The sequence below is a fragment of the Dermacentor andersoni genome, chromosome 2 (assembly GCF_023375885.2).
Source record: "Dermacentor andersoni chromosome 2, qqDerAnde1_hic_scaffold, whole genome shotgun sequence".
Classification (NCBI taxonomy): domain Eukaryota; kingdom Metazoa; phylum Arthropoda; class Arachnida; order Ixodida; family Ixodidae; genus Dermacentor; species Dermacentor andersoni.
In genome coordinates, this window is record NC_092815.1 from 228,654,042 (window position 1) to 228,726,130 (window position 72,089).

The window sequence follows — 72,089 nt, forward strand, 5'->3', positions numbered from 1 at the left end:
GCTCTGGTGAGGGAGTGCATTACCGGTTCTGGTCACCGGGGTCAGGCCACCAGGCCTGTTTATACAGCTGTATCAACATGTGGATTTTTTTTTATCCAGTGGAAAATTGCGTGGCACCGGGATTTGAACCACAGTCCTTCTGCACGCGAGGCAGATGCTCTACGCTATCGCTGCATCGGGGTGCAAGTAGTAAGTAATTATGCAGAAAGCGTTTTATTTACTGTTATTGGAGGATTGGAGTAGATTAGTTCGACCACTCAAGGAGTGGGAATGGTTCAACTGTCAGAACTCCGACGAGTTAAAAGAACTGGAATCACATAAACCACAACTCTGAAGGAATGAAGTGGGAATAGAATGGAGCGCCCCCACTCTGCAATTCTGCACCATGCCGATATATCCTGTTCTTGGGCAATGCCAGCGCAGCTCTAGAATCACAAAGACGACCGCACTACCAGGGTGAAACACATCGAAGGCCCGTCAGCTGCTGCATGAGCACATGTTGCCAACGAGCAATCCTGCACAACATATACAGTATATATATACATATATATATATATATATATATATATATGTATATATATACTGTATATGTTGTGCAGGATTGCTCGTTGGCAACATGTGCTCATGCAGCAGCTGACGGGCCTTCGATGTGTTTCACCCTGGTAGTGCGGTCGTCTTTGTGATTCTAGAGCTGCGCTGGCATTGCCCAAGAACAGGATATATACACACACACGCGCAGTGCACAGACTGGTACCCTAGGTAGGGGCTAGGACTCGCAAAGCTATAGTGTTCTCCACAAATGTAACGAGTACCAGGCCACCGAACTCCTTGTCCTGTGCACGTTGCTGTCTATCTTCATGAGCCTAGATCCTGATGCAACCACTGGTGCCACGCTGCTATTTTCAAAGGCCACCACTAGGTCAAGCGCCAGGGACCGCCCAGGCCAGGGGACATCGGCTTGGTCCGACACACAAACGACAGTAAATTTCGAATTGACAGGACTACGAATTGGATTAGTAAATTCTTAACTAACCGGTACCAATTTGCAACTACTAATTAACTTTCTTCTCCGTGATCGCTAGTAAGATGTGGTGTGCCACAAAGCTCTGTATTGGGACCAATTTTATTCCACCACAAACATGGCTCCACACAATAGTTTTGTTTGAAAACATATGTGAGTGCATATGCTTGTATGGGACAGCGAGAATAATTAAGTCAGTAAGCAATGTCAAATACATGCAATCTGGCTTACAAAACAAAAGAAACTGGTCACTATTTAGTAATAGTTTTCCTTTGTGTGAAACAACTTCACCCTTGAAAAGTTCCTCATTCTACAAAGGTTTATATAGTGAAATATAGAAATATTTGGATGTATTTGAGTTAGCACATGGCCCAAGGAACTTCTAGTGGCAGCCTGTCTCGATCTCGCAATTCCTGGCACTCCCCAATATACAGCATGCCTGACTGCTGCAGTGGTCAAGTGCTCTGCAGCTGTAGGAAACCGAGGGATAAGGCTTGATTGCACAATTTATGGCATTTCCAAATTTTTAACTTAGTACCATCTCTATACTATGTCGACACTATGCCACTAGACCATTGCTGTGCTGCAGTCATCATAATATTAATTACTCATCGTATACACAAGCTATACAACTGTTTAGGCAAAATTTTGAACTGTGTGAGGAAGACAGGACATGAACTGAAACATAGACGCACACAAAGCACAGGCTTCCAAGTGGTTTTATTTCGTGGAAGCAAAGAATATATAAGGTACTTCATATAGCAAAACAAGGAGCAAGGAGCAAAACAAAGAACAAGGAGAATAAATTCCTTACGAAGGCAAACTCAAGAACAGAAAGAGAAGTCATCAAGGCATTCCACATCGCTAAAAGGTATGACAACTACGTTAGCTCACCTTCTTGATCCCTATCAAGGAAAGAAATAGAATTCTTAGATGGGCACATTGGGACTGTCCTGCGCTCTTAATGCACAGGTGGCCTTGCTATTTTTCGTCACTGCCTCGTGCACAATTTCTTTGCGAATGTTCTTTGTTTTGCCATTTTGAAGAACCTTATAAACTCTCTGCCTTCACCAAACAAAGCCAGTCGGAAATCTACACTTTGTGCATGCATCTATGTTTTTGTTCATGTCCTGTCTTCCTCGCAGAGTTTAAAATTTTGCTGAAGCTACGAGCTGACTAGCCCAAAACATGCCTTACTTCAGTGTACAGCTGGGCTTGTTGGTAAAGCTACACAATGCCAGCTCAAGTGACCACCGGGTGTGTCTGCTCTTCCGTGTTCTAATGATGTGGCTCAGCCTTGAGTGCATGTGTAGTTTCAATACTGGCTACTATATTTTAACGACTAATCTAATCGACTAACGACTAATCTTCAACTTCCAGCCAGACAGAGTACCTCATACTACATTCTAAACATTGCTGCAGTCTAGCAGGATTTCTGTTTAATGCACTGGCCTCTACCACCATATGCCTGAGAAATTAAAAAAAATTATGTAGATTCCAAGCACAGTGGGGATTTATGTTACAGGAGGCATACTGCAGGTAAATGGCTACATAGTGTTGGTTCGGGTTCTTCCAAACATTGCAGTGTTGACCAATGTGTTTGTGTATGGTGAGTGATTGCATATATGACACAAGCTTTGTGAGGAGAGTGCGAATGCAAAGGCGTGGTTTCTTTACCTCTTTCCTAACACTTTGTGGCGGCTGCTGTTTTGACGAGTGGAAAACTTGGCTTATGCAGTATGCGCAAATGGGTTTGAGACTTTTAAGACCAATTAAGAGGCAAAGTTTAGCATGGAGCCAGTTTTGTCACAAGGAAGTTATCCCTACTCACACATGCCTGTTTTGTTGTTTGTTTCTTTTTTCATTTAGTTTCAGGTCCACCCAAATTATTTCCGTCATGACAGCCATCACATATAATATGGTAGCATCAATCTTTGTATTAATCATTCGAGTACTGAAATCTAAAAGTTTGCAGCAGTGTAAAAGGACAGGAGGACAAGGGAAGAGAGGAGAAATATCACGTTTTAACATTAGTGGGTTGCAGTGTAACAGAAATAGGCAAGCACTAATTGAGCGACAAGACCACTGGACACAGGAAAAGCAGATTTAGCTGAAACACAGCAGCCTGTAAGGAAGAGAGGGAACATTAATTCTTTGTGAAGCTTAGTCTGCATCACTGTTTTATATACCATCGGAGATCATGAACATGCCGGAGGCGAAGCATACTGTAACGGGGATGTTGGAAGTATAGAAAGACTGTATTTGCAATATATATACAAGGTGAGGCAGAGTAGTTAAGATGGCTGACCACCAACAGCATGCAGCAGCCAGCGTCCTGCGGCCTTCTTCCTCTCTTTTTTCATCCTTCCGTAACAGGACCCCCGGGTGGTGAAGCACCGTCTCGGCTCATGGTAGGCAAAGAATCGCGAGCGAAGTATGGCTTCAGCCGCGAAACATGCATGACGTCAGCAGGCGTCAGACTTGAGGATGCATCAAACTGAAGCGGCGAAATCGCTTAATTTACGTCGTTAACTTGACTTAGGACTCCATAAGGCCCTGTGTAGCGAGAGAGAAGCTTCTGGGAGAGGCCAACCCGACGACATGGTGACCAAAGGAGCATCCAAGCACCTGGTGCGAACTTAACATCGCGATGGCATCGGTCATAACTCTCTTGGTATGTGCTGCGGGGCTAATAAACGAGATCGGGCGACCTGACATGCCCTGCGAGTGCGATCGATGACTTCATGAGCATGGTCAGTTGCAACACGTGGCACAGAAGGGATGATGGTGTCAAAGGGCAAAGTGGGGTTGCAACCATACAAAAGATAAAAGGATGAATATCCTTCAGTGTCACGTCGGGACAAGTTATACACAAACGGCACGTAGGCCAGCGTGGTGTCCCAGTCGCGGTGATCGTTGGAGACCTACATCGACAGCATCTCTGTGATTGTTCGGTTGAGACATTCCATAAGACCGTTTGTTTGTGGGTGGTAGGCGGTGGACAGCTTGTGCTCAGTGGCACAAGAGTGGACGAGGTCGTCGACAACTAGAGACAAGAATGAGCAGCTGCAGTGTGTAATAACTGTCGAGGTGCACCATGGTGGAGAATGACGTCGTGGAGGAGAAAATCGACGTCTGTTGCACAACTAGTCGGCAACGCCTTTGTTATCGCATAGCGTGTCATGTAATCAGTAGCGACGGCAATAGACTTGTTAGCTCTAGTCGTCGTCGGAAAAGTGCCAGGTAAGTCAAGGCCTAAGCGAGAGAACGGTTCACAGGGAACTTCAACTGGATGGAGTCATCCGACAGGTGGTAGGGGAGGTTTCTTCCGGCACTGACACACTTCGCAAGTTGCGACATAACAGTGCACAAAGCAGTAGAGACCTGGCCAGAAGAACCGACGTTGTACGTGATCGTATGTACGCAAAACTCCAAGGTGTCCCACCGTCGGTGCATCGTGAAGTTGTTCAAGAGCAACAGATCGCAGATGACGAGGAAGGCCAAGGAGCAACTCAGGGCCATCAGCGTTCATATTGCGGTGGTAGAGGATGCTGTTGTGCGGCAAGAACATGTGGCATGTGCCGTCAGTGCTGCCGGAGTGATTGCCCTCCGGCAATGATGGACTGTAAGGACTCGTCGCGTTGTTGTTCAGTGCGCATGTCAGTCATGTCAGTGAAAGCCATCACGCAGGTCACCGGATCATGCACAGAAGGATCAAGTGGATCTACGGGGTGACGAGAGGCAGCTAGTGTCCTTGTGGAGGCATCCAGTCTTGTAATTGACAATAAATGAAAATTCCTGGAGCCACAAAGCCCACCAACCAAGCCGTCCTGTCGGGTCTTGGAGGGAAGACAGCCGGCAGAGTGCGTGGTGGTCTGTAACGACCGAAAATGTACGGCCGTACAAATATGGCCGGAACTTGACGACAGCCCAAACTAAAGCGAAGCACTCCCACTCGGTGATGGGGTAATTTCTCTCGGCAGGTGACAGCAGGTGGCTGGTGTAAGCTATCATGCATTCCGCACCATTCTGTTGTTGATCGAGAACAGCGCCGATGCCATGGCCGCTTACGCCAGTGTGGACTTCAGTCGGTGCAGATGGATCAAAGTGGGCGAGTATGGGAGAGGTGGTCAGAAACCTGATGAGAGCGGCAAACGCATGAGCCTGCTCCGGGCCCCATGAGAAGGGCGTGTTCTTCTTTTTGATCTGTCAAAGGCCGAGCAATGTTGGCAAGGTTTTTGATGAAACGATGAAAGTAAGAACACAGGCAGACGAAGCAGCACACGTCAGAAGCAGAATGTGGCACAGGGAAACTGCGTATGGCACGAACGTTTTCCGAATCTGGTTGGGCACCGGATGCGTCAATGAGGTGCCCCAACACGGTAATCTGATGGCGCCCAAATTGACACTTCGTGGAGTTGGAGGCCGGCTTTTCAGAAGACTGCAACAATGGCAGTGAGTCGGGTAAGGCAGCTGCCGAACATGGGAGAAAAAACAGCTTCGTCAAGGTAACAAAGACAGGTGGTCCATTTGTAGCATCGCAGAAGAGAGTCCATCACAAGTTCAAATGTCGCAGGAGCATTGCATAGGCAAAAGGGCATGACTTTGAATTGATATAAGCCATCCAGTGTGATGAAGGCTGTCTTCTCCAACCATTTCATCAACCGAAATCTGCCAGTAGCTGGATTGAAGATCGATGGACAATAAGTATTTAGCTCTGTGCAAGCAGTCCAAGGCATCATTGATGCCTTGGACTGCCATCCATTGATGCATGGTAGTGGATAGACGTCTTTTCGCGTGATCTCATTTAAGTGGCAATAATTGACGAAAGTATGCCAGGCACCATCTTTCTTTTTTCACACGGACGACAGGCGAAGGGTTGGCTGATGGCTCGATGACCCCTTTGCGGGGCGTTTTGCCCACCTCTGATTGGATGACTCGATGTTCAGCATGCAATGCACAATAGGGACGCTGACAAATAGGATTTGTGTCTCCAGTGTTTATATGGTAGTGAACAACAGATGTTCAGCCTAAAGGCCTGTTGCCGAAATCAAAGATTCCACTGTACGATTCAAGCAGGAGACGTATGTCCCTGGCCTGTGCAGAGGTGAGGTTAAGTGCAGTCATTTTCGCAAAGTCATCCGTTAAGGAATCAGAGCTGGGAGCTGCGATTGGCACTAATAAACCACTCTCAGAATTCAGACTCTCAATATCAAACTCAGAACCACTAGAAACGCTGTCCAAGAACATGCTGGCCGGAATCACTTGAGGGCACAGGCTGAAATTCAGAAGCGGTAAAACGATGTCATTATTAGTATCCGTGACCGGTTCAAAGCACATTGATGATGGGGTGAAGCACATATTCACCATCAGGAACCTGTGGCTGGGTGGTCAAAGTGACGTAAGTAACTGCTTCGGGTGACAGACGCACATCACAAAGCGAGCACAAGTGCGGTGGGGCGGTGCTCGGAGCATCGGCGAGTTGAGGCAGTTCTAACTGAAGAACACCGGCCGTGCAGTCGAGGAGAGCAGAATGAGTGGATAAAAAGTCAAATCCTAGGATAACGTTGTGAGGGAAGATGTTGCTCACAGCAAAGAGAACAGAAGTAGGGCGGCCAGCTATACTTGCAGTACACATTCCAAGAACCAGCATTCCACCGTCAGCCATATGAAGCACTCGGGCAGCTGCTGGGGTGAGGACCTTCTTTAAACGACTACGCAGGCTAGCACTCATCACAGGTACGTGGGCTCCACTGTCGATGAGTGCTTGGATAGCTATACTGTCTATTTTAACGCCAATTACACTTCTCCTTGTGTGCATAGACAGAGGATTTTGCTGCAGCATTAGGCAATGCAGCACCACCTCCGAGGGCTGCATTTCTTAGTTTTACGAACGGGTGCAGCCAAACGCCACAGGGGGACGAAAAGCGACGTGGCTGTGGCGAACGCAAAGATGGGCGCCATGTTTGCGGTGAACGAGACTGGTGTCCGTGCGGCGATGGTGAGCGACTGTACCACATGTTCCTAGCAGAGTTGGCGCTGTTAGATTCGGCGGTGGGCGAAACATTGCGGGCATTTTCATCAAAACGGCTTAGGTTGGTTGGCACGCGAAGTGTTAAGGGCCACGAGTTGTGACAGTATCAGGTGACATGACCAATGCGGCGGCAGGTGAAAAATATCGGCTGCTGGTCGTCCCCAGTTCTCTACTCAGTCAGGTTGCGATAACGCGGAGAGAAGCGTCGGGGTGGAGCAAAAATAGTAGAAGGGCGTTTGTTAGCTCTGGGATTGGCAACAGCACAGACAGAACGTAAGCCAATGTTTTCAAGTTCCTGGTGAATGATGGCTTGTAAGAAGGGGACTGAAAATGTTGTAGCATCAGGGATAGGCGAACAGAAATGCAGGCGCCATCGCATCCAGTTCACGTCAACGATTCGCACCACATCCTCCGATGGCGACGCATGCTGCTGTGTGGGTTGATCTTCACACGTCGGCGTTGCAGCAGTAGTGGGAAGTCTGGCAACTGGTTGCAAGACGCATCAGCTTTTGGCGTGCTGGAATTGTCGGCACTCTTTAAAGATAACATCAACTGTAGAGCAGCTTTTGCACATGAGCAGATTAAAGGCATCGTCAGCAATGCCCTTAAGCACATGCCCGACCTTCTCAGCTTCTGTCATGTCGCGATCGGGTTTGCTTTACGACAAAGTGCCAGCATGTCCTGGATGTACAAGAGATAGGACTCCGTGGGGGATTGGGCACAGGAGGCCTGTTCCTGTTTTGCGTCAATTTTACGGCCGGCTGGTTTGCCAAACAACTCTGTCAACTTCTCTTTGCATTGGTCCCAGCTGGTGAGCTCCTCTTCGTGGTTTTCATACCACACCTTTGCCGTGCCTCTTAGGTAGAACAACAGGTTAACTAGCACACACGTGGGGTCCCATCTGTTGATTCCACTCACACGTTCGTACATAGCCACCCACTTTTCAACATCGGTGCCATTGGTCCCACAGAAAGTTCCAGGATCCTTGGGTTGCACAACCACAACCTTGGCTATGCCCGATGACAAGGTACAGCAAGATGCTACTTTACCCCCAGATGTCACCTCTTATGACATTTCAAGGCAGCGAGACTGACTGCACTGTATTCAGCGGCACTGACAACCATGATGTAGAGGATTGACTTTCCCCCTATGTACAACACATCAGCAGAATAAGAACAAGGAAATGCCTCACACAGGTGCATGGCACTAAACTGGACGCACTACCTGCTGTATGCAAAAGAGAATGAGGAAGAATGAGCTTCCCGTTACTCCTGAGCACCTACCTACAGCTGTTTTTATGGGCACAGCATTGAAGCTGCAATGGAGGTAATGCCTAACACCACATGAAATACAAAGCACAATACGTCAACACAGAGAAACCAAAACAACTGCACACACTTCTCATTGAAATAGACACAACACCTGCTTTGTTGCATCTGAGCTGAAACGGGTGAATCCAAAACTCTGTGCCACAAAACATCTGAGAGAATTAGCTGCTACAAGAGAACCAATGAGATTAATCTGGCGCGCTATGCATGCATCTTTAGCCTAATGGATAAAGAATTGGGCTGCTGCACTAAGGACCCAGATTAACGACCCACTATCAGGCACATTACTATTATTGAGCCTATCTTACTGGATGTACGAAGAAGCCAGGAGACAGCTCCTGATAATGCTTTGCATAAGAGACAACGAAGCTGAACCCACGTTTTCTGCCTTGTGCTTGCAATGCTCTACCAAGTCAGCTTCAACGGCAGTTGTCCCAATGTAAATTTTCTTGGATAGCTGCGCATATGTACTAAGCATAGCCCTGGGAGTGCTAGGCAGCAGCACTCACAGTTATGATGGCAGATGTGTAGTATCCTTTAAAACACCCACATTACAAAGCAAATGATCTTAGAAGCTGGCAACTGGCTAATAAACACTCGTTTTCTACCATGAGGCCCCAAGGCAGCCAAAATCAAAACATTTGTATCTTATGAGCGAGAAAAATCAGGGGAATCATGCAGCTCAATTTTTTGTTTATAACAAGCGTGTGATGGCAACAGACAATGAAGCAACAGTGACTATATAGAAAAATGGGTTAGAGCTGACGACAATCATTGGCAGCTCACACTATAATGCTTTCTCTACAATTTATTGTCTCAAGACATCTGGCAGCAAATCCTCTGGATTCTTCTACTATGTCATTTGCAACTGAAATTTTAAATGTGTGTAATACTTCATGGCAACTTAGAACACTTAAATGGTTAAGCATCTCCATACCTTAAATTTGTGGACCAGCTTTGTCACCTTTCTACAACAATAACTCTCTGGTGTCATACATCACTCAAACCAACTAATTCTCACTCAAACCACTACTAATTAAATCTACCTTTAGATGAGCAGTACCTGCATTAGACGCAGCAGCATACCCTTTCAGCAAACGGATATACATACCGCGCTCAGACTGAGCAAACCAAACAAACCAACAGAAACCAGTACTTGTGTCCATTTGTCTTCAACGAGGCAGAGACAGGCCAGGTCTCGATAAACACAACAAATATAAGGTGCAGGCAGAGGAAATAAGCAGAAGCTGTAAAGACAGCAGCAAAGTGAAACAAATTAGACAAGTTTGCACACAGTCAGCGATCTGGGCCGAGGACAATTCACAACGTTACTGCCACAATTAGAAGCAAATGCTCCTCATGCAACAAGAAAAAACACGTTTCAGCTGTAAACAGCACGACTGCGCGGAGTTCGTTGATATTCTAAAAACAGCACAGACAACAATTAAAGCAGACACACTACTTGTGTCATCTGTCTTCTTGCTGTTTGTACAATATCGGTCACGGTTGCAAAGCTACGCACATGCATGATCTATGAACGAAAGGAACGGACATTCCTTTCCAAGCACCAAGCATATAAAGCTTGGTGAGCCGATTCATACTAATACATGTTAAATTTTGAAAGTTCCCGTAAAAGCGATACTAGCAGCAGCAGTAAAGTGGGTTCGTTTACGATCACTGCGGGACCTGCGACAACCGTTTCGTGTTCCTTCGAATTTCGAGATCACATCGACCGCAGCTCGAATGCGCAACCGGTTTTTTACGTGTCAGCAAGAGAACGGGTAATTGCACGACACTTACCGTTGCTCCAAGTACATCGCGGTATCACCAGCAGCTGGGCAACAAATGTCATTAAGCCCTGGCCCACCGCAGTGTCCGCAACTTGAAGCTTCTAAGCATTCGCCAAAAACAAAAAGCGGGCCACATCCATACGTATGCGCGCGAACGAGACGCAAGCCATGCCGTCTGAGTTCGAGAGTAGTTATTTCATTAAAGCAAAAAACAAACAACAATGTGACGTCACATCCGGCAAAGCCAACTTGTCCTCCTTTCTCACCTTCTCTCAGCTAACGCATGCGCAGTGACCACGGAGCACTCGGGGGCGATGTTCAGGTCGTTGTCGTTGAGTGGTTCTGAAATCGCTGCGTTAGGGGCGACTGCAACCAAGCGTTGCGGCAAGTTACGGTGGGATCTTCTGTCCGTGCTGTGTGATTGCGACGAGGGGACCGCCGCCAGCAGCAGCGTATCGCCGATTTCGTCTTTGCCGACATCGAGCAAGTGCAGCTCGCCGGACCGCCACAAGCGCCCGAAGTGCTGCGGTTTGCACTGCATCTTTCATTGTGATATGGGATATCGCAACGGACAGAGACGACCAGATGCATACGAACCACTACCAGCTGGGACCTGTGACTTGTGCCATATTTCTCTTAACGTCTCAGGTAAGCATATCAGCTTTTGTTCCGAGTTTACAAACGGCGCGTACTCGGCCCTTCCGGTATGGCTACATTTTGCGCCACGTTTCTCGTGGCAGTTCACCGACGTTTCTTAGGCATGTGTGCGCGTATGTATGCGAAAATACTACTGGCAGACGGAAGCCTCAGGAGAGCATCTGAAATTATTGCAAAGTTGTACTGCCAGGAGAAACACCGTTCTTAACGACTCTACTGACGAGTGGCCTGTCGCATCGAAAAATACGTAGAATATCAAGTACTGCGTAACTTGAACTGTAAATACAATACTAGCACCAGTGTGACTTTGGCTGGCGAAGACAGGTAGTCGAAAAGACAGCTTGTGTATTCTGAAGATTTACTAGCGCTTTAGGTATATTACCGCGAATAAAAGCGCTACAACGCTGTATAGCAGTGTCAGGCGATGTGGCAGCACATATATTTTAAGAGCGGTAAAGCGGCTGCATGCACAAGCGAACAGACACAGCGCTTTAAAAACGCTGAAACAGAACAAATTTTATGTGCATTTGGCTGTAAGTAGAAAACACAAAACGCATTAGCTGACAATCTAAGCCTATATATAATGTATTATTTTTACGTAATCTTTATTTTCACGGTTGTATATATTTAAAAGCATGAATATGCTGCCACATTTATATAGTAAATCCTACTAGGCTTACATAACGTGGCTGTGTTATGTGGTGAAATTGTAATATTGCTACTGGATTTTTTATATTGAGTCCGGTGTTTTATGAAAAAAAAGGGTACTTTTATTTGTAGTTTTATGTTAGAGCGTATAGTTTCCAAGCAGAAATAGTTCATTGCAAGATTTTACCTTCCAGTGAGCTGCATATGAACCGAAGTTTATCCTGTCTTGGCTATTGTAATGTGCATACAACAATTTTAAGTATATACAGCTGTAGTTGGCTTAGTCGCTGCAGCATATTTTGTGAAAGTAGAAGGCCATTTATTATTTTGCTGCTTCCATGCAGAAATACCTTTTTTCTTGTACCAAGAAACGCTGACAGTATTGAATGAAATGAAGTGTGTATTTTTCTACTAATTTAATAAAGGAAATTTCGTTTGCCGTGTATCAGAGATTAGTTTACCTTCTTGTACTAAACAATGCGTTATGTCTTCGGCTACTGCTGTTGTCCTGTGTATTTTTAAATTTTGAAATGTATTTTATTTTAGGTATTCAAGAAATGGCAGCAGCCAGAAGTCGCCATCTTATCCAGCACGTTATGGGTGAGACAAATCGTAGCAGGCACTTTCGCATATCTCATTAGCATATGATGCTATTTGTTGTAATTTTTGTGTCCACTTTCCTGTCTTTATGCATTTTACTATTATTGTGCAAAGGGTAACAGTTTTACATTGAGACAGAGTAATCGCCCAAAGGCTGGAGGAGACAACACACACAATCCTCCCTTGTCCGTATCTCTATGTTGCGCAGTTATTCTGTCATTATCTACCAACAAGCCCAAGTTCCTCATCAGCTACATTTACTTATGATCCGTTATTACAATTTCATTGACATAACATTGAAAGTACAGATATACACAGGAAGACAGACTTGAACTGATGAAGAGCCATAGAACAAGGATCGCTGGAGTCAATATGTTGACAAATAGAAGGAGTTTTTTCTTCTCAAAACATTGGCTCCCATGAATTTTCTTGTTCTATCACTTTTTATGATTAAAAGAAAGCATTATTGCTCTTGCTGAAGTATTATGCATTATGGCATAAAAATTAGCAGGGTGAAATATCAGGAATGTCAAAATTCTTGTATATTCCAGTGCTACAGCGAAAGCCAGGAAAACAAGATGTAGAGAACCACATTTTTATTTTTCACTGGCCAGTTTGGCCAGCTTCATTCCGACCTTGCACTTTGTTTCATTAACGACCACTGGAATTCGTTAATTGAATTAGCTTAGCTTGGTGATTTACTTATATTAAGAGATGTTGAACTTGTATTAATGCAGCTTAAAATAATGCATGTAAAAAAATTTGCAATGACATTTTAAGGTGGCAGGCTTGCAGTTGACTAGCAGATCACTTGATGGTATGAGCTCAGGTTTCAACCGAGCTTCCACGCACAAATCAGTTGCACATTTTTCTTTCATTGTTTAGATTTTCATAAACATAAGTACCGTTTCTTTTTTGTCGGGATTCTAGTTGTGTCGTAGGACCTAACTGTTTACCTTTATTTGTATTGGTAGCCGTGTTACACAGACAGCTCAATTTTTATTGTAAATCGTGACATGGTAGGACTAAGAACAATTGTGCAAATTTGTTGCAGGTACACTCTGGCAGCTCCTACTCCTGCGTCCTACCACCACCCTGTCCTGACTACGTCCACTAGGGAGTTGGGAGCCTTTGGCGGCTTCTGCCACTGCATCCTGCCGCCACCATGTCCCAACTACGTCCACTAGGGAGTTGGCAGGCTCAGTGATGATGCCAGCAGGCTGACAGCCGACAGAAAGATTCAGGTAAATACCTGTAATTAAGCGGCGTCTTTTTGAGTGAAATGGCTTGTAGTCACTCAGCAATGAAAGAAGTAACTTCAAAGCAGTTCAGACTCCCTGCTATCTGTGCTGGGATGCTTAAGTCCATGCATTTTGTCTTAGCCGCCAAGAGGCTATGTGTATTAGGCGAAATGCGATGCAATTTTTGAGTCTACAAGCGACCACTTGTACAATTTTTTTCTTGCTTAACACAAAAACTACTTTGATAAAGCTTTACCAATTTAAAAACAATACAATGTACTCTCATACATGGTATTTGGCATAAATTTACTATGGCTGCCTCAATGGTAAGTAGGCCGATAAACGTACACCAAAACTGACTTCTTTTCCAAGTTCATCCTCCTCTCTCTGCACTGCTGCATAATGCATCTTTCTGATACTATTCTTGTACGCAGCACAAGTCCTAAACACATGGATTGCATAAATTTGCAGCTTTTGCTGTAGGTCACTTCTGTGAAAATAAAGTTAATAAGCTATTTTGTCCATTTTTAATCAGCCATAATAAACTGAGCAGTGGCTAATAAGCAGTTAAGTTTTTGGTATAAGGCCTCTCTTCATTGTTGTTATAAATTTGGCCCTCTTAATGAAGGAACCAAATTGTTGGCTATGCCATTTTATGATGCATACTTTGGTGCATTACACAAAATTTGACATAATGTTTATGCCAGCGAAAATTTTTTTTTGCTTTAAGTATTGCGTGAAATTGAGATTTGTTCTATACTGAAGGGCCCTCAGTTTTCAAACAGAAATTCCAAGTGGTCGTGTGCCAGGTTGGAACAGCTGGCATGAAATAGCCTACTTACAGAAATAGGGAGGGTCATGTACAGTGCTCACGGAATGAAATGGGACACGGAACGTTTAGTAGAACCATACATGTGTGCAAAGTACACGAGAGCACCATGTCATGTCGCTAGGAATTTGGTCACCAAAGGGGACGAGGACTCTGATGTAAGTGTACGCGCCGGAATTACGTCGATGTGACACGAACTGTAGCCGGTTGAAACGAAAGTACGCGCATTATTTAGCCCTAAATTGACGCGTTTCATTCCGTGAGCACTGTACACTTGACGTTATGTTAAGATACTATTATTGATCCAGAAAAGACAAAATGAAGGATTCCATCCTATAAGCAGCTCTTCACATTCATTTACACTTTTGCACATTTATATACCTTGAGTCTGGTGACTTGTGTCTGTTTTCATCATCTGCTATGTGCAGATGGTAAACTTAAGATTTGCCCTATGGTACAGAATATTTTGGTGCTTATATATATGGATCTGTGTTTTTCAGGTTGCCTCGAAATTTTACCCAAGCCATGCCGCACACTTTGGCCAAGCCTCTTGGGAACGACGTATAACCAGGCTCAACACATGAGTGTCGAGTGAGTGCGGAGATCATGGCAACCTGCTGTGCAACCAGCGTGCAACCTTTGGTGACCCCTCTAATGTTCTACCTATTTCACAGCTGTGCCTCACCTACCATCTATCCAAACAGCATCACCATCTGTGATCACTTATCGAACCATGGATGAATGTTGGTGTGGAGTGATTTAAACATTCTATTTTTCTCTTCAAATCCTTTGCAAATATTTCTGCTATTGTAATTCATATGTGTCTTTAGTACCTAGTTTTTAATAGTTCCTTTCTCTTAGAATTCTCACCATCTACTCCTGCTATTATAATGTATACCTGCCTTTAGGCCCCGTTTCTCGTTCTTTTGTACTTGTGGATGTAATTGATAGGTTCTTAATTCTTGTTATACAGAAGGCCAAAATGCCAACTTACGGCATTTTTTCTTCCTTTGATAATCTACAGCACTGCAATGTGTTCAAGAAATGTAACATAACACGGGCTCTGGTGCAGGATAAATTTAAGAGCAATATAGAGTACTTATTTCAAGCACCCGTTATTTTTGAAAAACTCAAGGATATAGGAGCACAAGAAAGAAAATATTGAACTAGAGAAACATGGCTTCCCCTCATAAGTCTGGTAATAATGTGACTTCCTTTCACTGCAAAGATACTGGTACTCGCATACAAGGTTTTAGACATGAAAGCTATGATACCCTTGGCATTTTTCAGTGCTTATTTGCCACACTGACGAATGTCAAAGGCAGCATAGGTTTCATGCACACATTGGTTGTATTACACCTTTTGAGTATTGCATTTCTCAAACACTCAGGTTTGCAGCAGTGCTTTAAATAGCAGATGTACTTGTTAGTGGAAGAGTAACGCTACAGATCATGTAAAAATAATTTTACAGACTATATGTCCATGGATGCATGCTTCTTCTGATGACGTAGCAGTGCCATGTGGTTGGGGGATGAATGTCTATTTCAGATTTAAATATTGGCTTCCAGGCGTGGGTTAGTCTCCTACACTGAGTATTCTAGGTCAGAGCCTAGTTACTGGAGGAAAGTGAATTAAACTAGGAATTATAAACATCAAAGGCCTTGTTCGGGACACTAATGTAACAATCAGCAAGGTTCTTTGTGCATTAATTTCCAGATTCGCGAGATTATATTTTGACTGGTTTCATTAATGCGAGAACAAATATTTGTTTATTCTCATGCTAGAGTTGGCTGCTCCCATTCGCATACAACCCCTTTACAGGCTAAAGATTCAGTGTATTAATAGGCTGTTTTTTGGTTTTGCGCCGTCAGTGTTAAGGGATGCAAACGGTGACATACAACAGAATGCAAAAAAATGTCTAAGAAATGCAAGCAGGGCATAGGGCTTTTTAGGCAGATGCGTGCATGTGCTATTTATAAAACTCCCTATGGTATGCCTCAAGGCATTTTTAACCCTTTAGTAGAAACACTGACGCCCACTTATTAAGGGGAAATGCTCCTCGAAACAACTTTTTTTAATTATTTTACTAGAGATTTGAATGTGCCGCCATTAATGGGGAGTTTTATGTAGATTTGAATTGCCATTGGTTTTTGTGTAGCTGGTGTTCTTTAGTTATGTCCTACATAGTGGCAATATATTTTTATGGTCACTTTCGTGTGTAAAAAGTTTCGCAAATAGTTTCATGCTGTATCTTATTTAGCTAGTTGTATACCGCAAAGTGGCGATACCTATCCAAACAGCTTGTACAATTACTGGAACTATGCAAAAATATATTAGGCCACTTTAAATAATTTTTACAGATTGCAATTTCAATTAGATATCGGTATTCTGCATATTTTGAAGAGTATGTATGCCAAATTTCATTTCTATAGAACAATTATAAGTGCACAAGGTCATTCTCATGCTGATTCATTCTCATGCTCATTCTCATTCTCAAATTATTGAAGTATTCTCAATAATTTTTTTCACAGAGTATGAGAGGTATGCAAGATTAGTAGGCAGGCCTTCCTGCCTGCCTACTATCTTGCATACTTCTAGTAACTTTACATGCTGTTTGAATAGATATCGGCACCTTGCAGTCTACAGGGAGCTGAGTTAGCTGCAGTACACTGCTTTTTGTGAAAATTTAATACACAAAAAAATGCCCGCAAATATCACTATGTATTTTGCCGTTGTGTACTGCCTGCCTACTATCTTGCATACTTCTAGTAACTTTACATGCTGTTTGAATAGATATCGGCACCTTGCAGTCTACAGGGAGCTGAGTTAGCTGCAGCACACTACGTTTTGTGAAAATTTAATACACAAGAAAATGCCTGCGAATATCATTATGTATTTTGCCGTTGTGTAGGGCATAACTCAAGAAGCAGCTAAACAAAAATTAATGGAATATATGAAATCTGCATGAAGAACTCTACAATTGGCTCTCTTTTCAAACCTCTAGTACGAATAATAAAAATATTTCGAGTCATATTCAATCAGCAAAATGTTCCCCTTGCTACAGTGACCTACAACATAGCGACGCAAAGTTTAAGGCAAGTCCTTTTGTCGAAGCGAATCTGGGCTGTCTTCCCAAGAGCTTCTGTTAAAGACGGTGAATTTTCCTGCATTTGCCAGAAGTGCAATACTAAAATGTTTGTGAATGTGCAATTGGTATTGGCACGCTAACAGAAAAAAAGACAGTTCTGTGAAATGTAGACTTGATTATAACTTTGTTGGACATTTAAATTTTGACTCCATATATTTATTTTGTGTTTTGTACTGAGTGTTTCAGCGGTGACTGCCACTAATTATTGAACATAACTGCTTCATGACAGTGCGACAATTTTCACTAACAGAAATTTATAGCAGTGGCAGGCATTAGAATTACAGTACTCAATAACGTCTACTTTGTAAGAACTCAGACTAGCACCAGTTCTGAGATACACATACCTAAAAAGTAATGATCAAATAGATTTCTCTTCCACACAGAATTGTCCCACAAGGCTTACAGGAGGCTTTTTGGCGAAGTAATATCTGAAAGAGCAAAGCATGTTCCACCAAGTATGGTGACAATTTTTATTTCAGAGCTGTCAATCTGAGGACTCCTACAAACTAACAATACCTTCAGCACTGGCTAGCTTCAATAATGGGATGTAAGCACTTTGCTGAAATCAATGAAACTTCAATTATCGTGATCTTGTTTAAGAAGACATTTGAAATTAACATGCAGTTCTAATCTCTGTCACTTTTGTAAATATTTCCCAATTATTTTTTCAGGCTACAGTTTTTGGTAATAATGGTGTTCATTGCAGAAAGAGCTAGTACATGGCATTTAATAAAAAAAAGGTACTGGTCATTGTAGATATTGTGTCTTGAGTATTTGTTCTGTTCCACCGCTGTTTCTTGAAATCTGAAATGATGTACCCATCTCTTTGTTAGCGATAAACAGGGAAATCTGTCAGTATGTTTTGTTTAGAATGGAGCTGATCAACCCAATAGTTAGGCTATTTGCTAATTATAAATTACTACGATAATAGTACAGGACCATAAAAACAGATTGATGCTGAATAACAGCTGTGCCCAGCTACATCCACGCAGCTGTGCCACACAATGTGCATGTGTTCAGAAGAGCCAAATTCCCCAGAGAGAAAGCAACAGTAACTTATTGTTCGTCATCTTGTACAAGCAGATTACGCACCAGATGTAATTTATACTCAGTAAATACATAAATCAGTCGTGAGGTGTCTCGCTTTAGGTTGCAAATTCGAACTTCTTGTAATCTTGCTTGTTTTTATTTTGTTTTCTTTAAGAGCATGAGTGACTTGATTGCCTTGGCACATATTGTCAAAACTGTTTCATCACTGGGAATCACGAAAGTTCATTTACACATAAAATTCCCAGTAACTGATATGGTAGGCTTCGACCTTAATTCTCTTATCTTTCATATGTTTATCTACCAAGCAGTTGTATCGTTCATTGAGACGTATCCACGCAATGCACAGTGGGAACCCAAATTATAAATATCTGTTCTCGCTTTCTACCCTGCTCTACAACATAATGAAGATACAAAGCAAAACTATAAGTTTGCAATTGTCCCCCATAACCAGAGTTTTGCTTAGAATTTGAAAAACAAAGTTGACATCCTGCTATGGTGTGAGAGTTGGTTTGGGCACCAAGTGAACTGCGTAGCACCTGTGCTAGAGTACACAACAAAGCAGAAAATCGCACCAGATTGGAATGGCAGTGGTAAGTTAAGAACAGATGTTTTATTTCTCGCACCATTAATGTGGCATATCATCTGCTCCTGTTTTGTGGGAACGCATACATTGGAAAGACAATTTTTTGCACCAATCTTACCTTAGCGGGACACCAGAGAAAGGTAGAAATCAAGAACAGGTATTCACACTGTGTTGCCCACAGTGTATTATCTGGATGTGTTTCACTCTACAAAAGACTGCTGTGGTAGATAATCATAAAGACAAAGACAAAAGAATTAAGAGATATGTGTCAGTCATCCTTCCATGACATCCAGTGTTTATAGAAACACTTCTTTCTGTATACATATGTGCCAAGCCGTAGGAAGGCTTTACGTAAATCAATCATGCTTTCCAAGTTAAAAATCGGAATAAGGACAATCACAAGAACATTGTATGAGTGATTTGTAAATGTGGCACCTAATGTAACTTATTTACGTATGCGCTGAGGGTAGATTACAGCCAGTGCATAATCTGCTCTTACAGGATAACTTGTGATGAGTAAAAGAAACTTTCCTCACATCTTCCTCTGTTTATTTTGGATGTTGGTGCACCATGTATATTGTTACAGCTGCATGCATGCAGCTGGGTATAGTTTATGTGTTCTGCTCCCTCCCTTGTCCTCATTATTCATGTGCTATCTTTGCTGTAACAAAATACAGCTACCTGTGCTACATATTTTGTCAGCGTGTTTGCGTTACGGCAAGTTTTGTATTAGTGGTTATTGCAATCTGTGAAATTGTCTGTGCCAGCTACTATACTTTGTCTTGGAAAAGTACATTTGTCAACATAAATAAACAATTAGTATAAATGTTGCTGTATTTATCTGTATTTAGTATAAATGTTGCTGTAATATTATCTGTTGTGAAGCTTTTATGCACTGTTGCATGTTGTTTGACAGAATAAAATTGATGCACAACTTTTTAATGTGGTATTTTTCAGATGAATTTTCAACTGACGCTAACATGCACAAGTTGTGGGGGAAAAGTGCCAACAAGAGTACCATAAGGTAAGACAGCTGTTTTTACTGTTAGATTGGATTATCAATTGCCAACCAGTTGTTTTTAGCAAGCATAGTATAACGCATAGATTATGTAATATAAGTTGGAATATTGTTTTTTTTTGCACTTGATTATCTGGGTCTCCTCTGTACATAAGTGCAGCCTTTTTTATTTGTTATGTGTAGCTTACTTGCTTAAAATGTTAAATCGTAAGTTCTAAATAAAAACATGTCTCGAAGAACAGTGAAGTAGGTTTAACTTAGAAATGTTTTGACATTAGAGACTTGTTCAGCGCTGAATTGAACTTCTGCATGAGTTACATAATATTTTGGGGTCTCGTTATGGTTCCGAGTTCCATTGCAGTGTCATGCATATGCACCTGCAGGCTACATATATTTAAAACTGTTTTGCTTGGTTGGCTATTGATTCCAGTTTAATAGTAATGAGAACTGTCTTGCTTTCATGGTGATTCTGTGCTGACTAATACATTTGAATTCTGTGCTAATACATTTGAATTTTCCAGAAGACAACAAAGGGTGATGAAATGTTAACTTTTTGTTGCTAACCTGCCATGTCCTTTTTGGCAAGCTTGCTATGGGTTCTTTCGTAAATGTTGTCTTTTCACAGTAGTCATCTGGAGAACTAGCAGTAGTCGTGCGTACTTACAGCAAAAGTTGGTGACACATTTTGAAAATCGGCTCGACACTGCCATCCGAGAGTCAAACGACTTACATGGATTAGTTATTTTACTCTATTTACAAGAGTCCTGCACCACGCACTAAGGGTAACTTGACACACACTGCTGGAGTCATCAGACTCATCAAGAATAGTTACCCGAATCCTTCCGCAGTGGCCATGTGACCCTTTATCTTGAGTCGTCTGACTCATGCAGAATAGTTAACGGACTCCCTCAGCACTAGTCGTGTAACTCTTTTGAGAGGGTTAGCAGACTACTACAAGAGAGTTGCATGACTGTTGTGTGTGGAGTCACGTAACCACCTTGTATCGAGCACAGATAGTCTCGGGACTCTCTGCCGAAAGAGAGTTCGGGTGTCTCCCACAAAGTGTGTCGTATACGTGGCGAGTCCAGACTCTTCGAAAAGAGTAAGCGGTACTCTTTTTTTTCTTAGTGTGTAGAAAAAGCAACATGTGAAAAAGTGCTTCGAAGTCCATGGTTTTAGGTGGAGCAGTGGCAGCGCCTCCCAATGTTCAAGTTTTTTTTTTTTCAGTTTAGAGTATCAGAAATGTTATAGATATTCAATTTCACTACATTCTTTCGAACTAGGCGTTCTGAAAGTTAGTGGCAGCTCAACTTCAGCTTTGGAGGTGCCAGCGCTTGCATTTCCCGCTGACGGCTGCAGAGAAATCTTACGAGCGTAATATAGAGGCAATCATAACGTACGTATTAGATATTTACGTGTAATGAGGCTATCATGAAACCAATATAACACCGCAAACAGCTACTTAAATGGTAGGTTGTATATGCGTGTACGCTCACAAAAAAGGGGCGGATTGGCCCCGGAAGCGTCCGCCTCTTTTTCGGTTCATGTAGCGTGAGCCATCGAACACTGCTCGTCGTGCCACCGCGTCTCCAGCCGCCGCGCAGTTGTTATTTGTCGTGAGACAATTCGCTGCATGAGGCTTTGATGTACGTATGTACTGTTGATGGCGCGTACGTGGCCGTCAATGCGGCCAAGATAGATGAGGAAGGGGGAAGCAGGCGCCCCCCCCCTTTTTTTTTTACTTTGATACGCCAGTAGTTAATACATCTTTCCGTTAGATGATCTATATGTAGCAACTGTTAAAAGATAATCACTGGGTGCACTCTAAGTTACCTGGATGTGCAATGGAGGGAGTACACAGCCCAGTAACATATAGAGTGCACGCACAGGAAAACATCCTGCTGGTAACACAGATAACATAATGCTCATATTTCTGTGATAATATTAATTATAACTAGAAGCCATAATGCTCACTTTCTTGTGCTGAAAAAGGCGATATCATGAAGGGTACAAGGCAAAGAATTCTACAAACTCCAGAAGCCGCAGTGCTCTCACGGCCAGATGTGCTAAAGCATGTGTGGTGAAAGTCGCACTGCATGCACTGTGCTAGCAGCAAAATAAGTCATTCTCTTGTGCCAGCAAGCAGAGCAGAAACTTGCACTCATCTCCAATGACAAAAGCTATGATGTCTACATTTTTGCATAATTAAGCCAGATAATAAATTAAGTACATTATTTCACAAACTTCAGCCGAAACGGAGCATCAAGGCATCCTGCGATGAACATGAAAGACGCCTGCTATGAGAACCGTCTTAAACGTTCAATCATCTATATTCGATAGCTTAGCTGGCACAAAACATTCATGAAATTCTTGCATATTAGGCTAAATACGTCAGATTTTTGTATCTGACTTACTACTGGAAAATAGCAGGTTGAAAAAGTATTAAATACTTTATATATTAAGAGGATTCATGGCATAAGGCACTATACACCATCTTATTTCATGGCATGCTCAATTTTCCGCGCAATATAGCCATAATTAGTGCTGGTCCGCGTGTCTCTAGTGTGAGGGGGGCAAGCAGTGCCTCTTCCCTCAATCTTCCAGTGCCTAACACGCAGTACAGGCAGATCTAACTATACTATTTGCAAAAGATGCTCACTGTGCGCATTCTGCTACCTAGGTGTGCACTGAAATGCACATGTAGGTAACATAGAGTGCACCATATAGATTAATGCTCTATCTTACCTACGTGTGCACTGAAGTGCACACCTACAAAAAGGACACATGCTACAAGAATTATAATAAGGCTCGTTTTCTTGGGGCAAATGAAAGGATAAGTCAAGATTCAGTACTTACAATGACTCTGCTGAATGTATCCATGACTGTCACACAGTACAGATAGATGTGCCGGTATTAAATGTATAGACGGTTGTTGTGTGCACTATGTCACCTACATGTGCACTCAAATGTACACTCAGGTAACACACAGTGCACATCCAGTTAACATCTTGCCGTAAACATGAAGGACACATCCTAGAGGCATAATAAAGGTCACTTCCTCGAGGTATACGTTAGGATGAGTAAACACGTGGTACACACAAAGTTGGCGTCCCGGAGGTCACACATAGGACAAGGAATCATGAAGGTCACATAGGGCACAAGAAGGAAACATAATGGAAACATAAAGGCAATGACCATTTTCATAGGGGCTGTTTACAGTGTACGCAGACGGCACACAAATGTTCGAAGCTGAAAGTTTCGTGACGGTCCAGAGAGTAAGCTACCGACCCGCCGTGGTGGTGTAGTGGCTTCGTTGCGACGCTTAGCTATCCGAGGCGTGAGGTCTGATCCCGGCTATGGCGGCCCACTTCAATGGGGATGAAATGCAAAAACGCCCGTGTACCACTCATTGGGTTAAAGAGAGTCATGCTCGTTAAATAACCCCAGGTGGTCTAAATTATAATCCGGAGCCCCACACAATGGTGTGCCTCAAATAATATTCTGGTTGTAGCAGGTAAAATCACAGCATTTAATTTAATACGTCTTTGCCACAAGCTTTACAAAGTGAAGAACATCGACGTTCCAACCCCTCGTACGCAGCAAGAATAAATCTATCGCAGGTGATCACATAGTTTATTTATTGCTGTTCTCATTGTATGGTAACTCCACTCCTGCTTGGGCCGACTAGCCTGCACAATTAGGAAATAAATAAAAACAAATCACACCTGCGAGCGCTTTCATAATGAGTGAGAACGATGACAAGTCGTTGTTTCGGACTGTTGGCCAAATAAAGAGAGAATGCCAAAACACACTGATCCTGATTTAATTCATCAGCGGGAAGTATGGACAGCTTGGAAATAATCTCTTGCCTCCCTTCTAGAACAAGCACTGTACACGCAGCTCGCGCCGATTGCCCGAGGCATGATGAGCTCCCAAAGCGCTTATCTGAAGGTGTGGCCAAAGCTTCGTGTTGTCCACCCAGCCACCGTCTACGATATCCACCGAAACAAAGGTTTACTGAACCGCACCGGGGTCGTGCACATCCATGGTAAACACGGAAGCAGCGCAGGCAATCAATGGAGGCGCCACTACGTGATCAAATATGAGCCCGAGGTATCACCGTAGAAAAAGTCGATAGAAAAAGATGATCTTTGGAATAACAAAAAAAAAATTAACTTATGCGATTTTACGTGTCAAAATCTGATTATGAGGCATGCCGTAGGGGGGGGGGGGGGGCGAACTCCGGAAATTTGGACCACCTCGGTTTCTTTGACGTGCACCTAAATCTAAGTACACGGGTGTTCTCGCATTTCGCCCCCATTGAACTTCGGTCGCCGTGACCGGGATTCGATTCCGCCAGATCTTTGGAATATTACTGAAGTTAGTTGCTCCGTTAGAGTAGCGCTCGGAATTCGTGAAAGCTAAACACGGGTGGAGCCGTGCGGCATCTTAGCGCATTTGGCTCATCTCGCATCACACATGGACAGCGCCAAGAAAGAACAACTGCGTCTGTTTACAATCACATTTCAGTTAGTAGATTCAAAAGATCTAAAATAGTTCAGCAAATAGTGCGGTACTGTCTTGTGGACAGTTACAAATTACCTGTACGTTCTTGCTCGCGTACAATGCACCTACTAAATTGTTCGTCTTATGGATGACAATGCTAACTTCCACGATTCCTCGTGGTTTCTCTGAGGCGACATAGCTATACTTTCGCATTTTATGCTGAATGATCCTATATGTCTCACTGCCTCGTGCGCAGGCGCAAAATTTGCCGGTGATTAATTATGCGCGTACAGAGAGCACTCAAGTCTAAACGTGAGGCCTGTCTACAAAAATATCCCTCCGTGTATACTTATTTCGCGTAGCAGACCTGCGGCCAAACGCAAAAACTAAGCGCACGGCTTAGATTTAAATATTTCGCTAAACCTTGGCGGTCGTGATGAAGAGCGCCACTGCTCTTTCCCAAAAGGGAACCGTTACCCAGGCGACCTCGAGACACCGCCATCAACCATCCCCACGCGCCCATCCTGAAAGGGCGGGAAAGAGCCGCCCGCTTGCGTGCAAAGCTGCGTTCCTATTGGCTTTTAACAAGTCAGGGGCGTGCCCTCAGACAACGTGTCAGCTGCCCCCGTTTGAGTGGACGGCGAAAATCGGCGAGGGAAAACGGGAGCCTGGCAGAGGCGTCCCTGGCGGCGACGCCCCGCCCATCGGTGGAGGCCGCGACGGGCGTCGAGTGCGCGTCGTTGCACCGCGTCGTGCCAGCCGGAGCGTGAAAAACATCGGAGCGGCTGGCGCCCGCCGCGATATTGCAGTGGCAGCGTCAGCGCTCCCCTCGCTCCTCGAGGACGTGGCGCTGTGCCCTCCGAGGAAACTCGCCGTGTGAAAGTAGCCGTGCACAAATCGGGGGCTCGCTGGCACCTTCTGGCCGACGGCCGTGGCTGCTGTTTTGTCTTAGCTGCGTTTCTCCTGGACTTCCAAGGGGAAGGCGCGCAAAGGTGGGGGCGCGCTGGCGCGGCAACTCAGCGCGCTGCCCTAATGGCGTCCGCTCGACTTCACCCCGCACCGCCAGCGTTTGTCGCACCTGACGGAGGAGGCGGCGGTGGCGTCAGCGGAGCGGCAACGACTGCTGCCGCGGCCGCCGCTGCGGCGGCCGCGGCATTCCTCGACCTGTCGAGCCACGTGGAGCTCGCCTCGTACCACGACTTCCGGCTCTCCGAGCTGCGCGCCGCCGGTGCGGCAGCCGCGGCGGCGCACGGCTTCGGCGGGCCCTTGGCGCCGTACGCGTTCGAAGCCGGCAGCGGCGGTCCGCCGCCGGACGCCTTCTCGCCCCTAGCCTGGGAAGGCCTGGGCGCGCCTTCGGCGGCCGCGGGTGCCTACCAGTCGGCGTTCGAGTTCGGGCCCTTCGGTATCGGCGGACACCACTCGGCGGGAGGAGGCGCCGGCGTGTCGGCCCCTTCGTCGGGGTCTCGCTTCCCGGCCATGACGGTGCAGGGCAAGAGGTCACCCGCGGGGGCTGCCCAGCAGAACGGCTTCGCGTGCCCGCCGCACGGCGGCAGCGGGAAGAGCAAGCCGCGGCGCCGGGTGGCCACCGTGGCTCAGCGCAGGGCGGCCAACATCCGAGAGCGACGCCGCATGTTCAACCTCAACAGCGCCTTCGACAAGCTGCGCAAGAAGGTGCGTCCTCTTTTCTAAAGTGGCGATGCGTCCGGTGTTACGTCTGTTACGGGACAAGGTCAGTGTAGTCGACGACTGCCTCTTATTCTTGCTTTGCCGGTAAAACATATGTGAGCTGCTGGAATAGACAGGCTTGCTTAGCGCCGAGTGGTCTTCCTATAACCTGCCTCTCTGCGCACTGAATGGAAGCGCAAGGGTAACACGCCCATGCGAGACTTGTGCATATAAAGATATGCATGCTCCTGCCATGCAGATACGAGACTTGATGAAACGGCTGGAAATAATGGTACCTCAAATATATAACGCACATGTCTTCGTGTACCACAGAAAGATTACTTTTGCACTGAGCTGAAGAAAACCGAGTACTGCGTACAGCTAACCATTTCCCGACCCAAGAATGCAGAATATCCTGGTGTCCTCACTTGAAAGGCTATGCGTGGCCTACACTATAAGAGAAAAAGGACTAAGAAGGGTAGGGAGGTTAGTCCATTTGGGGACTAACTGAGATGGGATGAACTGTTACTCCCCATGCGCTTACTCCTTGGAGGACTAACAGTTGCCCTTTTCCGATGCTCTCCGGTAATTCTTTCCGATGCTCCGCAAAGGTGAAATTAATTAAATTAGGCGTTTATACCCTAATAAAACAATTACTGAGCGAAAAATAAAGGCGCCCGAAAGCAGGATTCCAACTCAAGTCCTCTCGCTCGCAAGTTAGGTACTCAGACCACTCCACCACGGTGGTCTTTTTATTTTTGTTTATTGCATGGAATTATGAGTAATGGTGGTCAGTTAACAGGAACGGATATTGAGACAAGGCTAAGCAGCGGAACGCAAGTGCGGCAATATAAAAGCGAGTCGGCATTTTGTGCATGCTATCAAGTGACAGTCTAACGTTGAGTGTACTTCCAACCATAAGCGACTGCGAAAGGAAATCAGACCGAGTATTCTTAGGGCAATTTAAACTGAGGCGAAAGTCTCAGTCAATGCACCCTCCTCACATCTGACGTCTCAGCCTTGCCCTGCCCATCAGCACCATGTCCGTCCGGAAAGACTTTTCCGATGCATTCTATACAGGCAGTCGGGACCGTGAGTTGTTTGGTGTACCGCCTTGAACACGCTACTAGTGAATTCCCGGTAAGCGCTGAAAGTTTTTTTTTTGTATATATTTCTTCTCACTTTCTTTTCTTTTTTCACGCTACATTTAAGTATTGTTCGAGTTCGCCGAAAATGTATCGCATATCTAGCCGCGTTCATGGCCGCATGCGTACGAGTGACTCCGAAACCACGATGTGGGCACCATTCAGCAATACTACGCCGTGTCAACTTTGCACGTGCGACTCCAGAACTACGAGACTGGAACCGTTTAGAAATCGCTCTATATTGAGTTATCCATCGCGAGGAGGAAAACACTTCTATCGCGGACAAATCAAATAAGTTTTTAGGCATGTATAAGGCCCTCGGCGCTGTACTTGTCCGCGATAAGGTAGCCTCCTCGCCTGCGGGATTATCTGACGGAGCTATGGCGAATGCTCGGTTGCCATAGTCGGAAGTTCGAATCCCGCTATAAGTATTTTTGTTTTTTTTGATGATGATGGTGAGCTTGGAATTCACCTCCTCCAGTGCACAACTGCAGGCTTGGAGTGACGCCTGTCACCGGCAGAAGATGCCGAGAGCGAGTGGGGCTATACGAATCCAGGTACAACCAAATTAGCAGGGCACACAAAGCTTCAATAAGACAATCCCTCACCAGATCAGGAATTGGCCTCCCTGGTACAGTATTCGGCCACCCCTCCCAGATGGCTAACTCAATTATCCAATGACCCTTAGTGCCCAGCAGCTGCGGATACCAGCAGTCATAGAGGCATTACGTAATCAAGGAGTACAGAACGCTTGCGTAGAGACCTTGGAAAATATCTACAGAGGTTCTACAGCTACCTAAATTCTACAATAAAAGCAGGAAGATACCTGTAAAGAAAGTAGTCAGACAGGGAGACACAATCTTTCCAATGCTATTCACTGCGTGGTTAGAAGTATTCAAGCTATTAAACTGGCAAGGCTTAGGAGTAAAGATCGACGGCGAATATCTAAGCAACCTTCGGGTTGCCGATGACATTGTTCTATTCAGCAACAGTGCAGACGAGTTACAACAAATGATTGACGACCTTAACAAAGAGAGTGGAGGGGGGTTGAAGATTAAGATGCAGAAGACAAAGATAATGAAAAATAGCCGGCCAACAGAACAAGAGTTCAAGGTTGCCAGTCGGCCTCTAGAGTCTGTGAAGGAGTACGTTTACTTAGGTAAACTGATCACAGGGAACCGTGATCATGAGAAGGAAATTCACAGAAGAACAAAAATGGGTTGAATCACATACGGCAGACATTGCCAGCTCCTGACTGGGAGCTTACCATTATCATTGAAAAGGAAGGTGTACAATCATTGCATTTTACCTGTGCGGACATATAGGGCAGAAACTTGGAGACTGTCAAAGAAACTTGAGAACAAGTTAAGGACTGCGCAAAGAGCGATGGAACGAAGATTGCTAGGGATAACGTTAAGAGACAGAAAGAGAGCGGTTTGGATCAGAGAGCAAACGGGTAGACATAATTATAATTGACATCAAGAGAAAGAATGGAGCTGGGCAGGTCATGTAATGCGCCGGTTAGATAACCGTTGGTCCATTAGGGTTACAGAACGGATACCAAGAGAAGGAAAACGTAATCGAGGACGTACGACAAAATACGGTAGGTGGAGCGATGAAATTATGAAATTCGCGGGCGCTATTTGGAATCGGTTGGCGCTGGACAGGAATAATTGGAGATCGCAGGGAGAGGCCTTCGTCCTGCAGTGGACATAAAACAGGCTGCTGCTGCTTAAGATGATGAAACTGAGGCACTACGCGATGTATACGTGTAGCGAACTCAAATGGGGCACCGAAAACGACAGAGAAGGCCAATTTCTCTGTCGTTTAGCGTGTCCCGTTTGAGCTGCACATCGCTTCAGTTAAGTTCGTAGCCTCAACGGAAGGAACTTAGGTACTATTGACCAAGAAAATCTAGCCGTCTATCAATGACTTGTGCGTTTAATGTGGTTCGCTCACTTATGGTGTGCGCACGAAGGGCATGGCTCTTCACGCTCCAGCTTTTAAGTTTCACGCAATTTTCTCACGAAGAGGCAAGGTGCTGCTTTGAATGTAGTTCAATAGACAGTGCACGAACTTCGAACTATTCACGATTTATAGGCAATACCGTTTCCGCCGCATCGCTCCATGACACGGACAAAAACAGGGAAGTGATTGGGGAGTAACTGTCATCGTTCATCCTCCCGTTGCTCTCTTTCCGACCAGGGATTAAACACTTACTCTCCGAAATTTGCACACGGCACGCGCATTCATGCAGTTTGTCCTTTGAGGGACGAAAGCGCCCTTTTTAGTACTAACGACCCAGTTAGCCCCGTTTTCCCCGGGATTTTCTTAGAGTGTACGATCCTGTAAGTAAAAACTAAACATGTATTAACTGTCCCAATGGCTAGCTTTCTGGTGTCCATGTATATATTTTGAGAAAAGTAACAATTACTGCTTGTATTCGGACGTTCTTCGCACTTGGGGTCTAACGTTGGAACGTCACGTTGTTTTATGCTATTTTTCTTTACATTCACGTACTTTATTCGTCACCATTATTGCACGAGCGCACACGATAAATACCATTATAAATATATTGCCGGGAACGAGAAAGGGAATAGCAAAACCGTTTCAGTTCGAAGCGCTTGCGGAACTGGCAGAAGTATCCCGTGAGTATACAGCTATGCTTAGTACATGTAAAACGCAATTTGCCTCCTTAATCCTTGTAATCATTTCCATCTTGCCTACTTAAAATTAAGCCGTGACAACTTTGGCAATATGTGAGCCTCTAAAACTCAAGGTTAATGTTAAACAATAATTTAAGGAGCTTCATAAGCACTATCAACTCTACAGATACACATTTTCTGCAGGCTCTCGTAAAGTCAAAATACAGAACATATATGTTCTGTATTTTACTAACTACCACCATATATGGTGGTAGTTAGTAATACTGTTACAGAAGGATGAAAAAAAGAGAGAGGGAGAAGATCGCGAGACGCTGGCTGCTGCGTGTTGTTGTTGGTCAGCCATCTGAAATACTCTGACTCATCTTTGTATATATATTGTAAATACAATCTATCTATACTCCCAACACCCCCGTAAAGTATACTCGTGAGGGAGCGCCGCAGTGGACGTCGCATCACCTTCCGCACCATGAATGACGCTGAGCACGCGGGATCAACGTCGTTGCCGCCTCAAACATCATCGTTGCGAGCTACGTCGCTGTCACCTTCGGTTGTGGCTGTGCAACCCAAGGATCCCGGAACATTCTGCGGGACCGACGGCGCCGACCTTGAAGGGGATGGTTATGTACGGATGCTTAAGCGGAATCAAAACATGGGACCCTACGCTTATGCTAGCTAACCTGTTGCTCTACCTAAGACACACGGAAAATATGTGGTACGAAAACCACGAAGACAAGCTATAACTAGCTGGGACCAATGCACAAAGAAATTGACAGAGTTTGGCGAACCAGCCGGCGATAATATTGTCGTAAAGCAGGAAATGGCCTCCCGTGCCCAATCCCCCGCGGAGTCCTATGTCTTGTACATCCAGGACGTGCTGGCACTTTGTCCTAAAGCTGATCACGACATAATAGAAGCTGAGAAAGTCGGGCACGTGCTGAAGGGCATTGTTAACGACGCGTTTAATCTGCTCATGTGCCAGAGCTGCTCTATAGTTGATGCTATCATTAAAGAGTGCCGACAATTCGAGCAGGCCGAAAGCCGGCGCGTCTTCCAACCATTCGCCAGACTTCCCAATACTACCACAACGTCGACCTGTGTGCAGAACAACCCACACAGCAGCATGCGTCGCCATCAGAGGACATGGTGCGAATCGTTCGACGTGAACTGGATGCGATTACGCCCGCAGCTTTCTGTTCACGTAGGCCTGATGCTTTCACTTTTTCAGTTCCCCTCCTACAAGCCATCGTTCGCCAGGAACTTGAAAACATTGGTTTACATTCTGTTGGTGCTGTCGCCAATCTCAGAGCAAACGAACGCCCTTCTACTCCTTTCGCTCCACCCCGATGCTTCTCTCCGCGTTATCCCAACCCGACTGAGTGGAGAACTGCGGACTACCAGCCGATGTGTTTCACCTGTCGCCGCATTGGTCATGTCGCCCGATGCTGTCGCAACTCGTGACCCTCAACACCTCGCACGCCGACCAACCTGAGCCGTTTTAATGGAAATGTCCGCAATGTTTCGCCCACCGCCGAGTCTAACAACGCCGACAACTCTGCTATAGGAACACTTGGCACAGTATAGCTCACCATCGCCGCGCGGACACCAGTCTCGTTCACCGCACACATGTCGCCCATCTTCCCGTTCGCCGCAGCCACGTCGCCTTTCGTCGCGTGTGGCTTTTGACCGCACCCTTTCGGAAAACTAGGAAATGCAGCCATCGGAGGTGGTGCTCAATTTCCGACTACTGCAGCAAATCCTTTGTCTAGGCCCACAAGGAGGAGTGTAATTGACGTTAAAATAGATGGCGTACCTGTCCAAGCAATCGTCGACACAGGGCCCCACGTATCTGTGATGAGTGCTAGCCTACACAGATGTTTAAAGATGGTCCTCACTCCAGCACCTGCCCGACTGCTTTGTGTGGCCGACGGTGGCGTGCTGGTTGTTCTTGGAATGTGTACTGCGCGTTTAAGTATAGCCGGCCGCCCTACTTATGTTCTCTTTGCTGTGATCAACAACTGCCCTCGCGACGTTATCCTTGGATTGAACCTATTATCCTCTCATTCTTCTCTCATCGACTGCGCGACCGGCGTTCTTCACTTAGAACTGCCTCAACTCGCTGATGCTCCGAACACCGCCCCACCGCTCTTGTGCACGCTTCACGATGTGTGTCTGTCATCCGAGGCAGTTACTTACATCACTTTGACCGCGCAGCCTCAGGTTCCTGACGGTGAATATGTGCTTCACCCCATCATCGACGTGCTTTTGAACCGGCACGTCGCTGTTCCACATACGCTGGTCACGGTCACTAAAAACGACGCTGTTATACCGCTTCTGAATTTCAGCCTGTGCGCTCAAGTGATTCCGGCTGGCATGTTCTTGGCCAGCGTTTCTAGTAATTCTGAACTTAACATTGAGAGTCTGAATGCCGGGAGTGGTCTATTAGCGCCAATGGCACCTCACAGCTCTGGTTCCTTAACGGATGACTTCGCGAAAATGATTGCCCCTCACCTGACTTCTGCACATGCCCAGAGCAGGCTCACTTTTTCGCCGCTCTCATCGGGCTTCTGAACACCCCTCTCATACTTGCCCACTTTGATCCATCTGCACCGACCGAAGTCCACACTGAAGCAAGCGCCCATGGCATTGGCGCTGTTCTCGCCCAACAACAGAATGGTGCCGAGTGCGTGATAGCTTACACTAACCGCCTGCTCTCACCTGCCCAGAGAAATTACTCCATCACCGAGCGGGAGTATAGTTGGCTTCAGTTTGGGCTGTCGCCACACTCTAAGCCAAAAAGGACTAAAACGGGTATGGCTGTTAGTCTCTTGGGGGACTAAATGACCTGCCACAGATTTTGAACCAATTTTGTACTAACTGCGGGAGCAAATGCAGCGGCCTAACTGGGGGAGCAACTACTGCAGACTAAAAGTGAGGGCAACTTTTAGACCCTCCCAGTTAGTCCCTAGAGGATCAACGGTTAGTCTGTTAAAGTTAGTCTACAGGAGTAACTGCAGGAGCAACTTTTAGTCCCTCCCAGTTGGTCCCTAGAGGACCATTAGTTAGTCTGTTATGGTTAGTCCACAGGGAGTAACTGCAGGAGCAACTTTTAGTCCTTCCCAGTTAGTCCCTAGAGGACCAACGGTTAGTCTGTTCAGGTTAGTCCACAGGGAGTAACTGCAGGAGCAACTTTTAGTCCTTCCCAGTTAGTCCCTAGAGGACCAACGGTTAGTCTGTTCAGGTTAGTCCACAGGGAGTAACTGCAGGAGCAACTTTTAAGCCAGGGAGGACCAATGGTTGGGCTGGTTAAATTAGCCCAGAGACTATCTGTTCGCCCTTCTCCGGAGAAATGTTCTTCCTTTCAAGTACTTCCACTAAACCAACAGTTGTTCCCCCAAGATTAAATGTTGCCCACCATAAAGGTAATGGTTATACCACCTTAATGTTCTTCTAAAGGCTAACGGTTCAAACAGGAATGATTAGCATTCAATCCGAAACAATGTGTTTCTGATTAAATATAGTGTTTGGAATAAATCATACTTTTCAGTCATGCACCGAAATCACTTTTCCAATGATTCCAGGTTGCCATAGCTTTTCAAGCAAAAACAATGATCGAACTCAAGTAACCCATGTTTATTTTTGATTACATATTGCCACCATCATCTTGAGCCACAATTAACAAAACAAAAAAAGGAATACTAGCATACAAATGCCAAGTCCTTGGTATACAGTAATGACATATAAATACAGGAGATAAAAAAAATGACTGAAAATATGCGACAGTTCAAACAAAATAAAACAACTCCAAAGTATACAGCAGATGAAACGTGTCATAGCCAGAGTAAAATCATGAAAATGAAATTAAGTCAGGAGCAGTCAGAGTCAAATATAAGTTAGAAGCACTTAACCCCCGAATGCAGAGATCTAACTTGGCTCGAACTTGACATCTGGCAGTCTCAAGACAGCTTCGCCGCGCGTCGTAAATCGTGCTTGATCTTGAGGACGACTTGGGAACGACTTGGCTGCGTCGAAGTCCGCTCAAGTTTGAAGTCTGCTCCCGGGCTAGCTTGAAACTGACTTCGTGTGTTATTCCAACATGGCAGCCTCCCGAACGGACGTCGCGCGGAGGTTAGCTGCTTTCGAGTTTGCTTGCTACGCCATGGATACAGCATTTTCAGAGGCGCAGCCCTTGCCGAAAATTCCGCGACCTACCCTACGTGACCGAGGGAATTCGATGGAGCTGTACGACGACGAACAATTCCTCGGTCGCTACAGATTCACGAAGAACGCCGTGCGACTTCTCGCTACGTTGCCTATCCGGGTAAGCGGGGACAATAGAGGACCGACTGTGTGCCTCCCATGCTGCAGTTGCTGATGGCTGTGATGTTTTACGGCGCTGGCACGTTTCAAACAGTCACCAGAGGTCCGGTCCGCATTCCTCAGTCAACAGTGTGCCGCGCAGTAGGAAAGGTGACTCTGCTCATCGCGAAGCACCCGCGCCCGATGCTGGTGCGCTTCCCGCAGTCGCGGAAAGATTGATTGCGAGCGTATTTTCTCATCTCCTGTGACTACACATAATAAAAAGCAGCCCAAATAAGTCAGTCATGCAGAACATGTGCGCTTACCAGTTTTGTGGCGCTTTCCCTTTTCTTCCGCAGCTTCCTCTTTCCGCTTTTGCTTCAGGTTGGTCCAGCATTTTTTCAGTTGCAGGTGATCGCGCCGCGTAATCCTATGGTTGGCATTCAAATGTTTTGCTATTTCTTTCCATGTCTGATTCTTCTTGGTCAACGACGCGACGCCAGTTTTCTTGCATTCCACAATATGCTTGTAGCCGTTCAGGAGTGTCGTCGGCAGGCTCTTTTCGTCTTCTTTAAAACGGGCTGCCGTCTTACGTTGCGGTGCATTCTCTTGGGAGGAGACCGTACGTGAGTGCGACATTTCAGCGTCAAAGCCTGTTGACAGAACAGCAATTTCGAACCAAATGCGGCGCGCTGCCGTCGCGCGAGCCCCACAACTTGTTTTCCTAACAGACGACACTTTCCTAGCAGACGACACGCACTGCCAATTTGCGATGTCTACGACGGTGCCGCACTCTCCCTCTCGTTGTTCTCGACAAACCCTCCATGCGAAGCAGACAAATCGTTTGCACGTGTCATTTTATTTATTTATTTTGTTTTTTATCGGGTGTTGTCACCCTTATGGGTCCGGGCAGGGGACTCAACGGCGCTCGGTACTCTTCGTTCGCAGCACATGTTGCAGTTTTTTTCTTGTTTGTGACTCCGGCCTAGTGCGTTCGAATAGGTTGGCTTTTTCTTCAAAGGGCCACGTAGCCCGAGCAGAACACGGGCCGTCGCCTTCCTTCTGGAATGCCTATAGGCGAAAAGGGAGCGAGCTCCCTCAGAAACCGACCGTATGCCTCGTCTCGGCCTCTTGTATCCGGTTGCCGGCCCAGACGGCGCATGAACGCCTTGCGGCAATCGAGAAGAAAAGCCGTTTAAAGACCACCATACGAACCAACCATTTCGTTCGCTTCTCTACGGCAACAAACATGCAACAAGACCTCTGAGTTAAAGATAAACTAAAACCAAAATATATGTGACGATAAAATTGATTTGCACTCAAATACACTGTCGCCTAAAAGTGTAGCGGCGACTTGAAAAGATGGTGAAACCTGCAACTCAAAAAGCGCGCCAAGACACCGAAACTTGAAGACCACTTAAATCCGCCGGGAACGCGCGCTTTCCGCAAGCAACACTACCCATCGCAGCGGCGGACGTAGCCAGATAGAATAAGTTTACGCAAACTATACTTCAGCACTTATGCCCTGGTGGAAATTTGGAAAGATACACACTTTTTTGCTGTACAACGTGCCTTACGCTAATAAATTTATTGTTAACCTCGAACACAGACGAGCAACCTGCTTTTGTATTGAAGCACAGTCTTGACTTGACGAAGCAAGTCAGCTTGAGCGTCTATGAAACGCGAAAGCCGACTTGGGCGTTTCGAAGTCCGCCTTTTGCTTCGGGCCGACTTCGTCAAGTCAAGTCCAAGCCCGATCCAAGTTAGATCTCTGCATTCGGGGATTAGTGTCTCTTTAATATCCTGGTCAGATGGGCAAACTTAGGGCACCTTGAGTGAATTTAATTTACTTCGTTGAGTGTCACTTCAGCAGCTGGGTGCTAGGTGGCAAACCAAAGTGCTATTCAGGAATACTGAAAATGATGCTACAGTGAAATCTTAATATAGTAAACTTCAGGGGACTACAATAAATTGTTCGTTAATATGAAAGGTCATTATAGCAAAAGCCCCAGAATTAACAATTCCGTGCATCAAGCCATAAGTGTGTAAGTTTTGACTGTGTGAGCCATCCACAAAAACTTTATAGTTGGCCCTCTGCCTATTCTGTTGCTATTTTCCACTGACTCGGCCACCATATACCACCAAAGCACCGCGGCGCACATGAAAGAGACGCTGTCGACAAAACCACAGACAAGCTCCCAGACGCCTCCAAAGCACAATGTTCTTTTTTCTTCTTTTCTTTTTTGTCACTTTCATTGCCGCATGCGGTCACAAAACCTATTATGTCGTCACCTCCAGAAAGAACAAAAGAAAAATTTGTGGTCTCCTCGCTACGCTCACGGCGCGCACGCTCCGATTCCGCGCGCGCCGGACGACCACCGCGGGTTCGAGCACTCCGAGGCGCCATGCGTGCAGGGCACCGCGTCCGCGCCTGCTCCGGCCCGCTCCGTGTACTGACGCGCAGCTGCGCGCGTACGCGCCCCGCCGGCCCCAGCTTAGGGGGAAGGCGAGACCGCGCGCGCAGCAAGGGAGACCCTAGGCAAAGCTCTCGAGAAGCCAGAAAGTACATTTATTAAAGTGGAAGTCAATACAAACATCAATTTTAACGTCCCGTCCGAATCTGAAGCTAGTTACACAAAACATGGCCGAATGGTCGCCGGTGGCCACTATCGGCGCACCGCGACAGAGAGAGAACAAAGAAACGAGGAACAAAGAAAAAAGAACCCCAGCAGTAAGAAGTTGCCTATCCTTCGGTGAGCGCCTGCCATCGCGCGCCCCACAGTAGAGAAAAGGGAAATAGAAAGAAACGACAGACGAACAGACGGGGGCACGATCGGCAGACGCTGCCTCAGGACATCGAGACGACGGAAGAGTGCGCGTGCGCCCGCCGAGGCCGGGACCCCGACGAGCCGAAGTAACCATCGGCCGGCGGCGGACAAAGGGGGCCGCCGCCGGCAGAGAGGAACACGTACGCACCTTCAGACGCCCCGATGTGGTCTCCCCGGGACCCGACTTGCGCGCGCTTACCCGGAGTGCACGCAAGCAGGGCCCGAATCCCGCCAAAATGTTAGCCAATGGCGAAAGCCTGTTGACCTTAGTGTGGGCGGGATGACAGCAGAGCGACAGTGTTTTATGACCCGCTGCCACCCCGTCCAGGCAGGGAGGAGAGGGACACGGAGCCCCCCTCTCTAAAGGGACTAAAGTCAAAGGACTAAATTGTGCCGTTGATCCCCACCGTCGACCGTTACCTTGCAAGGACGAACATTTAGTCCCACAAATTTGCGCACGACACTTCGCCTCTTCACACGGCACGCACGGTGGATTAACCGTTGATCCAAAGGTCCAACGGCTGCCGTTAGTCCCCTTTTCCCCGTTTTCGGCTTAGAGTGCAAGTTCCGGCCATATTTGTACGGCCGCACGTTTTTGGTCGTTACAGACCGCTGGTCTGCTGGCTGTCTTCCCTCCGGGATACGACAGGACGGCTTGGTCGCTGGGCTTTGCGGTTCCAGGAATTTTCATTGATTGTCAATTACAAGACTGGAGGCCTCCAGAAGGACGCTGATTGTCTCTCTCGTCACTCCGTGTATCGCTATGATCCTGCTGCGCATGATCCGGTGACCTGCGTGATGGCTTCGACTGACATAACCGACATGTGCGCTGAACAACAACGCGACGCATCCTTACAGTCCATCATCGCCGGAGTGCAATCTGGCCCCACCGACGGCACGTGCCGCCTGTTCGTGTTGCATGACGGCATCCTCTACCGCCGCAATATCAACCCTGACGGCCCTAAATTGCTTTTTGTCCTTCCTCGTCATCCGCGATCCATCGCTCTCGAACAACTTCACGATGCACCGACGGCGGGACACCTTGGAATTTTGCGTACATACGGACGCCTACGACTGCGGTTCTTCTGGCCGGGTCTCTACCGCTCTGTGCGTCGTTATGTCGTAACTTGCGAATTGTGTCAGCGCCGGAAGAAACCTTTCCTGCCACCTGTCGGACGACTCCATCCAACTGAAGTTCCCTTTGAACCGTTCTTTCGCGTCGGCCTGCTTGGCCCTTTTCCAACGACGACTAGAGGGAATAAGTGGATCGCCATCGCTACTGATTACGTGACACGCTACGCGATAACAAAGGCGTTGCCGACTAGCTGCGCAACAGACGTCGATTTTCTCCTTCGCGACGTCATTCTCCAGCACGGTTCACCTCGACAGTTACTTACAGAGCGCGGCCGCTCGTCCTTCTCTCGAGTTGTGGACGACCTCCTCCGCTCTTGTGCCACTGAGCACAAGCTGTCCACCGCCTAGCACCCACAAACGAACGGTGTTACGGAACGTCTCAACAGAACCATCACAGAGATGCTATCGATGTACAGGCGCTGACAAAAGGGGTATACTCCACGCAGATTGCTACTGCAGCGGCGTCGCTCGGCATTTTGGCGAGCTGAAGCACGAAACATTGACACGAGTCAAGTGACATGCTTGCAGATAATAAAGGGCACCCATTGGCTGTCTCGATCCCTGATGCTGCCTGTAGATGGCGTTGCGACGCAGTTTGCCGTTGCTCCGGCTCCCGCTGCGTGGAGTATACCACTTTTGTCGGCGCCTGTACGTCTCCAACAATCACCGCGACGGGGGGGCCACGCTGGCCTACGTGACGTTCACGTAAAACTCGTCCCGACGTGACACTGCAGGATATTAACCCTTTTATCTTTTGTATGGTTGCGACACCGCATTGCCGTTTGACACCATCCTCCCTTCTGTGCTACGTGTTGCAACTGAGTACGCTCATGAAGTCATCGATCACGCTCACATGGCATGTCAAGTCACCCGATTTCGTTTATTAGTCTCGCAGCTTAGTCACGCTCGTTATCTAAACTCATGCGTAAATTCTGCAAGGCATGCACACTCATGCCGTCGCTCACTTTTGCCTATCACAGGGGATCGGAGACGTCACTGTGAATGTGCATCTAATTCCTCCCATTTTGCTTCCACCATCTTATGTGTTCGGGTGGTACACTGAGTTCAGTTCTCAGGTTTTCTGTGACAAAACCACGATATGGTTATGAAGTTATAGTGGGGGACTCCGGATTAATTTTGATCGCCTTGCGTGCTTAAACGTGTACCCAATCTGCGGTATACGCGTGTTTTAGAATTTCGGCACCATGCACCAATTTCGGCATACAAATGCAGTCGCCACACGCGGGATACGGTCCGGCAACCCTGGTGATATACCATGGTCCTTTATTTTTAACTGCACCAAAATTATAAAAATTGCCTCTGGCAGTTAACACAATTCTAAACCACGATCTAAACTACGCAATATGCGGCCATTACTTCTACGAGAAATCCAAATACTGCGTCAAATAATTAATTTAAGTACGATAATGTAGTTTTTAATTATTACATTTACGGCCATTATTGCAATCTAAGAATTATAGCCGGTGAGCTCGCAAGGCGAATTCTCGTGGTACGAATTCTCAGGACTCAGCAGTTTCAAGACATGAATTTTCAAACTGTCCGACGATATTCATTGGTGTTCCAGTTAATTTATGCTTCAACGAATAAAACATTGTTTTCTTTAAAAACTTATTAAAAAGGGCCGAAGGAATAGAATCGCAAACAATCGGATGACGGCAAAAATGCATGCTGCTGGCCGACCGCTGCCGAATGGATAAAGAACGCCTGTCACGATGCAGCCGACCTGTTCAGCGAACGCACGCTTGAGAGCAGCAAAATACCCCTGCCGAAGCGTTCCGTCACGTGGCTTTTTTTCATATTTCTCTGGCTTTCTTTGCAGCCCGGAAAAAAAGGGCTACGTGAGACGTATCGTAAAGGAAACAACTCGATCGATGGTTTCAGTAGGTGCTCTACAAATCTGCGCATGATACCTGGGGTCCTCGGCCAATAATTAAAAGTTGGGTAACTAGGCTTATTTAGTGAGTTATGGGGAAAACAAAAAAAATATCTTAGTAACTACAGGCTATTGCGAATTGTATGCGTTCGGTTCCGACGCGCTTATCATTTTAAATTCTTGGTTCAAGTTATGTGGGACACCTTGTATAGAAGTTCAATCGAAACGCGGAATGTAATGCTGCTGAAACTAAAGGTAATATCCTGCGTTGCGAAAAGCCGACACACTGTGATTATCAACTGGGCGTCGTGTTCTGTGCGTGTTTTTTTATTATTTTTCTGCATTTACCTACAAGATGTTCAACCGTAAGTCCATCTAAAACCAAGAAAAAGAAGTCGAAGTTCCACTCTAAAGGTGAAGGATTGATTGCGACAGCACGTTGGAGACAGTTATACGAAGTAAGGACAGTAGTTTTACCGGCCGCATAACCTTATTCGCTTACTAACTGAGTTAACGAGCCTGTGTCAGCGCCCACAGGCAAACATGAACGCATCCCGCTCGATGGCCACGGACATACGCTGTCAAAAAGCTGGCGTGAACAAGCGCGGCAGTAGCAGCGAGCGAAGTGACCTTCGTATTGTCTATCGCTTCAACGCAGACAGCGGCGAGAAAACATCACGCACAAAGGTATTAGTCGCTTGTAGATCGCTTTCAAGATACGGCGTGCGCGACCGCCCACCGCCGCGAAAAGTGCGTAGTTGCTGGCGGAGAACAAACCCCTGCCCGCTTGCCCTTCCCCCTTCTCCTCCCACGCTGCCTCCCCACTTTCCTCCGTTCCGCGCGCGAGATTGAGCCGCAATCGCCAGTTCTCCTTCAGCTCTGTTGCGAAATACGCAGTTGCTGCAGGAGCCCAACGCCGCCCCCTCCCTCTCTGCCATCCCCCCACGGCCTGTCGCGCGACGGAAGACGGCTCGTTTGCTCCCCGCCTTCCTCCCTCGCGCGCGCCAGATTGATCAGCGATCGCCGCCTGCCCTTGCGTGCTTCCACTCGCACATACGGCGCGTGATTGGCACATACGGCACATACGATACGTGAATAAGAAACACGCCGTGGTCGCAGGGGGGGGGGGGGGGAGGGGTTGATCCAGGATTCATTTTTACCGCCTGGTAGAAGCGAAACTTGCCAATTTGTGGCGAACGGGAACGAAAACTGGACCGAATCAAGTTGCGGTTCGGCACTGTTTGTAATTGCCTGGTTCGACGCCGAGCGGCCGTTGTTACAAGGATCAGCTGCTCAGCCCAATGGACGCTCAGAAAAAGAATATGGCTCAAAATAATTTTTACAAGATATGCAATCAGTGCGTATTTGTACACAAAATACCTGTAAATGCAATCATAGTCCCCCATTTTGTCGGAGTAATCAAAGCGACCAAGCCCCTCTGATTTTGGCTAAGCTTAACTTTTCCTGAGCAGTGCGAATTCGTCCAATTGTCTTGTACTCTGATGCCGAATAACACGCCGCAGTTCATCTTGATGCCTGGACCACGATAAATTTTCATGAACGAGTGCGCCGATTCTTTGACCTCATCATTTCTGCTTGCTGCAGCTATTCCGTCTCTCACTGTTGTGAGTTGTGCTCATTCCAGGCAGATTTGCTCGGTAAAGAAGATGACGAAGGTTAACATCCAGAATATGAGCTTTCCATGGCACGCTGCATTTCTGGTAAATGCAAGGTGAATGTTATGGCCGAGTGCCGTCTTTATAGTTTGACCTTACCGGTCCCGCAATTCCACTTGGCTTCGACCCTAATATATTTGCTGCTTTCGGAATGAAGAACATTTGTAATTTTCTTTGTTGTCGCCAGCGTTTACCACTGAGAATTTTTCTCACACTGCTTCTAGGTTTCTTGTGTTTTTGGTGACCGTGCAAAAGTTATTTTCATTATACTCAGTCTCATACATGAGGTTCAACACTGTGGAAGCTGGAAATACCTTTTTCAGTGGCTGCGTTCGTACCTAGAAACAGTTCGGTGTCTTTTGACCGATTTTTGTGAAAATGTTCTTTATATAAGGTCAGCTATGAATGGAGAATAGAATTTACCCTTAGAAACAAACAAAGCATGCACTCATTAGGTTGCTAATACGTCTTTTTCGTATCAATTTACTTTTCGTTCTTTTTACTTGCAGCCCGTCGCGGCAGCCTCACGGGCATGCTCACGCGAGCAAACACCGCTGGCGCGCAGCGAAACACAGGTGGAACGCGCGGAGTGATAAAATCTGGAGGCAGCACTACTTGCGTAGCTTCCACAGCGTTGCACCTGATCTATGAAACGGAGTATAGCCGCCATTCATTATGGCGGCAGACACACGGACGTTTGCGTTGCAGTCCCCAAGTTCACGAAGGCATTATGCACGCTGTGTCCTTTAGAAGTGTACGCACCGCTTTTGCCGCAGCGTTTTTTCTTCTTTCTTTTCATGCGAAAGCGTCAAATGGTTCATCGAGCGAAAGAGATGGCGTCCGGCGCCTGTAGCAGCGCAATGGCGCGCCAGGTGTTGCGGGAGGCGAGAGATATCGCCGCGACACCAAATCACCCTCGCTGTCGCAAGCCTGTGTTATCCGCGCGTTCCTTGCCCGCGCAAGCTCTCGCCTTCGTTCTAACTGCGCCTTGGTAAGGCCAAATGAAAACGCGCTCACTTTTCCGCGTGGAGTTCATAACTGGAAAACGGAAATAACTACCAGGTGGGAGTGTAATGCTTGTCTTCTAGCGACCCCCCGGTTGGGAGTTTATTATACTCCGTATGATCGGAGCAGAATTTTTACTCATTGCGAGCGGAATGTTTGCGTGGAAACATGGGAGTATATTTTTCTTTCTTGTTTATTTTTAAGGCATAAGCTTTTAGTGGCTCATGAGTGTCCAGGCGCAGTCCGTGGTGGACGCAGGAAAGCGGTGATCACCGGCGAGGGGAGCAAGGAGAGGAGGTGCCATGCAAGTAGCGCTGCGCGAGCGGGTGCGTGGGAGAGCGCGGACATGCGCGCTGGGGTGCGGGCACATCGGCGACAAACCTTGAAGCCATATGGCTGTGATTACATCGCATGCTCACGGCCACCGCAGCGTCCGTTCAGAGAACAGTTCAGACAACAGCAACAGAGGAAGTCATAGATAGGCTTTTGCCTATCGCAGTTTAGCTCAGCAAGGTGCCCATAAATGTTTTTTACTACACTCTAAGAAAAGTTTACAGCCTTTGGGGTGTATATCTGCCACACAACGATAAGCGTCATCCGCCTTCCTTGCGTTTCCCTTCTTGAAAACGCCGCTCCCGCTACTTTCCAGACGGCATTGCTATGTCATGCTGACAACGCGCATGCCGTTCATTACTCGGAAGTAGCAGGCTCGCAGCGTTAAAGATATGAAATGCGGACAAGACATGACATTTATTGTTGTGTGGAAAGATGCGATTCAAAGGGTGTAAACTTTTTTTAGGGTGTAGCACTGGACGGAGTTTTTTCGAGGAGCAACGGCAGTATAAAAAAGGGGTATGACGTGAGTTTGCGTGAAGGTCTTTCACATGCAGAGGCTACTGGTGAAATTTCGAAATATACACACAAGACCGCGTCAAATTCAGAGAAACAAGTCAATGAAAGCACATAACTCATCGCATACGTTAACATTTGAGAAATGACAATGCAGAACTTTGAAAGACATCCAACGTACGCACAAGAAGCAACACTGCCAGTATATATAGCAACAATACTGTGGGCCTCGAAACCGCCTAGCCAGCAGCTGTGCTGTTTTCAGAATCACGACTTACAGGCTTGCTCCATACGAGACCTGCCTTTCTAAATTCACCAGAAGACCTCAGTCAACACAAAACTGTTAATTTTGAATAGTGAAAAAAAGTTCGTGGCATAACTTTTCAGAATTAGCATGCCATTCTGTGAGTGCTGAAGTGACTTCGCACACTGCCGGCCTTCGCGGCCAAAAAGTAGTGCGTTAGTTACAGTAAGCAAGAAAAATGTACGTGCGTGTGCTTCATGGCAAAATTAACTCCGTGCGAAATAGCTGTAGCGTAGCAAGTGTTTATACGTATGAGCACGACCCGCAGCAGCCGACGTAACATCTAAAAGTGCGCAGTCATACATATTTTAGACTGTACTACTTGCTCAGCGTCCAAGCAATGTCTCTCGCTTGTGAAACGGAGCTACGTCGCTGATCTGTCGAACGAATCCTCACACTCGGAGCCGATCCCGAACATAGTGGGCCGATCCCGAACATAGTGCAACACCGGGCTGACCCGCGGCTGAGGTGACGCAGGCTTTAAGCACTCCTCAAACGTGGGCCGATCCCGTAGATAGTGCAATACCCGGTGGACCCGCGGCGGAGGACGCAGGTCGCCATTAGATGGCCCACATTCACAGTTTCGCTGGTCATCCTTCTTTAGAGAGTGGAAGGGCACTGAATTTTTGTCAGGATTTGATAGGAAACTTATGTTTCCGTTTGATAGCTATTTAATATAAATTGTGTTTTTTTTTCTTTTTCTGTCGTTTTATTTCGCTGTTTTTAACATTTGTTTTGTTCTTTTGACACTTCGATGTCTGGCGTCAACCCCCCTCTCGAATATGGACAGCATCTTATAAAATAAAACGTGTCGTCTTCACATTACAAAGAGTAGGGAAGACAGGAGATACAATACTACCACTATGAAGACTAACATCGTAAACAGCATTGGCAATCGATAGCATTCCGCTCGTACTGTACGATCGAACAAGTACGCCGGCGTCTTTCTCAGTTTCGTTCTTCCAATCGCCGCTTGTGTTGAGCCCCACGTGGTAATTCTCCCGCTCGTTTTGCAGGTACCGACGTTCGCATACGAGAAGCGGCTGTCCCGCATCGAGACGCTCCGCCTAGCCATCATGTACATCGCCTTCATGACCGAGGTCGTGGGCTGCTCCAAGGACGACGCCGAGCCGTGCGCGGAGGACGCATTAGTTGCACCAGCTGGCACCGGTAGCGTCGCCGGCTTCCCTCCGCACCACCACCATCACCACCACCATCACCACCAACTCACCGGGGATGTGCCGCTGGAAGACGCGGCACTCTGGGGCCCGGGGCGGCCGCTGGCTGGAGCCGCGGGCGCCGATGCCCTGGGCCATTTGTGCCCATCCTCGAGGCAAGTGTGACCCCTGACGCTGCTGGAGCCGGCTGCCTACGTGTTTCCCAGGTGAACGCAGACAGCCTCGGTGGCCAGCAGCGGTGGCGTGAGCGAGGCCGAAAGACACACTGCAGGGACGGTGTTGGTTGCGTGTCACGTGTTGCGATAGTGTCGTGACGCCACGGGCACCACCGTGTGCCAGAAAAAAATAAGAAGCTCTCCACTGGCAATGTTCGTCAATATGTGCCGGCGCCGCCGACTGTGTGATACGAAATTCTGCGTTAGAGACAGTCGTGCGCCTAGGACACATTGAATGAAGTGGTCCTTGGAGCAAGAATTTATACAAGCCACAGTGACCCCGTGGTGAGGACGTTGACTGCATGCTTTGTACGCCAGTGGTTGTTTGCTGCAAGCCTCAATTTGTCACGTCAAAAGTCTGATGGCGATACCAGCGCAGTTTAGCGCATCTTATGCTAATAGACTGATAAATTGAAGCGGCCCTTGTGAGCGGCAGCTGAATACCGATAGCATGTAAACTAAACGTGCAATTTTGCTAGTCACTTCGTTCATAAAGAGAGTTATATATTATTGCCTGATATTCAGAGAAATCTTGCAATCATTACCAGCGCAAGTTTACCGTAACGACAACGTTGTCACATGGTGGCTCAGTGACTGGAATTATTAAGTACGTCTAAGACAATTACGCTTTGATTTTAAGGGCCCTGCGAAGAAGTTATACCACTGAGAATCTCGACGAGAAAACTTGATGCTACCACCCATTCTATTTATTTCTTTCTTCGCGACGCTTTGGGCATGTTTGAGACGACATAAGCTTGTGAAACTACACGAGGTATAGCGGTCACAGGTCCAGGCTTAACTGCTGAGTTAAAATGAGTCTTAAAGCGCCCCTCACCAGGCCCCATAGCAAATTTCGGTTATGCGCTGGAAGTTGTTACGTCTCTTCTAGAGAGCGTTCTACCGCGAAAATGTTTCAAATCGGCTCATTAAAAGCCGAGATGTAAATATTCCAGTGTCGTGAACCGGAGGCGAGCTTCACCGCAAACCTAAACGCTCTCTGCACTTGCCCGTCTAGCCTCTGCAATCGAAATTCCTTCCCTGCGTTCTGCAATCGTGGAGTTACGTCACGGGCCCCGCCTTCATTTCTTTCTCTTCGCTTTTTTGCGGCGCGGCACACTTCTGCTGACGGCGTCGCGTGCGAGCTGTTGTTGTTGTCTCGTTTCGCGCAGCGCATGATTTTGTGCGCTTTGCACCAGGACACCAGACTATCGGTATAAGTCTACACTACACGAATAATGAGGCAGACAGAAGCGGTTTACAGAGCATGATCCCGCGCTGGAATACGGTAGAAAAGGACATAGTTTGGGTGTCTGCGCGCGCGACTGCACGACGTGGGAACAAGCAGACGAAACGCAAGTGCATCTTTCTTGTTGCGGCGCGAAGTAAAACAAAAGCATGCAGACATTCGGTTTCTGTGTTTTATTTTTTCTCTGAGCCTTAATTCGTCTATTTTAGCAACATCTTACACAAATAAGAGATGTTGCCTTTAATAATTCTAGAATTCACGTGTCACTGCGAGCGACGTCGCAGCACAAACACGCGTACTAGGCGCACTATCACATGTACGTCATCCTCCGGCTTGGAGCGTGGCGGCCGCGAGGGGAGGGGAAACGGCGTTCAGTTTGAAATTTCAGATCTTTCCGCTGCGCGTAGCGATGTAATACTTTGCACACACGATCCTTATCGCGCATACAATCTGCGCTTGTCAGCTCAAAATGGCCAGACCTGGTGAGGGGCCCTTTAAAAGCACCTATAAATTTTTACACGCGCTGTAACGAAGGCCTTGTATACACGGCGAAAGATCAGGCGTTTTTGATTCGGCTCATGATGTCGCATCTCACGTCACGTCTTTCGCGGAGTAGGTGACTGCGCAGGAGCTTAACATGGCTTCGCCACTACAGGAAATCGCATTCGCATAGAAGGCTGCTGTGCTTACAGATGCGCCAGCCTTCATGTCACCTTGCTTTATAGAGGACCAACGAGTGCAATCCGATGTGCTCTACGAACAGCGAATAAAAAAGAAATTGTACACTATCGAGAAGAAACATTCGGATAGCAGCCATCGCAGAATTACTGTCGGCGTTAATGTGATTAGCATAGAAGCAATGCAGTGACTCTCCGCTTCGCCACTGCCGAAACGCGTCCTCTGCGAGGCGTGGGCTGCAGCTCCGCTTGTCTCTGAACACGCTGTGCGGTCCGGCGATGCTGCCGCACATCCGCACCGGGCGCGCGTCTGAATCACGACGTACTGGTCCGAACGTACGTATAATCAGACAAGGATGTCGGAATATACGAGACGCGCGTTCCATTTCGCACAGCACATGAGTAATTCTAAAGGATTCGTTTGGCAATAAAGAGTGGCCTGTACCCATTGGCACATATCTATTAACCCAAATTGGCGCCAAAGAGACAACCAGAGGCACCCAGTGGCCCATAGGCAGCGAACCAAGTTGGCGTGAAACGAGCGCATTTAGATGCAGGCACTGATACTGAGGAGCGTGGCAAGTAGTCTAAGAATGCTAATCGCATTGAAAACCAGTGAAAGTGGGCTCGTGTTGCTTTACGTTAATTTCGCACTAATTTTCCGTCAACGTTGGTGACTCGAGCTCCATCATGGTACGATCAATAAAAACTGGATGAGCTTTCAAACATAGTGTTTCGTAGTTACGCGCAAGATAGAACCCACAGTGCTAAGCTTTCATCTGAACCTAAGTTATGTGTTTGCATTCTGCCAAGTGTTTACTACTGAACTGAACATAAGAAATATGCGTCGTGTGAACAACTTCGACGAAGCAACCCTTGCTTGTGAGCGTAAAATTTCAGCAGAGCTTTACAATAAGCGGTGAACAATACCTAAGACAGTTGGCGCATTACGTAAGTCATGTGACCCCATCGTAGCACAATGTGTCGGAAGATCACTTGACTTTGTTGAACTAGGCGAAATGTTGTGAACGAATAATTGACTGTTAAACGAGCCATATTGCCTTCTCAATTCACCGAAACTTATCCAGGAATTGATGACGTCTGGCTTTAGCAGTGGTTCCTTTTTGTGTGAGTCTTTAGTGTGGGGCTGTTGGCGATGTGTACAGCGCATTTTTGGGCAATAATAAGCTACTAGTCCGAACACATATGCTGCGAGCGCTCGCCCATAAGCTATCCACGCTGATAGCACTGCGAGTGGTTGACCAGAAATGTGTGCATTTATTCATAAAGACTACATAACCTGAAACCCAGTGAATTGTTTTTTAAAACCATTTCTTGTGTACAGCGAACCAGATCTTCTTTCGAGGCTGCTTACTAGGCTACTTACTTTTTGACAGCAGCTTTCTGACTGCAAAATGTTTATTGTCATAGCTGCGGGATTCAGCAAAATTATTCCTGTCGATATATTTTTTTTTCTTTTTTGCTGTAACCGCAGATAATGATGCAACCTAACTCACCAATTTGACAGTGAACGGGTGTGTAAAACTATCACGGTTTACCGAAGAGAATGGGAATCAAATCGAAAAACAATAAATGACATTGAATTGGCGTGAATTGTGTGCTCTCTGACGGGTACCAGCGGCGTCACGCAAACGAAGGCTTTGCGGACGAGAAATGCAAAAAAAAAGATATGCACCTTACCAATACCGCGCCTCGTGTGCGTCATGTTAAGGGAGTGACTTGTATGAACAATATACTTTTTCAATGCACGCAGTCCGTAATTACAAGCAAGAAAAACGTGGTAACTGACTCGATGGAGCACTGATACGACATCTCTCACTTGGTATTACTATTTTTTACCCTACTTGCATGTTCCAATCCCTCTAAACTCTTTAAAAAGCAATGGCAAGCTTCAGAGTGGTCTAAATAATTTACAATCCATTCTATAGATACAGAAACAGTTTCGGTTTGGTTTCAGTTTCGATAAGGATTCATAATAACGACATGATACATTCACTCATTACGTTGCTGGGATAGCTGCTGCTCCTACATGCGCGAGCAGTATTCTTGTTAAGTTTTACGTATGAGCAGGTAATCCATCTAGCCTTATTGCTACACGCCTTAAGCAAGTGATGCTCTCTGTCATGATGTCTCGGTAATGTCGATGTGGCTATAGGCGACATTTTTGAGATGAACATTAGGATGTGTTGCATTTCTGGCCAGCATTGTACAGAGTCTACGTTGACATCATAGGAGACAGCTTGATGCACATGTAATGAAAGCATCTGGAGCCATCCGAAATACCTCTCTATGACGTGACACCACCTCGCGTTGGAAAAAAGAGGTTAAAAAACACATTTTATCGCTGTACTTTTACGCTTTGCGTGTGCGAATCTATGAAAAACACAACGTATCCTATATTAAGCACGTAAGAAAGCGTTACTACGTTTTGTTGTAGGCAGCCGTCCTTTCCGTAGAGTTCCGAAGACGTCTGCGCAGCCGCCATCTTCTTTAGGCAGCAGAGTAACCTTCATCGTTGTTTACTTGGGTGCTGTTTTCGTAGTGCTATCTCCTTTGCCGGCTTCGTCAATATTGGAACGATACCTAAGATGAGTATAGGCTTGGGCTGGTTGGTAAAACATAGTTACACCGGAAGCATAGCGCGCAAAGGACGACCCACAAAGAATAGACAGGACAAGCGCTTGCCCTGTCCAGTCGTTGTGGATCGTCCTTTGCGCGCTATGCTTCCAGCGATACCTAAGATGGCTGCTGTCCACTTAGATCTTTATATTTTGTCGCCTAAGGCGAGTGTTGCAGCCCGAATATCAAATTAAAGTACCTTGTGTTTCCCAACCTTCATACTGGTCGGTTGGGCTGGGCCGCAGTTCTTTGGTACCTTTTTTTCGCATTCGCTGCCACGTAGCTTCATTGAGGCACGACATGAAGCGTGCCTACGTGATGGTAACGAGATTCCGACCGACGTGAGGCAGCACGACGTGATGTCATGTTACTGACGCCGATCAAGCGTGGGTCACATTCCTGCAACTTCAACGTTACGGGTCAGTACTCCATTAAGCTCTTTCAGTTGTTATTCACGTCTGCATAAGCATGCGACAGGCGTCACCTTTACTGCTGTGTTTATATACCTTGAACTGGGGTCCTGCTTAGTAATATTATAGACTGTGCTTTACGCATGTTTTCACTGAATGTGGTAATGGTAATGGCCCGAAATACTGAGCTCATTTTATAGGTTGGGCTGTAGGAACAGCGAATAAACAGGAAAATTCTTGTCGCCTTATCACCACATTGCCGTTAGTGGGCTGAAAGATTACTACACGTAGTTCAGGATGGCATTCGTTGACTTCAGTAGGTGAGGTGTAAGTTCATTTCACGAACCTTTACTTTCGAACGTTGCAACTTCTGTGCTGTGAGCGTGTTTCATACACATAAGGAACAACGGAACAAGGAATATGTGCGTCTGTGTGTATTTTTGTTTGTGTGTAAAACTTCTAGCGCAGTAAACCAAAACAAACAAAGTTCAGGAATTCCTGTCTTCCGCATACGCAATTTTCGCATAATATTTCTCCCTTCAGTGCAGAGCCTTCAGTGCAGCCTTTCATTTCTTCCCCTTCCATTTTTGTGTCCTTCTTTCATATTGTTATGCAGAATAACAAAAATTATAGTGGTAATCAGCAGTGAATGCTAGTCCGAACCATACAGAAAACAAGCCCGTACAAATGTTTAAAAACGATATAAATCCAATGATTTGTTGCACTAAATTATACGCGAATAATTTTGCAGTTAGCTGGCTGTTGCCTCGTTCGGCGTTCCGCACTGTGTTACGAGAGAGCGCAGTATGTTCATATAAAGGCCAGAATACATGGAGCGAACTTTCACGACGAAGTTCGGGTGGCAGAAAATCTGCCGCGGCGCGACGCCGTATGTTCGTCGGGCTGCGCTACATGGAGCGCAACGCCGGCGAGTCGCTGCGTTGTTATCAGTGTGGCTAGACGAGGCAAATGCGCTGTCGTGAAACGCATGACAAAAAAAAAACTTTAACGACAATTATTATCGCTTTCGAATTACGGAACAGTCTAAAAACGCGTAAAATTTTGTTCAGAAATGATATCTAGTCTTTTTTATGTGTTTGAGACATTCATGTGCCGATGTAGTTTAAAGAAAGCGGCGATGCTATGCGTTGTGGCAACACTGGGCGGGTAAACAACTTGCGGCTCCTCCGACTCCGCGGCTCTGTTCTGTGGCTCAACGCGCGCGCGGCCGAAGCAAGCAGACCCGAAAGTAGCGCACGTGAGCTTGTCTAACCATGGCTGTTATTAACTTGTTAAATTCCAGCCGCGCCGCTTTGGATGCCATCAATACGAAAAGCGGGAGACCGGCGTGAACGATAGAGCGGGATCGGGATACACGGACAAGCGGGGAAGCCTAGCCGGAAGTCGGGGCGGATAGTGAGACCTGATTGGCTCGCTTTGGAGCGCCGCTCGTTTGCCGCTTCCGGTATCGTCGCCACCCGACGAACTTTTCTGCGCCAGCTGAATCGGCGGCGAACGACGTTTTCTCCGCCGCCGGGCGTCCAACGCCGACTACTCGTCGCATATTCGCACCATGTATTCTGGCCTTAAGGCGAGCAATTCTTTGCGTGATTCCTACGTGTGTGACGACAATGAGAAGCCGATGGCACGATGGCGACAAGGACGGCTTGACGATGACTCTCGCCACGATGTCATGGTGACGACGGTTGTGACAATTGAATTACGAAGGATTTATTGCTTGCTAACTAAATAAACTTATGAACATTTCCCTTCCAATCTGGTCTGATTCCGAAAGTTTCACCGGCACTGCAGTGTCGCACAGTTCTTCAAAGTGCTAGCTAGCACATTGGAAAAAAGAGGAGCGCTTTCGCTTGTACGCGCAAAACGCTCCTATTCGACGTGGCCTACGCGCCAATGGTCTCAAACCTAGAGCTGACACGAGGAAATGATTGTGTGCAAGTTGTGTAGTTGAGTTGAAGGGTCTATGGGTTAATCAACACATCACCGGGCTAGTGCGCGAAGGACCCTGGTTGAAAGCACTCTGTCAGCTGTCAGACAGTTCGTTTACTTTTTTTTTTTAAGGGTGGAGCTGTTTCAGTGAGTTCTAGTCGAGCCCGGCGACCGCTCAAAACGGTGCAGCTATGCAAAGGGAGGCGAGAGAGGGAAATGCTAGGCGAGACATATAGAAGCAACAGCTAGGAGCGCGCGTTGAGGTAACACACTCTCGAACTTAAGCCCGTCTGGCTGACCCTCTCCCCTTGAGCTACGTCACGCAAAAGAGGCCTACATAGAAGTTCCGTGCAGCGTGCTACGTAGCTACGAGCGGCGCACCTGTGTTTAAAATGAAGCGCGGAAGCTACACAATGGTTAACCCCGGCTATTCAGAGAAGACAGAGGGGACGACGGCGGCGACAACAATTCGATTATTTCCGGGAGCCCTGCCGCTCCTTGAATAGCTTCGGGGTGAACGAAGTCCCGCCATGCTCGGCCATGCTGTTGCATGCTTCCGAACGCATATTTTTTTCTAGACGTGACCAGTGCATATTGTCTCAACACTTGTGCTGTGCTTGCGATTGTGTGTTCCGCGAGTCTTCATTGCCCCGGAATGGGGAGTGCCATGCCAAGATATGCCTAATAAGTGCCGCGTGCCCAATTGCCGGAGCAATCACATGTAGAAATCGGGGCAGAAAAATCATATCTTCAAGTTTCCGCAAGATGAAGAAGCCCAGAGTGCCTGGATTAAGGCGCTGCCACGTGCAGACTTCATTGTATTACCGCACTCCAGGTCAACATGTTCCGAACTTCTTGAAATAGTTACTTTTGAAAAACACGAAAAGGCTAATTGCTCAATTACAGAAAGTGACGATTCCTCAGAGTTCGACGCCTGCGAGGATGGATACTAATGTGCATTTGTGTTAAGGCACTTTTTGTGGTGTAGCACAAATGTTTCATTGAAGAACTATACTGCGTCAAGATGAATGACAAAATATTGGATGTCAATGCTAAGGCAAGGAAGAGAAAAGATGAGACTCTACGCAATAAGCCACCTGCTTCCTTGTAAATAGCTGCACGAATATTTTAAATCCCATTTCTCAACTTATTTGAGTTGTTGTAAGTTAGTGGACTGCGGTAATTAGTGCATCGAAAGCGAAATTATTCGTTTAAGCATAATCTAGATTGGAATAAACACATGTGTCCCAATAAAATTGTTCATACGCAATTGTGAAGCCAATCGAATGCGTTACATTCATCATTGCCGCGCCATAAAAACCATAAGTACAAAAATACAGAAGGAAAAGTTCTTATGGATTCAATTTATTTGAAGTAATAGGTATGAAGTATGGGGTATAATAATAATGTGAAGAAGATGCGGCTCGCGGCACAGCCGCATCGCCAACGCGCGGCTCGGTTTCGGCTCGCGCTGTTGACTGCTGGCGTCCTTTTTGGACAGTGCTTCGGGCTGCCTCGCCGTTCCCGGTCGCTGTGCCTTTGCATTAGGAGCCACCAATAAACCTCTTCTCAATTGGTGGAGGTGCTGGGACTCAAACCCCGCCTTTTGAAACCCTGGAGCTGCGATCAAGAACGCTACCGTCCGCCATGACCGACAGCTCATCGCAAACGGCGCCGACGCCACAGTCCGCCACCTGCACCGGCGTTCCACAACAACGGGACCCCAAGATCTTCAGCGGTGCAGACGACGAAGACGTCCAAGACTGGTTTGCGTCATATGAACGGGTGAGCGCGCACAACAAGTGCGATGATCCAGCCAAGTTAACCATGTCATCTTTTATCTGGCTGGTGTTGCCCAACTCTGCTTTCACAACCATGAAAGTGACGTACCCACATGGTCAGTCTTCAAGACAACCTTTACGGAAGTGTTCGGCCGACCTGCTGTTCGCAAGCTGCGTGCCGAACAACGCATGCGCGTCCGAGCATAGCAGACGGCAGAAACGTTCACGAGCTACATTGAAGACGTCGTGGACCTTTGTAAACAAGTCAACGCCGCTATGCCCGAAGCTGAGCGAATTCACCATATACTGAAAAGCATTGCTGACGGCGCATTCCAGATGCTCCTAGCCAGGAATCCGCGCACTGTGTCTGAAGTCGTCAGCCTGTGCCAAAGTTACGATGAGTTAAGGAAGCAACGCGCTTCGACTCGGCGTGCTCTGGGAAGCGACGACTTGTTGGCGAGCCTTGACAGCATGTACGACCCATCTTCATTCTTTCAGCGGGTCAAGGACTTCGTGCGTGAGGAAGTTGCCCGCCAACTTTCTTTAGTCCCCTTGACTCAGGAGCCCACCTCCCGTCTTCCAAACACGCTCCGCACCCTCATTTCCGAAGAGGTCGCTCAGGTTGTCCCTTCGCACACCGTCAGCCACCTGCAGCCGCGAATTTCAACTCTGCGCTGGCAGTGCAGCCTGTCGCCACGCCTCTCACCTATGCGCAGCCATTCCTGCCTGTGGCCGCGCCTCTTACGTACGCGCAGGCAGTACGCAGGCCTGCACCGGCTTCGTTCGCGACCCAGTCCCAACCGGTGCCACCGGAAGCCCATGCTGCATCTTGGACCGCAACGCGAGCTAATCCTTGGAGTACACCTGACAATCGTCCCATCTGTTATTCTTGCTGCACTCCCGGACACATGGCCCGATATTGCCGCCGTCGCGCTCAAGCGTTCGGCGACGCCTCTCGGCCCTTCGAATACGGCAGCCAGTCATTTCGCCAATACGCCGCTCCTTCCCCCCAACCGAACACTCGTGCTGACATCGCAGAATTTCCTTCGTGTCGCTCGCCATCCCCTCGCCGACGCTCACTCTCCCCAATGCGTCGGCGACCCGCACCACCTGACCAGGAAAACTGAACGTCGCAGTTCAAGAGGCAAGAACTGCGCCCCATTGGATCTGTCTAAATCCTGGCGCCTCTGCTGCTAACGTGGTCGAAATTTGTGTAGAAGGTATTCCTGCATTCGCTCTTGTCAGTACCAGCGCCGCCGTTCCTGTGATAGCCGCCAAACTGTGCCGTTCGCTGCGCAAGGTGACCACGCCGCTTTCTGGACTGTCGCTTCGTACGGCAAGCGCGCAGCACGTCACTCCGCACGCAGCCTGTACTGTACGTGTGCTTATTCACGGCATTGTTCACATCGTTGAATGTATTGGTCTTCTCACCTGCTCGCATGACGTCATCCTCGAATGGGACTTCTTATCCCGTCACAAAGCCGTGATCAACTGCGCACGCACCGAAGTTGAATTTTCCCCTTGTGACGCAACCTTGGACGAAGATTGTGATCGCCCTTCTAAACTTACCGTGCGCGAGGACACAGATATTCCACCTGGCTTCTTCGCCCTCGTACCCGTCTGTTGCGATGCCGTCGCTGATGCAATGGTCCTCTTCACACCGTCCGACGTCTTCATGAGCCGTAAATCTCTCCCACTACCGTTCGCGACGCTTCACATGGCTGGCGGCTGCAGCAATATATATTTTTACAAACCCCTCTGCGCGCCTATTACGTTGCTCGTTGGTGAATGCCTTGGCTTCGTGGAACTCCTCGACTCTTCGTCTTTGGTTGACGTCCCCAGAGACTCTTTTGATGTCGACTCCGGCCAACCATGTTCGATTTCCGCGTTTGAGGAATCGTCCAGTGATGCGTTCTCGAATGCCATCGCCGATACCCTCACACCTGCCGAACACGCCGACCTTCTCGATTTCCTGCACAAATTTAGAACTCCACTCGACGTTTCACAACCTCGCCTGGGCCGCACGTCGGAAGTGCAGCACTACATTGACACCGGTTCACATCAGCCGTTACGTCAACGACCGTACCGCGTCTCTGCCGAAGAGCGTCGTGTCATTACCACCCAAGTCGAAGATATGCTGCTCCGTGATGTTATTTAACCTTCGCAAAGTCCCTGGGCATCTCCTGTCGTTCTCGTTCGCAAGAAGGACGGGTCTATTCGCTTTTGCGTCGACTACCGTCGGTTAAATAAGGTAACGCGCAAAGACGTCTATCCTTTTCCGCGCATCGACGACGCCCTCGAAAGTCTTCAGGGAGCAGAATTCTTCTCGTCCCTTGACTTGCGTTTAGGGTACTGGCAGGTCCCGATTGCTGCGGCAGATCGCCAGAAAACCGCACTCATTACGCCTGACGGCTTATATGAATTTAAGGTGATGCCTTTCGGGCTTTGTAACGCCCCTGCCACCTTTGAACGACTCATGGACAACACGCTGCGTGGCCTCAAGTGGTCTATATGTCTGTGTTACCTCGACGATGTCGTGGTTTTCTCGCCTGATTTCCCTACTCCCCTTCTCCCCCTCAGACAAGTTTTGACCTGTCTGACGAACGCTGGCCTTCAACTCAACCTCAAGAAATGCCGCTTCGCATCGCGAGAGCTTACCATTTTAGGCCACGTTCTATCCAAGCACGGCGTTCTACCCGATCCTGCAAAACTTCGAGCAGTCGCTGAGTTTCCGAAGCCTCAGACGATCAAAGAACTTTGAAGCTTTGTGGGCCTATGTTCATATTTCCGGCGCTTTGTTCGGAATTTCCCATCGATCATGGTGCCATTGACTCAGCTTCTACGCGGTGACGCCGCCCTCTCCTGCTGGTCCCCTGCATGTGACTCCGCCTTCGCTACGCTGCGTCGTCTTCTCACCTCCCCACCTATTCTTCGCCATTTCGACCCGTCAGCTGCAACTGAAGTACATACAGATGCCAGCGAGGTCGGTCTCGGCGCCGTCCTCGCCCAAAGGAAGCCCGGCTACCCCGAATATGTAGTCGCATATGCGAGTCGCACGCTGACGAAGCCTGAGGCCAATTACAGCGTGACCGAAAAAGAGTGTTTGGCTTTAGTATGGCCACTTGGCAAGTTCCGACCATACCTGTACGGGCGCCCATTCGACTTGGTCACAGATCACCACGCGCTTTGTTGGCTCGCCAACTTGAAAGATCCCACTGGCCGCCTAGCCCGTTGGGCACTACGCATCCAGGAGTACGATATTCGCGTCGTATACCGCAGCGGACGCACACACTCCGACGCAGACGCCTTGTCTCGTTCACCTTTACCTCCAGACTCGGCCTCCGGAACAACTTCCGCACATTCCGTGTCATCTGTCGACACGGACTCCTTTGCCACCGCACAACGTCGTGACCCGTGGATCGCTTCTCTTTTCGACTATCTTTCTGGATCATTGACCATTCCTGTATCCCGAACCCTCCGACGCCAAGCAGCTGATTTCGCCATTCGTGACCAGCTGCTGCACCGACGCAATTACACTCCAGAAGGTCGTCGCTGGCTTCTGGTGGTTTCTCGCAGCTTAAGATCTCAAATATGTGCCGCTTTCCACAACGATCCGCAGTGTGGCCACGCCGGAGTCTTCAAGACGTACGAACGAATTCGCCGCCGCTACTACTGGCGCGGCATGTACAATTTTGTACACAAGTTTGTTCGGTGCTGTCTTGACTGTCAACGTCGCAAATCGCCGCCTTTACGCACCTCTGGTGCCTAGCAGCCTCTCCCGTGCCCTGCCACACCCTTCGATCGCGTTGCCATCGACCCATACGGCCCGCTTCCTATGACGCCAGACGGCAATCGGTGGATCGTAGTTGCTGTTGACCATTTGATACGCTACGCCGAAACTGCTGCTTTACAAAGTGCTACAGCGCGGGATTTAGCCTCTTTCGTTCTACATCGCTTCGTGCTTCGACACGGCACACCTCGAGATCTCCTCAGCGATCGAGGTCGCGCCTTCTTCTCAGAAGTCGTCGAAAGTTTGCTTTCCGATTGCCATATTATTCATCGGACAAGCACGGCATACCATCCACAGACTAACGGGCTCACAGAGCGATTTAACCGCACACTTGGTGATATGCTCTGTACGTGGCCTCTGATCATGGTAACTGGAACCGCATGCTTCCATTCATCACGTTCGCGTACAACACCGCGATCCAGGCCACTACGGGATTTTCACCTTTCTTCCTCCTGTATGGCCGCGAGCCTACGCATACCATCGACACGCTCCTTCCATAACGTCCTGACGCCTCCGAGTGTCCACCTGTGTCCGACGTGGCCCGACAAGCCGCAGAATGCCGCCAGCTCGCGCGCTCTTTTACGGCAGAGCAACAGCAGCGCGAGAAAGAAAACCGCATCGACACGCTTCCAAGCACCACCTACGCTCCAGGCGTTCTTGTGTGGTTGTCGGTCCCTTTCCAAACGCCGGGGCTTTCCTCGAAACTCCTCCCAAAATTCGAAGGGCCTTACCGAGTGTTGCAGCAAACATCCCCGGTGAATTTTCTTATTGAGCCCCTGTCACCACCTGAAGACTTGCGCCGGCGTGGACGTGACATTGACCACGTCTCGCGTCTCAAGCCCTACCACGACTCTCTGCCTCCCGATTCTTAAGGCGCCAGGACGGCTCTTTTTGTCCGGGGGGAGATTGTGAAGAAGACGCGCCTCTCGGCACAGCCGCATCGCCAACTTGCGGCTCGGTTTCGGCTCGCGTTGTTGATTGCTGGCGTCCTTTTTGGACAGTGCTTCGGGCTGCCTCACTGTTACCGGTCGCTGTGCCTTTGCATTAGGAGCCGCCAACAAACCTCTTCTCAATAATAATAATACTAATAATAATAATTCACAGAACGCGTACATTACAAGGACGACAAAGCGCGACGCTATAAAAGCTGCTGGCATCAATACCTGCACAAGCTTTAGAAAGCTGCTTTGTATCTGTGCCTCTAAATAAATGCTTTGTAAGGTGTCTGCTGCATACTAAGCATACTGCTGCATACTATCATAAGCATACTGCTGCTAGGTGAAACAAGCCGCGATCCCTTCATTCAACCCATACCCCCAAGCGCGCCGCCGGCCTCTTCTCCGTGACGTCACTCGCCGAGCACTGAGGCCTTCTTGTCTAGGAGGTGTTGGTTGAGGGTGCAGTTGTTTGGGTGAGGAGGGGCGCTGTGGGGGATTGGCCGCATCTAGCGATGACCGATGCTCTGACGTGCACGAGCACTCCTAGTTGAGAGACGCGGCGAGCGCCGGCGAGATTAGTGTCTGATCCACCGATGAGATGGGCAGACCTACGAAGGTGCTTTCACCCGAATAAGAGAAGGGACGGCGAAGGAGAAGGAGGGAGGAGAAGGCGACCATTGAGAGGGCGCGAGGAAGAAAGGCGATGGGCAGGTGTTTCTGTGCGGCGCGCGGCTCCGAAAGATGGAATCCAGTCGTCCCGAGCGCCAGCGGGATATTGCGCGAGCATGCGGTCAAGGAAGGGGGGGGGGGGGGGGCGGCGCCGACGGCCGCCTCCTACGCCACCGCTGCCTACGCAACATGACGGCGGTTGCTGCTGCCTCAGCGACGCAGCGCCTTGCAGACGTCGCAAGCTACCGCTGCTACCACCTTAAACGTTCACATCCGTCAGCTCGTATATCCCCCAAATGTAGGTTTCGGTGGGTGCTCTTCGATTTGTCGTCCAGGATTGGCTCAGGACTGCCCGAGTAGCTGCGTACACCAAAGCTCATCAAAGCTTTTTTTGCCTTTTCCTTCGATTTTCTCACTGCCGCTGCTGCTGCTGCCGCCGCTGCTGCCGCCGCCGCTGCCGCTGCCGCTGCCGCCGCCGCCGCTGCTGCTGCTGCTGTCCGGCACACCGCGTCGGAGAGTGGTTCAGAGCGGGTGGTTCAGAGCATGCAAGGAGCGTGGCAGAGAAAAGACGCGAGGAACTCGTTTGGACCGCACCGCGTCGAATGTGCACAGTGCCCTCTGGAGTCATGCCGTCGTCGCAAAGTTAGCCTATTGACAGCTGTAATTATGCGTGACCCCTCGCAATCGTTTACCTTTCTACGGAGCTGCCAGTCCAGAGGGAAGCCAGATGAAAATGGAAGCCGGGAGTGGGTATAGGAAATCACAGAATGGGTAGAACCGACGCAGTCGCGAAACGAGTGTGTAACAGCCTTGCCACTCTTCGCTCTCAGTTCCCATACAAATACGGGGGGGGGGGGGGAGGGGGGTTTTGGACAAGGTGACGTGAGAATGCCAGAAAACGCTGGATTAACTTAAGTTTAAGGTACGGTATGATGCGTTTCTGCTATTTCTGAAAAATAAGACCATGCGAATACGTCTAGCGGACAACTTACCTAGGGCGTGCAAAAGCAGAGCCGCATTAATTAAAGCCCACCGGAGGGTCTAGGTGACACAACGGAAGCGGTCGTACGTTAAATCAACACTTCTGTGCCCGCCGCGGTAGCTTTGCCGCGGCGCTATGGCATTGCTCTAGGTCGTGGATTTGACCGACGCAGGCACATTTCGACAGGGGCGCCAAAAAAAAAAAAAAAAAATACACGCTCGCGCACTTTGATTTAAGGACACGTTAAAGAACACCACAGTGCCAAAACCAATCCGGCGTGCGTCCTGAGTCCTTCCTCATAATGCGATTGTGGTTTTGGCACGTACAGCTTCATAATCCCAATTCAAGTTGAATGCTTCTTACATGATGAGAGATGTCATGTGAGGCAATGACGATGCTCAACCCTTTAGAGGTTACGAAATATGGGGCACAACAACAGCTTAAACAAACACCACTGCCTTTGTATCAAGACGGCAAGTTGGGCGAGTTGGTTGGGATTCATAGTAAGGTTCGTTACAGTGCAACACAAGACGAGGACAAAAGAAGGTGTAAAACGACGACACAGCACCGTGTCGTCGTTTTATACTATCTTTTGTCCACCTCTTCTGTTGCGCTGTAACGAACCTTACTATGCCTTCCTTTGTGTTTTGTGCACTACGCAAACAGCAGTGGTGCACGTAAGAAAACGTTTAACATCAACTTACCACTCTTGTGTTAGAGAAAAGGTTGAAGAAAATAAAGATTCACCGTCAAAATCACCGCTAATTATCGTCAATTAAAGCAAACAGCACGGAAACCTTCGCTTACATCGATTCCCACAGTGCGTTGGACCTGCATATTTTTGTTCCACTGGTGGTGGTGGCAACAACTTTATTGAGATTCTGCTCAGTTATCTGGCAGGCCCGAGTCCTACGATGGCCCCTCACGAGGAGCGACCCTTTCGACTCAGGCACTGTTTCGTTCCACTGTTTTCTTGACCGTCACTACCACGTGACAATAATGCACTTTTGGTCTGATCCCGGATATGGTGCAATACCGGGCTGAGCTACGGCAGAGGTGAAGCAGGTGTTAAGCACTCCTCATACATGGGCCGATTCCGAATATAGTGCAGTACCGGGCCGACACGCGGCGGAGGTGCAGTTCGCCATTAAGGGGCCAACACACAGCTTCGCTGGTCATCCTTCACAGATAGCAAGGGCACTGAATTTTTTTTCACAAACTCCAGATCATAGGAGACCAGGAACCTAAGAATTTAGCTATATACTTCTAGGGGCGTGGTAAAAGCCAAGGAATGCTTCGCAATTAAAATATTGCGTCAGCGCCGACCATGGCAGTACCTTTCAACGCTCAAAGAAAGACTAATATGTCGGCCACCATAGCCAGTGAGAACTAAGCGTGGGATGCTCCGAACGCAATTAGATATTCCAATGATTGTAGCAGTAATGCCGTTCACGACCCTGCCAACCTTTTCAGAAATGATCGTGAGCATGTGCGACGAACCTGCATCGGCAACCACTACTCCACGTGTCATATAACATTCGGATATTATGAACGCTGCATTGGCATGTCACCAGAAGTTGTTCGTCTGTTTTATAACGTAGAAGGAATATTTCGTTACTGAGTTTTCCGTTCTGTAATATACAAAATTCTGTGCGCAATCCACACCATTCCGCAGTTAATAAAGAAGGTCTCGCTGTTTCAATGTTAACGACCACAGGTATTATATAAGAAACCTGTATAAAAAAACGCAATTTAGCGGCACTTGAATCACGCCCGTATTGGTTACGAAAATGGGATTTAGCATGATTTGACTCCGCGCTTAAATAACGGCTCAGAACTTCTAGCGTTTTCTCACTTTTGTTTGTATTAGTCCTTACAAGTTTAGAGGGCCCTATGGTGTGAAACATTGCTCATGGCCCTGGACACTATGGGACGAACTCGACCGCAATAGAAGTGGGATGAGTGTACACTGGCAGGACAGGACGCAATAGGACACAATATTTGTACTTTGATGATATCACCCAAGGTAGAGGTTTTCTCAGTCTTCAAAAATGCAATATATATATATATATATATATATATATATATATATATATATATATATATATATATGCTAGTTGCCTTGAATAACTATGTTTCTTGTCCCTTCCCTTACCCTATGGATGACAAGAAAGCGTGCCTCGATGCGAATCAGCACTGCAGTATAGTGCGAAAGGTAACAGGCAAAATTTTATTTATGTGTGTCCAGTGTTGAAGTTTTAATGATGCCGCGAAGAAAATATATTTATGCTGTGCAAAGTTCTTGTGTAAAAGCGGGGCACCGCGAAACTTCAACTAAGGAGTCGTTGAAATAAAGTACTATCGGCAGATTGGTATTCCTAGAAATACAAAGCTTTGCTGTAAGTGGAAGCTTTCATAAGCTAGCACAGACGCAAAGACAAAAGTTTTCATGGTCACGCTATGGCCGTATTGACTCCAGTAAGAACACTGATTATGGCTCCGTTTGCTCAAAGCTACATGGCCCTAGAATGTCATGAAACAGATATTAGTGCCTAGAGGAACGTTGGTCTCAACTAGTTGGTAAACGTGGTCCCGATGGTCATTTGGAATTTGCTAGGCTTAGCAACTTCTTCAATGGAGCGTACATTTGCCATTTCCCTATTATACGGCTGCAAACGGCAGTGAATCTCCAAACGACAGTAAACTCGAAATTTTGACAATCTGGAAAAGAAATATAATGAGACGGATCCGAGAGCTTTTCACCGACCAAATTATTCTTTTTCCGTTGACATGTTACTGAATGGAAGTGATACCTAAAAAATTGCATTAGTCCCTCAGCTCTTTTCGTTTTATCTTTTGGTGTAAGCAGTGCGGGTCGTGGCTCGAAGAATGTGTACGGATTGCAGGAATATGTAGTTGTAGAAGCAAGGTTCGCTTGATAAACGGTGTGTATGTGTGTGTGTGTGTTTTTCACGTTATGCTATTACAGTATATGCTGTCAGATATAAACACAGAGCAACTGCTTTAAACTCAATAGTATGAAAAAGAAAACTTACGTCTTTATTCGAAATCTATGTCACGCCTTGCAATCGAAACACCCAGTGGCTATTATTCTGCAGAAAATATTCCAGCTTTCCATTTCTTTTTCTTTTTGGCTTGAAAAATATCTGGCCCTAGCTCGTTCCGCATAACGCGAAAAACGTTTTTGAACAAACAGATAATTCGTGCACCCTAAAACACCCCAGCAAAGTGAACCACGCATTCTTGTCTCTCTTTATTGGCCTACCGTAGTGTTTCGAACGAAAAAAAATCGTTGTGGTGGTTTTTTGAGTCATACATTTCCGGAAGGGGAAGGAAGTTTTATCGAAGAAAACTGACTAGCACTAATATGTGCACGATTCATGACACAGCAGGCAGTTGTGCCACAGCTCCCCGCAACCAGTCGCACCGCTCGACCATTTCAGGCTGTTGACCGGCACTTCCACGCATGCAGCGTCGACGCCCAAGGGATCACGTTCAAGTCACAGCGCCATTGAGACGGAAACCGGGTCCTATTGCCAAAGAACGCGTCGTGGGACGCGGATCGAGCCAGCAAACAGCGAGTCGCTCGCGATGGGGCGTCACTCGGCGAGCCCGCGAGAGGCGCTCAGGTGCGTTGCAAGCGCAGCTGGAAGACGACGAAGACAACTGCTCCACTAGAGGCTGTTTCGTGACGTACAGTGATTTTTTTCGTAGTCACAAAGCAATGTTGTAAGAATTACGTTTTTAAGGATATACTGCCCAAGAGCACCGTTACTGTGACGACTACGTCAGAAAGTGAAAATATCCCACGGCGCTTACGATAAACGTGTGGCGGCGCCTGCCATCTTCCTCCATGTAATGGCAACAGCGGCAACAAAAAACTCTTGGAGACAGAGGGATCAAATATTTGTTTCTTCTTACATCAAGCAGTGAAAGACTGCTCGAAGGAACCGCTCATCCAAAAGTAAGTGCAGAATATGAGCGTCATAAGTAGTCAAGTTATTATTTGCTTCTTCGGTGATGACATCAGGTAATGCTAAGAAACTTGTGCGCGAGAGATGCGCAAGAATTTCAGTGCATTTTAAAGCAAAGTTTCAAGTTTTTCCATGGCTTGTGATATTCTTTGCAGGTTTTTGCTATTCAATATGAAGTTATTATGTATGCTTATAATATACTCCCCTAACAGCATGGTGCATGACAACTTACACGTGACAGTTTGCGCTTACAAGGTCATTACATTTTTTTTCTTTGAAATATTATCGCTTCTGGGAGAGTTTCTCTGAAAACAATTATTGTAAATTTACAAACGGAGCCATATGGAATAAATAGTTAAACTACAATTTTTTTTCTCTCAACAGCAATAACAAATGATTCTTTTTAAACTTTTTGAAGGAAATTATTAGATGACCTTCTATGAAACACACAAGCTTTCATGTTTTTTTGGTTGACTACGTCAACGGAAAACTTACTGCTTAATCAAATGCATTTTCTTTTTTCAGATTTGGAATACTTTTTTTTAAATATTTTATAGTTGTTGCATGCCAAAAAATATTTTATCCCTTCATTTGGATACACGACTGCCATGAATATTAGATAAAAGAACTTGATACCAAACGATAACAACTCTCAAATATGCCCCAAATAGCCTTGACACCGGCTTTATTATTACACTTAATATAATGCCTGCGCTTTCAAAAAAGAACACATTGTAAAGCACAATGTTTCTAATTCACTGAGACCAAATTACCACTTTCATTGAATAAAGCATAATTTTCAATGATATTGTTATCTACCTCATGTATTGCTCTTCGAGAAGAATTCAAATGGTGCTCAGGCAGGCAAAATTTTATTTCACACAATATTTTTAAAGAATACATGTTTTGCCAAAATAAATTACACAATTTTAAAGAACAATATCGGAGAGGATCAAGTTTACGGCTGCTGCGTTTGGCACGGAATGTCCGAAATGTGTTCAATTATTTGCACTCGAAACTGTCTTCTTAGCTCTCAACGTAGGCTGTAACTAATGCTCGTCAGAATCGAAACGCGAACCCAGTCGCCCCTTCTGCGTCAGGCTTCATTACTTTCTTACCCACGTGACAGCGTCTGTAGAGTAAAAGTGCGCACTACGCACGGAAAATTAAGGTGTGCTCGGCTCACACTTACCAAGGCGTGCTCAGCCTCCAGACACATTAGACAGGCTCAGCTTGTCCGGCCGGCATTCGAGTAACCGCAGGCGGCGGGGCGTGATCGGTCTGCATGGTGCAGCCACCTGGTGGTGCAGAGCTCAAAGAGACTAAAAGAGCTAATATTGCATAAACAAGCGTATTCTGCTTCGTTGCTGTGTAAATTTTTGGCACTGGCGTAATCATGTTGCTGCCAAAAATTTACTCACGCAGCAAAATAAAATACACTTGGTATAACCGCCTGCGGTTACGGGAATTCGGGCCAAGTGAAACCTCTCTATTAACTTCGCCGTCACTGGTACAGCACTGCCAACTCACGGACAAATTACTGAGAACAGTCGTTGTGCTCCATTCCTGGAAACCCATGTTTAGCCGAAACTCCCCCTCCGGGTATTCCTGACAGCTTTTATCTTTCTAGCGGTAGATAATGCTCTTTATTTTTTCATCTGTTATTCTGTCAGACTTGTAGTCACTGGCTTCCATCGGCTTCTAGCACCGCCTACTGACCTGCCAGATTGATATGCCATAATCCCTCTGGCTCTCGACAGCTACACCAGTTATTAAGGCGTAAGCCTTTAGTGGCTCATGAGTGTCCGGGCGCAGTCCGTGGTGGACGCAGGGAAGCGGCGATCACCGGCGAGGGGAGCAAGGAGAGGAGGCGCCATGCCAGTAGCGCTGTGAGAGTGCGCGCGTGGGGGTACGCGCGCATCGGTGACAAACCTGGAAACCATACGGCTGTGATTGCTTACCATGCTCGTGTCCACGGCGATGTCCTTTCGCAGAACAGGTCAGACCGCAGCAACAGAGGCAGACATCGATAGGCTTTCGCCTATCGCAGTTTAGCTCGGCAAAGTGCCCATAGTCTTTGGCCTCGCGTGCATTCGATGGCGGCCCTGCGAACAGCCCTCCGATGACATCGGACGAGGGACTCGCCTTTGTCGTCTGCTACGCCCCGCCTAAAATAGCTTCAATTTCATGTGTTTGCTCGCGCTCTGACTGCGCGCTCGCTTAGCACCGTTGCTGTCCTTTTACTCTCTGTATTTTGGGCTAGTGTTAGATTTATAAATTCCACTGTTGGATTTATAAATGCCAGCGTGAGGACCACAACAGACGCTATATATTATCTCCTTACAAATTTCTAATAAATTGCTTACAGTAAATCTCCTAATAAACCTCCATACAATTTTCTAACGCATACGTTTTATGATTTTTTTTTTCAGTGTAGCATACGACTATTTCTGTTCAACGCACTTATCGTACTACCGGAAACGACTCCGAAAACATAACTTCATCAGCTTTACAAAAATATTGTTACATAAGAAAACGCCGGAATGCCTGTGAACATTTTATTGTACCTTTGTCTTTGTCTTTAGTGCGTGTTAGAACTGGCAGAACTTTCTAAGTTAATCAACAAGCGTAAGACAGCTGACATAAGGAACTATAATATGGATAGAATTGAACAGGCTCTCAGAAACGGAGGAAGCCTAAAAGCAGTGAAGAAGAAACTAGGAATAGGCAAGAATCAGATGTATACGTTGAGACAAAGCCGGCAATATCGATACTAATATGGATGAGATAGTTCAAGTGGCTGAGGAGTTCTATAAAGATTTATACAGTACCAGTAACATCCACGACGATAAGGTGAGATAGAAAAGTCTAGAGGAACTTGAAATCCCTCAAGTAACGCCGGAAGAGGTAAAGAACGCCTTGGGAGCCATGCAAAGGGGGAAGGCAGCTGGGGAGGATCAGGTAACAGCAGATTTGTTGAAGGATGGTGGGAACACTGTCCTAGAAAGACTGGCCACCCTATATACACAATACCTCATTACCTCGAACGTACCGGAATCTTGGAAGAACGCTAACATAATCCTAATCCATAAGAAAGGGGACGCCAAAGACTTGAAAAACTATAGACCGATCAGCTTACTGTCCATCGCCTACAAAGTATTTACTACGGTAATCGCAAATAGAATCAGGAATACCTTAGACATCTGTCAAGGAAAGGACCAGGGAGGATTGCGTAAAGGCTACTCAACAATAGACCATATTCACACTATCAATCAGGTGATAGAGAAATGTGCGGGATATAACCAACCCTTATATATAGCCTTCATTGACTATGAAAAAGCGTTTGATTCAGTTGAAACCTCAGCAGTCATGAAGGCATTACAGAATCAGGGTGTAGATGAGCCATATGTAAAAATACTGGAAGATATCTATAGCGGCTCCACAGCCACCGTAGTCCTCCACAAAGAAAGCAACAAAATCCCAATAAAGAAAGGCGTCAGAGAGGGAGATACGATCTCTCCAATGCTATTCGCAGCATGTTTACAGGAGGTATTCAGAGACCTGGAGTGGGAAGAATTGGGGATAAATGTTGATGGAGAATACCTTAGCAACTTGCGATTCGCTGATGATATTGCCTTGCTTAGAAACTCAGGAGACCAATTGCAATGCATGCTCCCTGACCTGGAGAGGTGAAGCAGAAGAGTGGGTCTAAAAATTAATCTGCAAACTAAAGTAATGTTTAACAGTCTCGGAAGAGAACAGCAATTTACAATAGGTAGCGAGGCACTGGAAGTGGTAAGGGAATACATCTACTTAGGGCAGGTAGTGACCACGGATCCGGATCATGAGACTGAAATAACCAGAAGAATAAGAATGGCCTCGGGTGCGTTTGGCAGGCATTCTCAAATCATGAACAGCAGGTTGCCACTATCCCTCAAGAGAAAAGTGTATAATAGCTGTGTGTTACCAGTACTCACGTACGGGGCAGATACCTGGAGGCTTACGAAAAGGGTTCTGCTGAAATTGAGGACGACGCAACGAGCTATTGAAAGAAGAATGATGGGTGCAACGTTAAGGGATAAGAAAAGAGCAGATTGGGTGAGGGAACAAACGTGGGTAAAGGACATCTTAGTTGAAATCAAGAAAAAGAAATGGGCATGGGCCGGACATGCAATGAGGAGGGAAGATAACCGATGGTCATTAAGAGTTACGGACTGGATTCCAAGGGAAGGGAAGCGTAGCAGGGGGCGGCAGAAAGTTAGGTGGGCGGATGACATTAAGACGTTTGCAGGGACAACATGGCCACAATTAGTACATGACCAGCGTAGTTGGAAAAGTATGGGAGAGGCCTTTGCCCTGCAGTGGGCGCAACCAGGCTGATGAGGATGATGAATGCGCGTCAAGTGCCAACAAACCCTGGCTTCTCAATTTTATTGTTTTAGTTCTAAATTCGTATGAAGCATTTACAGAACAAAATATTTTGAAAGCGGCGGTCTAACCAAAGGTTGCTGCTTGCATTTGTTACACAATAGCGCAAATTTTTATCAGTGGGCCAACTTCACCCGTGTACTTTACTTGGCACCAATTGCAGGAACAAAGAAGGAAAGCGCTTCTGTACAGAAGGAAAGTGTTGAAAATCTGCAGGCTTAGATTTTAACGCGGTCCTACAACTCAATACAGCGGCCAATGCTTTTTCTTCTCCCTTGATTTAGCGGGCTACATCAGTGAGCAAAACCGGAAGCCGTTCAGGGCCTACGTTTGTAAACACTGAAAGCTTCCATACTGTTCTGCGGATCTACCGACTCACATTTCAAATATTCTAGCAGAGCACAACAGCCGACGGCTTCAAGTTGCCGTTACGCGCATTCGGCAGTGGAGTCCTGTGGTCTGGAAACATGATGACTGTGTCGCTTGATCACCTTGCTTCCGAGTATCCCTAGGACCAGAGCTTGACGTAATAGTTCTGCGGAAACCCGCATGGTGCAGGAAAGTAATAAATAAAGGGAAAATCATACATCCACCCTTTCGTAGCAATTGCCGCAAACGAAACCCATACGGGTTTTTCGAAAGAAAGGTCTCGCAGTTGAAGCAAAATTCGTCCTTGGTCCGGGACTGGAACCTGAAGCAGCCGCTCTACCATCTGAGCTAACCAGGCGGCAAGCAGATGGCAGGGCGAAGTCAGTTTAAGATAATTAGTTCTGGCCCTAGACTTGAACCCCGGACCACTGCCTTTCCGGGGCAGTCGCTATACCATCTGAGCTAACCAGGCGGCAAGCAGATGGCAGGGCGAAGTCACTTGAAGAAAATTCGTCGTATCCCGAGACTCGAACCCCGGACCACCGTCTTTCCATAGCAGCTGCTCTACCATCTGAGCTAACCAGGCGGCAAGCAGATGGCAGGGCGAAGTCAGTTGAAGAAAATTCGTCCTGACACGGGACTCGAACCCCGGAGCACCGCCTTTCCGGGGCAGCCGCTCTACCATCTGAGCTAACCAGGCGGCAAGGAGATGGCAGGGCGTAGTCAGTTGAAGAAAATTCGTCCTATTCCGTGACTCGAGCCCCGGACCACCGCCGTTCCGGGGCAGCTGCTGTACCATCTGAGCTAACCAAGCGGATAGCAGAGGGCAGGGCAAGCTCGGATATGTTTCCTTTGGCAAATGCCCTAACCGCTGATCTCGAGTCACTGTAGATCGTTTTCGTCTTGTCGTCAAGTAAGGCCATCGCTATTGCAGCCATCTCTGCGATCTCAGAGGACGTCATCCGAATCGAGATTGAGTTCGTCACTTGACTTTCATGGTCTACGCTAACCGCAGCGAAAGCCCCTCCGTCAGCGTAGCGCTGTGGGTCTACGAAAATGTTCTTCGAAGCCCCGACCTTTTTCAGAAGGGCGCTCGCGCGCGCCCGACGTCTTGCCATGTTGAGTTGCGAATGCACGTTTCGTGGGATCGGGGCGACAGTGATGCGATCCCCCTGCTCTCGAGGGATGCTGCAGAACTTTGTCTTGATTATTGTGCGGGGAGCAATAAAAATGTAGAATCGATTGACTGTATTAGAATCGATAATAATTAGTACATTAAATCTGGCTAGCGGATATTCGTGGGAAATATGAACGCGCACTTGGATGATTTAGACAAATATACTGATTACAATGGTTCTCTAGTGCTGGATCTGTGCGAGGAATATAACCTTATAGCAGTTAACAGGAACATAAGTGTCGTGGACGGGTCACACAATCTAAGAACGGCTAAACAAAATATTAACAGATAAAAATAAAAAAGATTGCATGGGTAGCGAACATAAACGTTTACCTTTAAAATTTGGGAGATATAATAATGAAATACGAGACCGCAATAGCATCAGAATTTCTAAAAGTGAAAGAAGAGCAAATAACAGAGATCGCAAAAACATAGAAAAGAAAATGGAGACTTTTCATAGAGCAGTCTAGGAATATAAGAAACTGATAGACGTTATGCAGCAGGAAATAAGAAAGGCACAGCAAAATACTCGTTGGACCAATTGGAAAGAGGTAACCGCCTAAGTGGTAGAACAAGGAAATAAAGCAAGCTATAGAAGAGCGATACCAGGCGTCCAGAGATCATGGAGAAGCCAAAAAAGTTGGCATTCCCCGAAGAAGAGGCGCTGCTTAGATGGAACACATACCGAGAAAAGAAAAGGTTGGCGAGTGAGCTCATGCAAGAGAAAGTTAAATGCGGGAGTATTTGCGCGAGTATTTGCAAAAGAGCAAAGGAGCGCCAAAAATATTATGGAACTATAAAAGAGCATTCGTAGCTCTAACCATAAATTCACAAATGGTTATAAGAGATAAAGGCGGTAACATATAGAAGGAGACAATGCGCTGCGGTACACCACATACGTTATTAGGTATAAGTTTGGCACGAAAGGAAACGTAGTTCAGACTCAAGGAAATCCAGCAAAACAGAGAAGCCTGAGAGATAAAAGTTTAGCCGAGAAAACTTTTACTCGACAAAAGGAGAAGAAAATGACCTAATAACATGGCAGCAAGGTATGATGAAATCCGAGCATAGCTAATCAAATACCTTGGCCCGAGTTAACAGCAAGGCACAGCTGACTAATGCCATAAAGCAAGTGATTAGAACGAACGAAATTCCGGTTGGATGGCGTGAAAGCAAGATGAACATCATCTACAATGGCAAAGGCGATAAGGATAAGACAAGCTCGTACAGGCCAGTTACAGTAACGTCGGTGATATATAAAATCACAATGCAAGCCAAAAAATTGGAACTCTCGAAGTGGGTGGATAAAAACGATCTACTGGGATAACCACAGAATGCGTTTAGGCCAGCCAGACGCTTAGAGGATATGTTTTTACTGACAGAGTGTATAGAGATTTCAGTAGCTGAAAATAGACCTTTATCGACAGCATTTTTGGATATTAAAGGAGCCTATGACAATGTAGACAGGGAATTTTCATAAGATGTCCTTAAGCACTAAGGCATATAGAACGATTTCGTGGAGCAGCTGAGAGCGATTGTAGAGACAACCGAGTATAAGTTGTATGGGAAGGTCGAAAAGGTAATGAAGCGGTTGGAATTTACCAAGGACGGAAGCTAGAATGTGCTCTATCCCCATTTTTGCTTACGCTCTATGTTAAGGCCATGGAAAGACGACTGGAAAATAGCAAATAATTGTTTGATTTGTCCTACATGCATAATGGACAAATTG

The 72,089-nt window shown here is 47.0% G+C and overlaps 1 protein-coding gene across 1 annotated transcript; it reads left to right on the forward strand.

Moving 5' to 3' along the window:
- Positions 1 to 25,197: 25,197 nt before the first annotated feature.
- On the forward strand, positions 25,198 to 48,839 carry LOC126539967 (uncharacterized). The gene is made up of 2 exons (XM_050186797.2): positions 25,198 to 26,124; positions 44,932 to 48,839. Exons 1-2 carry the CDS (start codon positions 25,486 to 25,488, stop codon positions 45,256 to 45,258), a joined length of 966 nt encoding a protein of 321 aa, XP_050042754.1. The 5' UTR covers positions 25,198 to 25,485; the 3' UTR covers positions 45,259 to 48,839.
- Positions 48,840 to 72,089: the final 23,250 nt, after the last annotated feature.

Coding starts and splice junctions, on each gene's coding strand:
- LOC126539967 (XM_050186797.2), top strand. CDS start 25,486: ATGGCGTCCGCTCGACTTCACCCCGCACCGCCAGCGTTTGTCGCACCT. Junction 26,125..44,931: donor TCGACAAGCTGCGCAAGAAG/GTGCGTCCTCTT, acceptor CTCGTTTTGCAG/GTACCGACGTTCGCATACGA.